We start from the raw sequence: 72,089 nt of genomic DNA on the forward strand, positions 1-72,089 counted from the left end.
GCAGTCAGAATGAAACCTCCTATCTCTAAAGTTGTAACTTTACAAGAAAACCTTCTTTATTTACTGTAGACACAAAACATCCACACATAGGCTATAAGAAATAAAGTCAAAGTTAGCTGTGGTGACTTAGGTGTGCAGGAAATGTATGTTTAGGGGGAGGCAGGGCAAGGAGAGAGTTGAGTACAGGCATTTGAAGGCATATTTTGATGACTGGTCTTATGTTGTCTGTTGTGTTTCTCAAACCAGTCCACATAGACCACCAGGTTTTGGCTCAAACTCAACTTGTAACAGAAAAAGAGCAAAAAAGTATTTTTTTTAAATTCCAATCTAGCTGGAGCCCACCTGATCTCAGACAGTAAACCTGTAGCCCTTGGAAGATCAGATTGAACACCCCTAAAGTAGGATGTGTTTTTATACTCTATAGAAAACACTTATTAGCTATTTCATTGGTACAGTTTAATGTATATTGTACATATAACCACATTGTTTCTAATAATAGAGATAATCAACTATATAATTTGTACATTTGAAACTGCTGTTCACCAGCCAGCAGGCAGATGGCACTACTAACCTGCTCATTACATCCCCTTAACTGAACTTCTTCAGAGGCTGTGTCTGAATAGTTTACTATTGGCTTTCCTTGATTGTGCCTGATGTGGGATCCACATGCTATCAGAACCCCAAATCTCCAAAACAGCAACTTTACAGGAGAAGTAAAAAGCTTTCTTTACCTTTCAATGGAAGTCAATGTAAAAAGATTTTATTCCAAGTAATCCTGGAGCATTTCTATTGGTCCCTTCTTCATTAAAATTCTAACACTATTGTATCATAATTTTGTAACTGTGCCATATAAACTGATGATGCCAGCAAGCATGAATTTTACTTGTCAACCAATCAGCACTGAGTAGTAGCATCCCACTGTCTAAAACTGACAATCATTGGTATTATTATTATTATTATTATTATTATTATTATTTTGTTATGTAATACATATTACAGCTTGAATAATTTATAACTTATAACTTTGCAGTAAAGCATTTGCAGTAATGTTCAGGGGGCACTGCCCACCCTACGCCACCCTAAATGTAACATCTGACTCAATTCTGTCAAAATCCTTTAGACACAAAACTGTAAACTATTACATAACACAGCTTGCTTACAATGTTTGACAACAGTAGCGACCTAGCTGATAAAGGGTTGGCTATTTTACTATAGTGTGTAGCCAGATGCTTCACAATTAGCTGCAGTAGCTGTAGTTAGCATGCAAACGTGAAGCCCTTTGGGTGTCTTTATTCACAGACTTTTATTAACAATTATTAACTATTGTCCTGATGAAATAAAATAAAAAAACTCCAGCAAAACAGCATATATTATGTTGTTATGCTGGATGTTGGATGTCGTTATGCTGGACAACCAGCACTGGCATCCTGGAGTTGATCGGCTAAAGCAGCACCACGCCAACACTAGACCAGCATAAAAGGCATGATGGTCTGTACTTTGGTTTCGCAGCAGGGTATGGAAAAGTAATTACAGTTTAAATCATTTTTATTGTGAAAATTAAAAAATACAACAATAATAATAATATTAGTAACACAAACCCTTCAATTATGGCAGGGACAGATTTATTAGTAACTTAGTATGAATAGCTACTAAAAACTACATTGAGTAAATGTCAGCTAAAAGGCGGTGAAATTTAGCTAAATGTTTAGAAATATTTGTGTAGACTGATGTACTGTCGCCCTTTTGCTTCTCTCACCTGTCTTTGTTTTCTTAGTATTTCTGGTAACCAGATTTTTCTGTTATATTTTATTAATAGTACAATTCACACATATTTTAAGGGTGGACCGAACCATTTCAGTTAAATAGAAGGGGAAGCAGATCAGGCTCTGGATTTTTACTTTTTGCCAAACGTTAATGTTAATTAATGCTTTAAATAGTTTAATAATACATTTATTTTATGTTAAGATACTTTTTGAGACCCTGTCAGCCACAGGCCCTTAGAACACCAATGGTTCTTATATAGTATTGCACAAAAACCTTATTTTTTAAGCTAGCTAAGTGTAAGCTATAAAGGTTACTGTATCTCCCTTCACTAGCTCTGAGGAGGGTTTTACTGTGTAGCTAGATGGACTTAAGTTGTTAAGTTGTTTATGTCTTGTTTCAGAACCAGCGTTGGCAGTTTGTTAATGGAGCACACATTCTTGAGCAGTGTTCTTCAGATCAGCGCCTCGTGTGGACAAGAGGATGGTGATGAGCAAGCGCCTAAGCTGAGGCCAAAATCAGCAAAAGGGCGACAGCGATCCTTAGCACAGTACCCGAGTCAGGAAAGCCTGGCTCCCAATCTCACCACTAACCACCAGGGGGCAGCAACTAAGAAAGAGTGCAACAGTGCCAACCTAGAACCGCCATCACCTCAGAGAAAACAACAATACCTGCAGGAGAACCGAGGTTCCTCTCCTCAAGAGGAATCAAGAACGATGACTTGCAGGCCCAAATCAGCAAGAGGACGAAGACAGTACTCTTTTCAAAGTCTGAGTCAAGTCGCTACGTCCGAAAGTCAGCTAGCACCTTCACGCAGAGGATCCTCCAAACATAGTCAGTCAGTCATCCCGTCAGTTCAGAATATGGTGGGTCTTTTTGAAAACCGAGAAAGCTCAAAAAGCAGAATAGCAGGCAATGGAGATAAGTCACCGGCAATGAAGCCAAACTCTGCAAAGGGGCACTCAAGACCAAAGCATGCGAACGGCACTGAGAGGCAGTACAGAAGAGACCCCAATTCAGACAGTTATTTACCAGAGCAAAGTCAGTCATGTCAAGTGGAACCTTCTCAAACAGCTTGGAGTCTCAACAGATACAGCGCACTGCCGTCGATAAAACCACACCACTCACACATGCTATATCCTCATATCGCTGGGCAAAGTGCACGTCCGACACACACAATACAAACCCAACAGAGGTCGCATACATGAATGTCATAAATGAGCAAGCCATGTAAACGAACCATCATTCATTACTGTTTGTGCCTGATTGTGTTCTGAACCATCTGGATGGGGGCTCTCCAGGTAGTTACTCTTCTTTCTGTGACAGCACAAATACATGTCTGCTGTATCCTTTCATGAACTGTCAAATAAAAGTTTTTTAGTGAGTCAGATTAAAATTGCTGTTTCAGCTCTGCTGTTTGTCACCATGGGCACCAAAGAGTAGGCCACAGACCTACAAACATGAAGCTGTTTTCTGGAGCTCGGGACCAGAGCTGGACTTTAAGAGGCAATTCAAGGAAACACAAACAAGCCCAAGATAAGAATGACAGCTACAGGAATAATGGGTCGATAAATCAATGAATACATTATAGTCCTGTTAAATTGCCTGTTAAATTCATATGGGGGTGGCAAAGACATCAAGAACAATTACGATCCCAATGAAGTAAGAGTATCTTTGGAACAATCACTTCAATCTCTGGACACCTCTGATCCAACCAAATATTTATCTTCATGTATGAAAGCCTTTTTTGTTCCAAAGTATCCAAACAGCCTTTCTAATGTGTGAATTCATCTACTCTAAGGTGCACCTGTGTCAGTTGCAGGCCCAGCTGTTCAGTTGCAACACACTGCAGCTAGAATGGGGCACTCTGGAGCAGCCACACATCAGCCGAAGGTCACCATGTCCAGTTTTAAACACTGAGTAGAAGAACAAAAGACAGAACGATGATGATTGTGGTCAGCAGAAAAGCATCTCAAAATGCACAGCATGTGAAACCTTGAGGCAGAAGACAGGGCTACAACTTCTGTCAGATAAGAACAGAAAGCTGAGGCTGCAGTGGGCACAGGCTCACCGACACCGGACAGTTAAAGACTAAAGATGCGTAGCGTGGTCTGAGAAATCTTGATTTCTGCTGAGGTGGTATAGGGTCACCAATAATACCTGGACCCAACCTGGTGGAAAGGTGTGAGGAATGTTTTCTTGGCACATTTTGGACCTGTCAATACCAGGTCAATCATCGTTTGGCAAAGCCTTTTTGAGTATTGTTCAACAGGCTTGCCTTCGCAGCCCATGAGCATGAAACAGCCTTGGACGTCCATGACCCTGTTGCCAGTAGTAACTGAGCACAGCTTACCAGGGATCTGCTGGTCTTTTGGAGATGCTTTGACTCAGCTGTCTAGCCATCAGAATTTGATCCTTGTCATGGTCGCTCAGATCTTTTTACACTTTCCCATTTTCTCTGCTTCCAAGACATCACCTTCAAGAACCAACTGTTCTCTTGCTGCCTAATATGTAGAACGTCCTTTAAAAGGTGCCATTTCCAATGTTATTCACTTCACTTCAGTGGTTTAATGTTTATTTAATGACATAACATTTATATTTTATAATTAAATGTAATACAATGTATATATTTTCAAGAAAAAAAAAACTATCTATGACTCTTATCACACTCTAGAGAGCCCTAATAGTTCTTGTCATACTTACTGGTGTGTGTGTGTGTGTGTGTGCGTGTTTATGCCTGGTGGGAACAGCAGACATCTTATGACCGGGTCGTTAGCTCTTATGGAGCTCGTGGTCAAAGTCAATTAAGCCGGACACACTGTACACAGAACAGACGCGTCTGCTGCTCCTGCACATTCGGGGAGATGCTGATGAAACCCGCTGCAGTCTGCTTGATTGATGGGTCATCCTTGCGGTCCTCTATGGTTTCCACATGGGGGCATGTAGTAAAAGCAATGTTCTATATCGATTAGGAGAACCACCGGTTGCTCTCTGGTAGCTTCTGAACTCATAAGCCAACAGTTCACCTTTGCTGACCAGAACGAAAAGCGGTCTTTGGTGGGCGTGCACTCGCGCGTGCGTAATCGCGACGAGTGACCGCAGCAGAGAGAGAGAGAGAGAGAGAGAGAGAGAGAGAGAGAGAGAGAGAGAGAGAGAGAGAGAGAGAGAGACCTGTAACGCCCCGGCAGCGCAGCTCCACAGAGACACTGAAGATTACAGGGTAAGTGAGAACTGTGCTGTTAAGACTGGCTGGACATAAGCAACAACAACAACAACAGCATATTTAACAAAATGTAAAGAACTAAGTGGAACTTTTAACATCTGGATCGGTTGTTTTCCAGCGGTCGGGCTGTGTGGTGGGTTCAAATGACAGAAGGATGATGGGTGATGAGTTGTGTGGCTTTATTCTGTAGTTGTACTTTTTAGCATGTCCATGTTTTTGCGAGACAGAATCCTTTCTAGACTGTTTGATGTATTGTAAATGATCTATTATTTATTCTTCTATTATTTATTTATTTGATTGGTTATTTATTTATATCTATTTATTGTATTATGATTTATTATTCACCCCTGCATCCCTCTTAGATCAAGCTCAGATACGTGTTTCTTAAGCCTGTAGAGGTTGTAGCCACGTTTGATTAATGATAAGATCACACCTTTCGTGGATTAATACAATAAAAATATCATTTTAAAAATCGTAGGTACACAGTTAAATTACGCGTACTATTGTTTTACTTCGGTTTTAAATAAGTAATAAATGTCAATAAAATGTATACAGGTGTTGGTAAGTAAGAGTTAATTAATTGGCTTGCTAATTGATTAGCTTTGCTTTTAGCACTAGAAGGTGGTGAATATCAGCGCGGCACATTTAATTAGCTAGGTTAGATAGAGGACTCACATCTGGAGTAGGCTAGCTTACTAGCTGCTGAGTCATCAGCTTTTAATATGGATGGCTGCCTTACATGAAGAATTTCCTTATTGTTTAACCTGTACCTGTATCATTATTATATAATTAGCTACTGTACATGAGACCACTGTGAGCCAGAAAACCACGCTCAGACCCCAAACTTCAATACTTGTGGTATCATCTCTCATTATCTCTGTAGTTGCAGACATCCTTATTTGGGTGTAAGGTATTTTCTTAGGATAGAACCAAGATGTCAGATGTGTATGTACTGTAGCCTAGTGTGTGAAACCATTTCCCTTTTTGTGGCAGACTAGGGTCCTGGCCAGGTAAGCACACAATGCTACACCAAGGAGTCCTAAAGCTACATTACCTGTGTGACATGATTCAGATGTGAGCTGCTCTGGATTAGTATCTGCCAAATGCCAAATTACTACTACTATTATTATTATTATTATTATTGTTATTAATACTATAAATACATATTGCTTGTGTTGCTCTTTGTGCCTTTGTGTGTGGGGGGGGCTACTTAAAGCAAAACAAAGATGTAAGACATAAGTGACAGAAAAACATACACAAGCTACAACCCCTTCAGGATGTGAATTTTTATATTAATAATTAATTTTATAATAATTAATAAATACTTTTAAAGAAAGCTTTTCTTCTTTATTGCTGTCAAGTAAAAGGTGGTCAGCAGTGGTCCGTTCCCTGGGAATTGTAGTGGATTTAGGAGAATGGCTTTGGCAATGGTAATTTAGTTGTCTCTCTCCTGCCCTCTGCCTCTTTCTCTCTCTCCACTTTCCTTATTCTTTATCTCTCACTGTTTGCAGTGAAATGATTGAAAATATTACTATTACTAGAACTATTACATCCATATCAGGGCATGTTGTTGCCATTGTTCAATTGTACCAACCCAGAGGGGACTATACCACACTAGCGCAGTTGCCTGTTCTAAATAAATGAGAAGAAACCCAGTTAGATTCATGTATTTGTTGCTATTTTCCTGTTGTACTAAATTTGTACCAAACCGTGAGGTCCCAACTACGGTATTGACCCATACCTGTACACCTACAAAATGGTTCCTAATAAAATGTACATTTAGGGAAAAAAACTACACAGGTACAATTTATTCACCAAGGCACAAACAATATAAATTTAAAACATAGTCCTTAAGGTCCAGTTGTGTTAAATTGTGTTAAATAGAAGGAAAAAAACAGGCAAGGCTTAAAGAAACTTGTTTGAAATGAAGTGCACAAGAACATGGTACAGATCGCTGGCTCAAATCCTGGCTCATACTGCCTGCCATCAGCAGTCGAAGCCAGAGAGAGCACAATTAGCCTTGCTCTCTATTGGGTGGGTAGATGGCTGTATCTCTCCCCACATCACTACAGTAATGCTGGCCAGTACGGGCTTCTGCTAGCTGATGTATTGAACTAGGTACCTGATGCTTTCCTACAAGTGCATAGGAGGCATGTTGAAAATTGGGGAGGAAAAAAAATGAATATGATGGTACTGAATTCATGGCCTTGAGGGTACAACCAGGTGAGAAGTAGGATACCACCTCAGTGACAGTTTGGTACCTTTTTTAACGTGTAGGCAAAAAATATAATAAACTGATAACAACTCAGCAACTGCAGATAGAGGAGATACACACGATAGGGAGGAACACCATATTGGCCACTGTGTGTTGTTGTAGCCATCCACAAAATTCCTTGGACTAACCCTCTGAATATGGAAATGACACCAACGAAATTATATGCACAGAGGACTAATCATCTGAAACCAAAATGGCTTCTGTAAACATTGAGTAAGGATAGGGATTGATCCTTTAGGAACCATTGCACCACAGGAACCAAACACTTGCATTGTGCAGATCACCTTCACACCAGTTAGAGCATTTTCCTGTGTCTGGTATACATGTTCTACAGAATAATATCCAAAGTACATCAGCTGTGGTTCTATCTGATGATTCAAGCATAGATTAAAGACAACCAGGAATCAGTGTTACAATTAGCCTCCCAGTTGAGACAGGAGGCCCTCCTAATTGGGAACTGCCATACGTGCCTTAGCACCTAAGCAACAGTGGGAACAATAATCTGGCAAGGGTCTTAAGCCGTGCTGTCTTACTTTATTAGCATGTATCAACATGTGGCACTGACAAAGTTCTGGTAGGGGGTGACTGTTGTAGTTGCAGACCCATGCATACTAAACGCAGCAGAGTTGTCAGGGAATGTCAAGCATGTCAAGCAGCCACCCAGCCTGATATAGTAAAAGAAGGCCAAAAATATCTTGGTGTATGATGTTATCTTGAAAGTAAGTGTACTGATAGACTGCGGGCTTGATCATGCAAGTTGGTGTATGACAGTGCTTCTCCTGATTCACCCTCTGCTCCAAATTTTCCATGCTTCACGTAGTCCCTCATTGGGGAGAGTTCATACACTTGCTGAATACCCTCAGGCTAAAGTTCAAAACTGATATGCCCTACCTTGGCAGCCAGACTAAGGAAACTGTCAACTGTCAGTAACGGGGAGCAATAACAGAAAACAGGCATCCATTAGATGTATTTTGGGGAGTAATAGCAGGTCTAACATTTTAATTAATTGAGCCTGCAAGGATGCAAAAACCCACTGAATTGGGAAGTACCTGATGGTGTGAGGCAATACTTAAATTTTTAGGGAATAAAAATGTGGCACATGAGATGAAATGTTGCTGGCAGGCTAAAATGCTACCATGTGCCATTCCAATATGTTCCAATACCTTCTAATACCGTACACATTCCCAGCAATCTGGCATAGTCTCCTGATAGAGTGGCCAGGTCTTTACTGTAGTCACATTCAGTTGCTGCGTATTTGTGGATGTTTCTGTCTTTAGTTTTGTCTTCAGTAAGTGAAAAGTTGCTCAGTTGGGTTGAGGTCAGGTGACTTTTGCAGTACGTTTTGGGTCATTATCCATATGTACTACGAAGCAGCATCCTGTCACTTTTGCAACATTTGACTGAATCTGAGCAGAAAGTCTAGCTGTACACACATCAGAATTCACCCAGCTACTTCTATCAGCAGTCACATCATCAATATACACCAGTGACCCTGTTGCATTTGCAGCCATACATGCTCATGCATTAACAGTGCCTCCACCATGTTTGGCAGATGATGTGGTATTGTTAGAATCTTGATTGCATCTGTCCACAGAATCCTGTTCCAAAACCTGGTAGGCTTTTAAAGAAGGTTTCTGTTAGTGTAATCCGGCCTTTTGTTTTTGTGGATCACCAGTGGTTTGCATCACGGAGAAAAGCATGAAGGTGTCGCTTGATTGTAGACATTTACAGTAATGCGCCTGCCTTCACAAGAGTGTTCTTAACTTTGTAGCAGGGTTTTCTTCACTAAGTAAAGAATTCTGATACTTCTTCTGTGGCCTTTGAGACTGTTTGGTGCTGATGGGCTCACTAGTGCATTCCTTCTTTTTAAGAATGTACAAAATTGTTGTTTGGCCTCCCCTAAGGTTATCTTTCTGATAAGCTGGTGTCGTTTTTCCAGCCTTAATGATTGCCTACTTCACTTGCAGCAACACCTCTTTGTATTTACCATATTAGGGAAGCAAATAGAACAAAATGTTTAAGTGGCTTGACCTTATCCAGATATAATCCTGAAATTATAATCCTGATACTCAAGAGGCATGGAGTAACCATGAGTAAATGGGGTCTTCTTGTTTAGTCCATTGACTTACAGGATATGGACAAAAGTATTGGGACACTCGCTCATTCACTGTGTCTTCTGAAATCAGTGGTATTAGAAAAAGAGTTTATCCTGCTTTTGCAGTTGGAGTAACTGTCTCTACTGTCCAGGGAAGGGTTTGTGCTGAATTTTGGAGCATTGCTGTGCGGTTTTGATTGCATTCACAAGAACAAGAGCATTATCCCAAATCCATCCTCATGCTCATCCCAAAAGTACAGGATAGAACACCATCATTCCAGAGGACAGTTCCACCCCTTCAGCCAGATCACGCCTGGCATAGTATTAGGCATGGTGCCAATAATTTCCTGTTTATCTGCTCTAGAGAGTCCTATTCTGTTGGCTAAAATTGGCTAGACAATAAAACAGCAAAAGAAAGACCACTGTTTTCTATGTGCTTAGGATTGGCTAACTAGCTAACATTGTTTAGCCATAAATGCTTGCAAGTAGATGGATAACTAAAGTAAAAAAAAAAAGCACCATGGCTAATGGCAGGCATGGGCTAGAGAGGTGTAAAGCCCCCCCTCCCCCTCCCCCCAAATAATTGACCTGTGGAACAGTGGGGCTATGGAATCAAAGGGGTCCATGGTTACTCTCACAAAAGCAGGATGAACATTTTATAAGAGTTGATTTCGGATGTGAGCAGGTGTCCCAATACATTTGTCCCTGGTCAGCTGGTAAAGTCTAGGCATTTTCTGATTTTCTGAAATGGAGCCTAAGTGCATTGCTCTTTTTATTTTTTTCTTTCGGTTGATTTCAAAAGATATGGTTGACACAAATGTAGCCAGGGTTGTACTGTAGCCAGGCTTAAAAGCATCCCTTTTATCCTTTCTTCCATTCTTGGCATATATGGAGGTGCTCAGGTCATAGACAGACTGTGCTAATAACACAGTGCAGCTCACAGCTCAAACCTTAAGCCATCTTACACTTACACAGCTCTTTCTTGCCTAGTTCTTACTTTTCTCTTTTCAGATTCATTAGGGCTAGTTTTGTTTTTAACACTACACATACACCTATTAGCCATAACATTAGTACTAATATTGAGTAATATTGAGCCGCCACAACTGATCTGACCATTTAAGCCAATACAAGAATTATTAAGTCCTGTAAACTGTGAGGTGGGGCTCCGTGCGTCACATCAATAAGCCTAAGTTGCCCATTACCCTATCACCAGTTCCTTTTTTGGACCACTTTTGGTAGGTACTGACACTGCAAGACCCACCACGATCTGCCTGATGTTTTGAGAAATCCAAAACCCAGTTTCTTATGCTTGCCCATTTTTTCTTCTTTTAACACATCTTCTTCAATAACTGACTGCTCAGGTGCTGCCTAACATATCCGCCCCACACTATAGATGAAGATGATCAGTGTTTTGCACTGGCTGATTGGTGTAGATCTAGCAAGGCTTGTTTTCATGTATTGAGTCACTCCATGCTCTCTCCTTCAAATGACATACTAATAAAAGCAGCAGTGTGTGTGTGTGTGTGTGTGTGTGTGTGTGTGTGTGTCAGAGCAAGAGAGCGAGAGGGAGTGTGCGACATTTACACTGTGTGCAGTAAATCTCAGTAAGTGGACTCGGTGTCCAGGTGGCAGGTGTTAGGCTACTCAGACGGGAGCACACGAAAGACCATTAGCAGAAAACAAACACTACTGACCACACAGACATCTGCCATGTCTAAAGATGGGTTCCATTTTGACCGTGTGATGTCTGATGCATGTGCCCATATTTATTTCTACAGTACTGCACAAAAGTCACCCTTCAGTTTCTTACGTTCCAGACAAAATGGCTCACCTTCATCTCCATCATTCAGGAGGTATTTCTACTACTGTGGAGAGTATCTATAATCCCCTTACACAACAAAGAGTTTTCTAACAACCGTGCAGAACAAGTTCAGTACATCGAAAGGGACATGACAGCTGTACACTGGACCAATTCCGATATTTACACCTCACAAATGTACATAAAATCCAGCCCATTACATTTATTAACATTTACATTTCTAGCATTTAGCAGATGCTCTTATCCAGGGTGACCTACACTAGTCATGTCTTTTGAGCCTTTTAGCGAAAACCTGGAAAAATAGTAAAACGCAGGAGCCACTTGACACTTAACACTGGTAAGCAGCATATCACTGCCAGGCTCAGTTATCAGAAACCTGTATGCTGTGTGAACCAGGCCTCGGGACCCCCTGCTTTTTGCTTTTCCAGAAGGGGGAGTCAAAAGATGCAAAGAAGTAAAAGCTGGAGAAGTGTGTGGGTATCTGAGCTAGGCTAAGAGCTAACACTAACCAACTGGCTTTACTATCTCTCCGTTTAGCTAAACACACAACACAGGACAGGCAATCATGCACATGCATACTAGAACAATAGTGAAAATACTGAATAACCTGGAAAAGTTTCAAAAACTCTCACTTCAGTTCTGAAAACCTAAAACCATAGTTATGTTTGTTCATCCTTCCACTGTGGGAAAGAGACTCAGCACTGTGGGTCTGAAAAAATGTGGGGTTGATCAAGAAGCTCTTACAGAGAAATTAAAACAGACCAGAAAGAAGAAAATTTAATAAGCTGGAGCTGCTGGTGTTCCCAAAAGAACAGACTGACCATCCCACAGTACAGACCTCAACATCACTAAATGTGTTTGGGGTTATTTGAATAATGAGAAGCCAGGGGTGCCGTATTGGGGGAAGATGATTTTAAGGGCCTCTGACAGGCAATCATCGATTGTCACTGTGCCTATAAATAACAGGAAAACAGGAAAGTGACTTTCCTGAAAAGAATGAAAGCTAAATAATAAGTAATAATAATAATAATAATAATAATAAAGGGTGTCGCATTAATAATGAAAACATCTGATATTGTATTTATATTTGTTGAGGTTTCTGTGTGATTTTCATATTACATATGCTTTCTCTTTTTTTCTGTTTTTACTGGATATTAAAGCAGAAATTATGTAGCATTTTTACCTTTAAATGGCAGCTTCAAATTTATACTGAAGCTCTATTGACATATAATAGGGACAACAGCGTCACTATTGTTGCTACTCTGGGCCGGTTTCTTTGTGTAATATCCTGTAATATTACTGTAGTACTTAAGGCCATATTCTTCTTTCACTTTAGGTGTCCGTTCTGTATCTCACAACTTTATGTATCTCACAAAGCATGTCCCTTAAGAGTGTTTTAAAGCGACTGTAGTGGGAGCCCAGGAGCAAGAAGTACAAATTCTCGCATAATGCTGCTTTAAAAATACACACTTAAATTCCTATACACTTTAAGCCTTTACAGTAAACTGACAGTAAATGTATTTACTGTTAGCTTCCATTTGAGTTGTATACTTACAATAACACATTAGCAGATTGTCAGTTGACAATCTGCTAGTAAACTGAATACAGATAAAACATATTTATGAATAAAGGGTTTTATTTGAGGTTTTATTTACCATGCATTCATAACATGACCAGTATTTATATATTGTGTCTTACTAACCTTGTTGTTCAGGTGGGAATTACTGTGTGTGTACTGTTGACCAGTCTGTTAATGATCAACATGTACATCGTCGCTGAGACTGTCTTGGCCTTGTGGTTGCTCGGCAGCATGATGTGATGTGAGGTTTGTGTGTGTGTGTGGGGGGGGGGTAGTCAGATAAAAAAACAAAACAAACAGTAATTGGAGAAAATGATGTGATGGTGACTCGCCTTGAAGAGATATTGGGGTGGCGGTGACCACTAACTAGCTAAATAGGTAGATGATGTTGTTTGAGTGCAGTACCCCCAAAATCTGTCACCTGAAATGAGAGCGATGCGTCATGTAAAGTGTGTTTGTATGTGTTGTGTGTGTGTATTTGCGCATAGGGAGGATGCCAGGCTTAAGGAACCGCGCCACATGGGCTCCACTGCTGCTGAAAAGCTCCCGCATCACTTCCTGTGCCAATGGTTGTTCACTAGGAATCACAGCCCACTTGACATATGCTAATACTGAATCTGAACCTGTAGAAGGTAAGCAAACCTGGACAAGGAAACTACACCTGTTTTCTACATTTATTCTTAGGCCACTGAGTCACACTTCCATGCCCCAACTGCAAAACCTGTGGGGCTAGTAAGATTCACTGGTAAAGGGTTTGTAACTTTATGTTAAAACTAATCCCTCTATACAGAGGCTGTACTTTAACCTGGCTAGTTCTCACTATGGGCTGTTTTTTAATCCCAATCTATGCTGCTTTGCCATTAGCTGCTGGAGTCTTAAGAGGGCACAATTGGCTTTAATTTTCACTCTTCGGGCAGCTCTTGAAGTGATGTTGGCTGTGTGGTGGAACTAGGGATCTGGACTTTCCGTTAAGCCTGTCTGCTGTCTGGGAACGCTGTGTTGGCGGTTGTTTGAAAAGAGGCGGGGCCTGGCTTCGCATGTATCAGAGCAGACATGTGTTAAGTCTTTACACTTATAACGGAGCATTGCTAGAAGAGTTGCTAACTAAGCGTCTTTGTCGCTATATTTAGCGACTTTTCAGACCCCTCTAGCAACTTTTTTTTTTTAAAGCGACTAGCGACAAATCTAGCAACTTTTTCTGGTGTTATTGGAGAATTTTGGAGACTCTGAGATGAACACACATATTCTTCAGTTACTGTCCTCAGCAGCGGGTGCTGCCTTGAGCCCCGTCCCACAACACTCCCAGTGCTCAGTCTCACAGTCAGAGCAGACCCACACCGCTCCACGTCCACACTGCAAATGAACTGTGCATGCCCAAATCCACTGCTGACCCCGCCCCCTATTTACAGAGCGGCATTTAAATATAAACATGAATTACTGCTTTTATCTTACACAGTCTCAGTCACTCACTCAGCTCAAAACAAACAAAAAAGAAAGAGAACAAAAAAAAACTACGCCTCTTATAAGGTCACTTTGCTGGTCTCAAGCCCGGATAAAGGAGGAGGGTTGAACGTAGAGTAGCAGTTTCACTCACATAACAGTATTTTGATTAAATGTGATATGCTATCATTTAACTCTGGACAAAATTGATTTATATAATTTACTTATAAAAATGATTTATTTAATGTGGGTCTAGACAAAGCAGTAAAGTCATGAAGTTATTTTGAGAAGTGAAAGCAAAAAAGAATCAACAGAAGTTGATTTATTCCAAGTTAATTTGTAGTTTTAACAGTTTTTACTCACTTTTTTCTCTCCCACAACGTTATTCCTTTATATCTTCAAATATATGTAAATGGACAATTATGCAAATTAGAAGATGGCGTCATTTAGCGATTTTTAGCGACTTTTAGGACAGCCAATAACTACTTTCCCTACTGTGGAGTTGGCAACACTGATTGCCAGAGTTTTGGGGAGTTGTTGGGTTGTTGGGAACTTGTGGGTTGTGGGTTGAGTGGCATTCCCCAAAATCAGAAAAAAGATGGGTTGAGCTTAAGGTAAAAATTATGTTCAGGGTAGGTTTAAAGCTCTGTGTTTAAGACTTTAAATGTGCCATAGAATTCATATTTTGAGTATTTTAAGTTTTTTGATGTATAAATAGTGCACATGTGACGTTGGTTGGGGTATGGCCTTTGTTTACTTTTATGGTGGGCTCATAAAAAAACAATGATGGGCTCTTTTATTGGCTGGTTTACAGCACCATGGCAGATCACAGCATAGCCTAGCTTAGCATAGGTTTTGACACTTTAACAAAAACATTTTGTAGTTATTCCCAAGTCAGTCTTACTGTGCTGTCCAGTCTATATGCTGCTGTCCTCTCTGGGCCCTCTCAGTGTCCACGTGGCACCGTGTGCTGTTAGCTAACTGAGAAGACTTCTCCGCAATGTGGAGTTTTTTCCCCGGCTTTCACATGCGACTGTTAGGCTTCTTTTGAACTAGCCAGTGTTTTAGGCTCACAATATGTCACTTATATGTACTAAACTCTCATTATTCATTCTAGGGCACCTCCATAGATAAGTTTTACCCTACTAACAGACGTGATTACTACTAACAGTTTACTGTAAACCTAACATTCCTTTCTCCACGTGGGGTATTAGGGGTATTCGTGTACCCGCTGGGAGAGCAAGAAGTTGTGGTGGGGTTCGAGGCGCTGGTCTCCAGCAGACTGCTAAGTGTGGAGCTGCAGAGCCGGGGAAAGCTGGAGGACTGCTGTCTGGACTGCTGCCCTGGGACAAACTTCAGCAACCATTGTGGCCACAGCAGGGAGTGGAACTGCTGCGGGGGAACCAACCTGGACATACAGTGCTCCAACGGTGAGACGCATGCAGGCTCACACACACAGTGCTCCTGTACTCCACACACATGTATTTACAGATTGCTGAAACAAGCACGAAAGAAGCACAGGTGTGTGTTCACACACATTTAAATAAATAGAGTCTCCCATAGACTCGTATATTGGCAGATCACAGCAGAGTGATCACAGCCTGAGAGAAACAGAACCAGTATCTAAAGAGATAAAATCATGTGGTCCAACATGGTAGAGAAACTATGCAGGATTTTACACAAATATGATTCAGGTTCTTCAGCGTTTTGCAGTTCTTGCTGGTGTAGTCCTGACAAAGTTGCAATTTCACCAAATTTGCATAGTGCAGTTTCTGTCATGCTGATTCCAGAGTGGCAACAATAGAGGTGCTACTCTCCCTATTGCAGTCAGTGGACAACAAAATGCCACCCAATGCTGCTTTAAGACCATTGTAAATGACCTCTTTTCTGTTTGGCCTCCCTGAAGTGTCTCGTTTAAAACTTCCTCCCTCCTCATCATGTCAACCTGAACACAATGCTATACTGCTAGTCCTAAATAAATAAGTCCTACATCGTGGCATCACAACCACGGTGAAATGTTTTTGCAGCCAAGTTCACATACATTAACAGTCTTGACTGAAGAGAAATGTAAGTATTGCATCTTATTTTTCCTTTGACGTCTTTGTGCCTGTGTGGCCTGTGATCAGGTCATCTCCTGCTGGATGAGGATCTGGAGAGGACCATGTTTATCGTAGGCACAGGGCTCATCGCTCCTCTGGAGATGGTGTCAGTGGTCATTAGCACCACCCTGGAACTCCCTACGTTAGAGAATGGTGCCATCCACCTGATCTACCCTACAGTGCTCACACCCATAGTCAGAGCCAGGATGCAACCAACCAAAAGTGACAGTGGGGGAAGATCAGAGGAGACTAAGTATAAATGCCTTTCTTTCTTTCTTTCCTTATATATTTATCTTTAGCCTTATGCTGCAGTTTATGTGATTTATAAAACAACATTCACATTCAGTTCTCACAACTCAAATTGGCCTTTGTCTTTCTGCCTGTCTCTGTCTCCCATTTCTCCAGTGCGACCAAGTGTTTTGGAGGTGTGTCGGCTAAGCAGGAGAAGCTGCTGGAGGTTAATGAGCAGTGTGCACATGCTCTGTTCTCCAACCCTGCAACCAATCTGGCCCCATACGAGCTCACCTTCCAGCTGCTGGTTCGAGGAGCATGCCTACTAGCAGGTAATATTAAGCTTTTGAGGCTTTCATACTGAACGTTGTGAGCTTTCACGCAAAAGCCTTGTGTCTCCACTTTTACAGTTTTCACTTTTTGACATAATGTGCATGTGTTCTGTACATCGTGTCCATAAGATAAATATGATGAATTAACCAATAGAAATGCTCCATTACATTGACTTCCATTGAGGATTTTTTCCTTCTCCTGTGAAGCTGCCATTTTCCAGATACTCATGGCAGTGCATCCCATTGCCACAGGTGTATAGAATCAAGCACTTAGCCATGCAGTCTGCCTGCGGGGTTGCCAATTGCTGAGGAGTGCATAAAAGTCTCCAACGCTCTGCAGACTCAATAATTGCAGTTCCAAACCTGCTGTTTGCTTATGCGGACCACGCCTTGAGTATTGAATGTTGAATTCTTGAGGGCCAGGAGTAGGGTTGGAAAATTTCTAAGTTTTAAATTTGGGAAATTTACCATGGGAATTAACAGGGATTAATCAAGATTATTGAGAATAAAACTGGAAAATTCTAAAATAAAGGTGGAAACTGCTCCTCAATCCCAGGCACATGACACATTACACACTGAAGGGCTATTGAGACCACAGCCCTGCACTGTCCATTCCTCCATCACATGTACAGCATATGTCCAGATTTGTGACACTCACAAAAGCTAATGGGGAAATACATTTTATTTGATCTGATGTTAATAAGTAATAATGAATAATTAATAAGTATTAATTCTTGGTTACAGAATCCCATTCAGGCAAAAATATAGGTAGCTAGCCTATGCTAGCCTTGGTAAGCTAACATTTTGTTAGCCTACTAGCCTTGGTAAACTAGTCTGAAATTAAATTTCATACATGTTATTCTTATTTACCAGATAGCGAGCAACTGTGAGATTCCACCCTGATTTAATAGTTGCTTAAATGTTTAAATGCTATTACTGTCAATAAAAATATGAACCTCATCAAAAACTTACCTCATCTGAAATCATCTGGAAATATGCTGTACATGTGATGGAGGAAAGAACAGTGAATGCATGGGCTGTGGTCTATTGGGTAATGTGCCATGTGCCTGGGACTGAGGAGCAGCTATTCTATTCAACTGTTTTGGTCATATCTAATTATTGTAGCCAAGATTATGCTTCAGTATATTTTCTCACCTTTAGCTTAGAATATTCCCATTTTATGCACATCCATTCCCATTAATTCCCGTAATTAGCTGTTTGTTTCCATACATTTATTTATTTGTATTGTTGTCTGCTGTTGACAAAAAACAACCCTAGCCAGGAGGATGAGTGCAGGGCATGACCCTTCTCCTAAAATTTCTTTATGTCATAACTCCACTTAGAGCTGCAGAGGGGGGACCAACTCCACATTAATGCATTTTAAAGCCTGCATAGAACAGTTTTATCTAGCTTAACATTTTAATTGTAGCAGTGGTCTGATATAAATATTTACATACAGACATACTGTACACACATATGTAAATACTCCAGCTGGACCACAGCAAAAACTCAAAATGTGATGTGATAAAACAAATAAAAATAATTAAACTGATCATAAATTATTGCATACTTTTAGTGCAATGACTTGTTCTGTTTGAGTAAAACAAAAACTCATTCGTAACACAAGAGACACTGATGATGTGTGAAATTAGGGCAGCTGTGGGGTGTTTTATGCCTTAAGTATTCTGTCGTATAAGCTTAAGCTTTCTTCTCTGTAGGTGCAAGGAGAGACCAGGGATTGTGGCTGCTGGAGTCATGTGACTGCTGCCTGTCACAAATGTAATTTAGTTAACATAATACTTGGCAGGGTTAGGATATACATCAGCATTCAGCTCATGCAATGTCCCTACAGTGTCGCTGAGTCACGTTCCCACAATGATAGAACAGAACAGTCCACCATTGTCGGAGGGGGACACTGGGGAATTGAGGAAATGCAGTTTTGGGTACCATATAGCTTTTAATTTGAAAAACTATGAAAGGTAAAGATAATAATGCAAGTGTATGTCTTTATGTGTGAGTGAGCATTTGGGTTGTTTGTACGTCCGTGTTTTTGTCAGAGTTCCAGCAGCTAAGAGTAAGGTGAATGAGAGTCTTAAATCTCACTGTGGTCACCACATGCTGAGAGAGAGAGGCCCTATGTAAAACACACTGTCAGTGGGGAATTACAAAAGATAATGGAAGCTTATACCTCACCATCCCATATAGCATTGTGCAAACCGCCTAGCTAAATCGCCACACACTTGCTTCAAACTGTAGAGATATTAAGATGTTTAAAACTTGCTTATGTGGCTTCTGTTAACTTTTTTAGGAGTTCCAGAAGTCCTGGTCTTTGTCTGGTCTTTGTTCATCCCACCTGTCTGTTCTCTCTCATCTGTCACTGACCCAACCTGCGTTCCTTAACTCCTCAGGTCTAGAGAGCCCGACCCATGCACTACGTGCAGATGCAGACCCCAGCGCTCAGTCAGCTTCTGCCACCTACATTACTTTGGCAGAGGATCACCCATATGACCGGCACCTGGAGATCATACTGCACCTGAGTGGTGAGAACACTAGCTGGGTTTGTCTGGCTGAGCTACAGATGCTTTAGAGCTGGTGGGGGGGGCATTTATTGTATTTTCATTAACTAATATATTACAGTACAATAACAACAATAATAATAATTTATTTTTGTTTATATTCATGAAAAAAAGTTCTAGACACCCACATATCCAACATTTCTCCTGACCTCAAGATTATTAAAAGGGACTTTACACTAGAGGATTTGACTGCATTCAACCACATGATTGTCAGTGAGGTCAGGTACAAAAAACCCTGTATTAATCACAACAGTGCTCTGAAGGAGCATCCAACAATAAAGGAGGCCAAGTGTATCTTTTGTATATTGACAAAACATGGCAGCATACAAACCTTGGAGTCTATATGTCGACCGATTTACCATAGCCAACATATACATCTGGCCCTCATCCTAGATTTTAACCGGTTTTTGTGAATACTGCCAAAGAGCCTTTACACCAGATGTTTAAACATTACAGTGTGAATTTGATTGCATTCAGTCACAAAAGCATTAGGGAGACCAGGCACTGATGTTGAATAAATGGTTCTGGATCTTCTGGATCTTTTGGAGATTCTGGATTACATACACAGTGTCAACTCATCTCAAAGGAGCTCCATCACTGTATACATGTCCACACTTGTCCACAACCCAGTGAATTTAGGACAATGTGTGACTACTCCATTGTGTCTCATTCTACTTGCAATGCTTCCCTATGGAAATTAGATATATCACGGTGTGTGGGCAACTAAAAGCCTGTATCAGCAATTAGTTAACCTTAAAAATAGCTGAATTCATTAGATGGGGTGTCTAGATACTTTTGGACATATTGTATATAATGTAAATATGTTGCTAATTTGTACCTTGTAAGTTTTCAATTGATACTACATGGTTTATTATTGTGGTTTTATTTATATTATTGTTGTATTAATGTGCATTTCTTGAAATTAAAAGCAAATAAAAATGGGCTTCTGAGTGGCAGAGCTGTCTAAGCATTGGCCCTATCACTGGAGAGTTCCCGATGTCCGGTGATGCCACAGCTATCTATAGCTGGAAGTCTCATAAAGAACAATTGGCCCACAAACGGCCACAATTGGCTGGCCCTTCCTCCACCTCACCACATTCAGCTGTCCAATGGCGTTGTGTTTCTGGCAGCTCAAAAAGATACAGTGACTGGCTTCATGTGATTCAGAGGAAGCAACATGCTAGCTTTCACCCTCCCTGCTCTGGTAGCATTGTGTGATAGGAGTCCTTGCTAGTGGGTGGGATTTTAAAATGAAATCAAATTTCAAATGCGTTGTTGACTGTTGTTCACAGAGCCTCACAGCCCGTTAGTTATCCTGGAGAGGGGCCGACTAAGCTTCAGTCAGTACGAGCAGCAGATCAGTGCCCGACGCGATTTTATTCGCTGTGGCCGCAAGGAGGCAGACCCCGAGAAGAAAGTAAGCTTACATAAATGAAAACTTGTGTTGTTACTGCTTTCACTTCTGAAGTTAAAGCCATTTCCTATTACTGTATATGAATTTTAGCTCTCGTTTTCAATCATTTTAAAATGCAACTTAGTTTCAGGGTTCAATTTGGTAATACTACATGGCTTATGGTTGAAAACAGTTCAGTTGTACAACACACTGATGTTTAGGAATAAGTATGTGGCCTATCCAGTTTACAGTGGTCCTTTAAAAGTGGTCTTCTCAAACGGTACTTACACAGTTTCATTCGTCTGTTCTTTGGTTTTAACAAAATGCCCAGTCCTTGCTAAAGAGAAGCATTCCCACAGCATGATGCTGCCACCACCATACATCACTGTTGATATGACATTTGTTGAGGTGTTAGTTTTGCAGATGGCATTTTGAATGTTGGCCAAAAAGCTCTATTTGTGTCTCACCACAAAGCCTTATATCACATTTTAGGTGGGTCAGACTCTGTCTGGCTTTTTGTTCTGAGTATTTTTTTCAGGGACAGCCTTGTCTACTCAGTGCCAGGGTGATACGATGCAGCAACACTAGACCTTCCACAAGAAATATGCAAACAGCATTTTTCTGTTTGTAATTTTTCATTAGTTTGTATTTGTCATTGAATATTTCTTTAAAATCAATTCAAATTACTCAGTTAGTGGGTCAGCCTTTTAAGTGTCATTTGTAATTCAGAATAACCTGATGATTTAAGGGGTTGCATATTTGCAAGACATTGTATATTCCTCTTTATACTTTATTTCCCTAAATAATTTTTATTAGTTAGTTAGTTTTAAAGGTATCTTAAGTCAAGGCTTGTCACAATAATATGAGATATGAGAATATAAAAGCATAATAATGCAGTTACACCCTTTGGTTAAATAAACATTAATAAGACAAAACCACTCTTTTTAAATAAAGTAGACACACAGGCTCGTTCACTTTAGTGGGCTCTCCTTGCTCTTTCGGCTTAAAGCCAAAATGTTCCCACACTGGAACTGTGGAGTGTGACTTTGAAACCTTTTAGAAGTCCATTTAGACTCACTCTTTCAAACTTTCTGGCTGGAATTACAGTCTTTGGTCACTTTTCCTACACGACAACAGCTTGACAGCGAACAGATGAGAGAACAGAATAGTGTTGAACTTAATTATCATGACAGGCCTATTTGAGTCTTGTCAATCCTATTAAGCATGTTCTAGAGTTAAAGGGGGATTCAACCAATATTTACTGAAAATTTAATTAATCGTTACACCCTGAATGTTTGGGTATTGTGACTGAATTATGTCCCTACCAGTGGAATTTCTCTTAAACACTAAAATACATACAAATGCATCATTATAACTGATCATAATAATATTATGCAATATTTTCATGCCAAAAGATTGATGCATTTTCAGTATTTGTTTTAAAATTTAAAAATCTAAAAATACTTGCTGTACTTATTTTATTGGCTTTACTGCAATGCTGTTTTCACGTGTATGTATTCAGTATATTTTGAAATGCAATTCTGAATGACACCAATAGAATAGATTCCTAGCAGTTGAGACTTGCGTCTGTCATTTTCAGCTGGAGTTTGTGAGGAAACGATATCATAAAGATGTGCAGTGCAACCCGGTGCTGATGCTGAACTTCTGTCCTGACCTCTCGTCTGAGCCTCTGGAACTGCAGCAGGCCAGCAGAGAACTCTTATTCCTCATCGACCGCAGCGCAAGTGTCACCCAGCGCAGCATCGACAAGATCAAGGTATACAATACACATAAGTGAGAAAAAATACATGTAAAAAAATATAAAATACCTACAAAGTCTATGGGTTCACTTTTATAATCACCTCTTGACCTCCATTCTCTTGTCCTTTTCTCTCATCTCTATCAATTCCCTTCCGTTTCGATCCTTTTTTAAACAGGAAGGGATGCTGTTGGCCATTAAGAGCCTCCCTCACGGTACCATGCTGAACATTGTTGGCTTTGGCTCCACTGTAAAACCTCTCTTTGCCTGCAGCAAACCCTGCACTGATGTGAGTGCTACCATCTTCTCTACACACTACAACTGAAAGGGTCTGTACTTAGACATACCCTACTGAGCGTATGTTGTTCATAGTCTAAATTCTATCTGGAATTTATTTTGTTGCTGAAAATTGAATGAATCGTTACACCCTGAATGCTTGGGCATGAATTAATTTGTGAAAAATATGTTTGAAAAAATTGTGAAAGTGGCCGCTGAACACAGCTTTTAGGGGCTAACAAGGCCTTTCAGAAAAGCGTTCCAGGTGCCATTCAGAGCACCATCTGGTGTCCTCGAAGCTCCACTGACAGACATTATTATATATACAAATACTACTATACTACATAAACTAAAACACTTTGTTTAACTGGCACGAGAACGCATTCAGAACCTAGAGGAAGCTAATGCTAATGCTAATACATACATACACGCTACAGAAACCCAAATCACAAAGTGATTTCACATCAGTAATCAACAAACAGCAAAAACAGATATCAATCCAGTGTGTGTGACTGCTGTGACTGACAGACAATTTTACTTACTAATCTTAAATATTAAGGTGGTATCCCAGGTGGTTGCTATGGTGTTGGAAGGTGGTTGCTATGGTGTCCCAGGTAGTTAATATGGTGTCTCAGGTTGTTGCTGTGGAGTTGCTAGGTGTTTACTATGGAGTTGCTTGGTGGTTCCTATGGTGTCACAGGTGGTTGTTATGGTGTTGCTAGGTGGTTGCTATGGTGTCCCACTTGATTGCTGTAAGGTGCTAGGTGGTTATTAGGGTGTTCCAATATAAATCAATAAATAACTAAGTGATTTTACTTCAGTATTTATTAGGAGCACATCTTTTTTTAAATGTGTGGCTGTATTATTAATACAAACCCAGACTCTGATATAATAACCTGATCACCCAGACATATAAAGTAAGCTGTTGGATCAAGTACCTTTTCAGTGGATCTACTGCTCTGTATGGAATCTGTTCAGCCCTGTGATTTAAGCCCAACCACAGAGATTAGTCTAAGGCTTCAGTCTAATGCACCTGATTCAGTTAATCAAGATCTCTTGAAGCACCTGATTATTAGATCCAGGTGTGTTTATTAGATTGTCATTGGAACTACATTTTGTGGGAGCAGATTGGCTTTATTGACTCAGAAGCCTTATTATGTACAATTACTCTGAAAGGATTACCAAGCTTTATGATGTGTGTGTGTGTGTGTGTGTGTGTGTGTGTGTGTGTGTGTGTAATGGGGTTTGTTTACCTTCAAGCTACCTCACATGCTGATAACAATCCGTGTCCTGGTCAGCACTGCAGGTTTCCATGGCAGTGCAGTATCAGGTTTTAGCTGCTCCAGGGTCTTCCATAACAAACACTGGATAAAAACACACATGCAGCCATATGGTGACCTGCCTCGCATTTTACATAATGCATCGGTCAAGCCAAACCTCCAAAGCCTTCTTACTCAACACACGTGAAACAAACACAATACAGTTTTGCAGCTAATAAGCTTGATCTAAGATTTTATATGAGGAACTTCTTGCTTATCTGTTGGCTTAGAGCTGATGCCGTAAAAAATACAGTCCCTGAAAGCCCAATAATGCCATTATGTTCATGTCCATGATGAGTGTATGTAAACGGTTGAACCCAACTGTATATCGCTGCTGTCCAATGAAAAACATCTTGTTTTTATTTTTTTTTACATTGTTTGAACCCTGTAGCTGTTCTGCACACTGTGTGAATACTTCTGGATGTATAGACCAATAGAAATGCCTTTAAATTCCTATTTCACATTAATGTTATCTTCTATTACCTCATCAGTGGTCACAGGATGCTGCCCACAGGACACTGGTTGGTGGACTATTGGAGAATTGGTTGACTATTCTCAGTCCAGCAGTGATGCTGAGGTGTTTAAAAACTGCAGCAGCACTGCTGTGTCTGATCCACACATTAACACACCACCACATCAATCTCACTGCAGTACTGAGAATGTCCCGCCACCCAAATAATACATGCTCTGCAGTGGTCCTGTGGGCATAAATCAAACACAGCATATTATCACAAACGCTTCATACCAACTGTCAAGCACTGTGGTGAAGGGGTAATGATTTGGGCTTGTTTTGCACCTTGCAGTCAAATGAGTCTCCAATGATTATACTGTATCTAAACTCTTTTTCTTTCTCATTCTGTCTCTCCAAAAGAGCACTTTGGCCCATGTATTAGATTATATTCACAAGCTGCGTGTGGATATAAGTGGCAGCAACCTGTTGGGGGCGCTGTCCTGGGTATATCGGCAGCCAGTCCATCGCAGCTGCCCTCGGCAGCTCTTTATCCTGACTGATGGCTCATCAGGTAGCGTCGGCCGAACGCTGGAGCTGGTTAGGAGGAACACCTGTAACAGCAGGTAAACATTAAAACACCTGGTACACACCTGGTCTGCCTGGTACATTACCTAAGGACATGCAAAATATTTACTGTCAGGTAAATATGTACAATTTTATTAACATCTAGTACTCACCTTCAGTAGTGAGTAAATATATGCTTCTGGAAAACAAATGCAATTTGAGCCATTCAGACATAATACTAGGTCAATAATTTGCTTTATATAAGCATTGTGGTCTGTGTAGGGCTGTGGCTATTAATTGTATTAGCTAAAAAAAAGCAAATAAAAAAGACACATAATGTATAATGGAGTATCTGGGCAAAAAATAACCTGCATGGTCTTTCAAAGTTTCCAAAATGCGTAATTGTTAAGTAGATGAAGAGGGCTCCTGAGTGGTGCAGCTGTCTAAGTGTTGGTCCAATCATCAGGAGATTTTGGTGCTGCCATAGCCATCTGTGGTCGGGAGTCACAGAGAGAGTAACTAGCCACGGGCACTGGGTAGGGAGGGTAACTCTCCCTCTTTACTTGCTGGACGCTAGTCAGGGCAGGTGGCTGTTAGCTGATGCAACAGAATTGGCAATTCTTCAACAAGCGTGTTCAGCTGTCTGATGATGCATTAGTGGCAAAAAATGAGGTTGCTGGCTTAACGTGTCTTGGAGATGCAAACTTGGAACATCCAAGAGCTGGTGCCACCATGTGGCAGAGGGAGTCTTAGGTATTAAGTGGGAATTGGCAATGAAATTGGATGGAGAAAAATATTTCTTCCTGTAAGAGACATCAAAAATGTATAATCCTAATGCCAACTGCTGAATAATCATTGCCGCTTTATCAAGTAGGTAAATTTAGAATTTTGCCATACTGCCAAGTGGCACTCACTGACTGGCTCACTGACTGACTGACTGACTATGTTGAAATGCGCATGGGCTGCCTCTAGTTTGCCTAGAAGAGACATTTTCTTGTACTGATGGTCTGAGAACTTTTTTTGCCATAAAGCTTACAATTATATGTGCTGTAAAGAGGAAATGTATTCTTGGGTGAGCTAAGGTTGTGTCCCTTGCTTTAAATATTATTGTAAAGGACACAATCTTAAGCCATGTTCATGGGGTCTTGGGCCCTACACATCTAAAAACTACTAAATATATGGTCTACATATTAAGACTCTCAGGTTCACATGAAATGTACATAAAACCTTTATGATGTGGCGATAAAGCCATATCGCCACAACATAAAGAGCACATATTCTGGCTCTAAACTCCCAAAGGTGGTCATGCAAAGCTAGGCTTGCCTGTTTTTTCTTTTTGAAATGAAGTAATCAAGCTTTATATTTGTGGCCAGGATGACTACATTATCACTTATCATATAAGCCTGTTTTTTAGCAGTATCTCCAAAACTCTATGTGAAGATACAGCAGAGTGCTGAAATATCTGTGTATTTCCAAAGCTCTATGCAACAAAAGCATCAATAATAATAATAATAATATCATATAATAAAAGCGGAAAGCCTACCCATCTATTTTTCCCAAAATCATCTCACTTAACATCGTAACTCTTTGAGTAAGCATTGTAGATGACATTTGGTGTGCTGCCTTACAATGCCAATGATCGTTTATGCTGTGACATTTTCGGGAAAGCACGCTTCGCTCTAGATGTGCTGCTCACTCTCATAACAAACCCCACCCTCGCCCGCCCCTCACACACACACACACACACACTCCCGTTATTGATATGCACTCTGGACATTTAAGAGCCTACGACCCAGACAGACCTGAGATGAATTCCAAACAGTGTGTGCGTTCTCCGGCTACCACTTTTCTCAGACATTCAATTAGTGAAATGGCTCTGATTGTTCCTAGAGGAATACTAAACACTCCCTCTCTCTCAGTCCAGTGGGATTTTATGTTGCCATGTGATCTAACATACATGATAGTATGGTCAAATTAAAGGAATCGTTCTGTGAAAAATCAAATAAACATAATTTGTCATCCCACATGTTTGGGATGTGAAGTAGGGTTCTTTAGTTTAGAACAGGAGATAAAACACTGACCGTAGAAAGTCAACAAGCTCATCTTGGTAAATTCCTGCTCAAAAACATCTCTCAACTCGCCCACAATTCATCCAGGTCTTCATTTAGATCTCCATGAGCTAGAACACACTATGACCTACTTTAGTGTATTAAAAACAAGTACAAGTGAGGAAAATCCATGCCGATTTATTTAACAATATTAAATAAAGATAGATTTTTTGAATAAAATCTGGGCATGTATTTGCTGAGGTAAGATTGGTGACAGTCTTGGTCCATGTTCTGTTACCTATGTTAGCTTAGTCGCTGCCTTTGTAAACTAAAGAAGCACATATTAGATATCACACACATCTAGGCTGATTGACTGCATAGAGAGTTTAAAGGAATAGTTCAGCGAAAAATCGAATTAACATGATTCGATGTGGAATCATGTTAAATCGATTTTTCGCTGAACTATTCCTTTAAAGGCAGCCTTTCCTTAAAGTGATAGTCAAGCAAACACAAACACCTGGCAGTTACAGGTGAGAGTGGGTTACTGGAAGAAATATTTAAAAGACATATGTATTGATGTGCTTTTTACGTGAGGAAGTAAATTCGGATCTAAGCTTGCATGTGTGTAAATGGAATCCAGTCAAATTCAGTCTTTATTATTATTTTTATTTTTGGCGGTAATATAACTAAAAACATACACTTCCACATTTTTCACTACTAAAATTAGAATCAGCTGCAGATTATTAGAACATGGTTAGAGATAATTTTGGAGGAGCCTGTCTTATTTAAACCTCCTTAAAGGCCTTCGGAAAGAAGGTTGGCGATTCAGATTAGTCTGGGAAGGAATTGAAAAAGACCTCAGGACACTTCAGCCACTCTATTGTCAGGAAAATAATTTACAAATGAAATAACTGCCAACATGAGCAGGTCTGACTATCCCAGCAAGTTCAGCCCAAGAGCGGACAACAATATGTGTAAAGAAATATCCAACAATCCTAAATGTCATCATAGGACTTACAGATTGCACAGTCAACGTAAAGGTGCATCATCTACCATCAGTAAGAGACCAAGCAAGTTCAATTTTAATGGGAGGTGTACAAGGCAAGACTAAAGTAAAACAAATATAGTAAATGAACTGCACAGGTTTTCTCCTGTATATACTGTACACTCTGTAAGTAACAATGTCATTTTACTCCAAGCCTAGCTATGATTCTGGCACTGAGCTAGTGTTTTCGTATGTCAGCATACTTGGTGAATAAACTGACTAATGAGATGTATGTTTTGTATGTGTGCATGTGTAGGTGTTTTGGCCTGGGTCTTGGGCCACGGGCCTGCAGAAGGCTTCTTCAGGGCATTGCCAAAGTGACGGGAGGAAGCGCAGAGTTTCTCTGTGAAGAAGAGAGGCTGCAGCCAAAGGTGAGAGAACACACTCACTTTTTAGTGGAAAGACTAAATGTGGTAATTTGCTAGTGCGGACCACGCTCTGAGATGGAACATATTTGTGGTCTGCGAGTGAAGCCGGACCCCCCAGTTGGTGTGATGTGTAACGGAAGAAAGGGAGGAGACGGGGTGGAGGTGTGTGCGACGTTTGTTCAACGTGGAGTTGGACTGAAAAGCAGGGTTATATAAGGGGCTTGAGGGCAAGGAGGAGGAGTTTGGGGCATGGTCCTTCTCCCAAAATTCAATTGTGTCATAACTTTTAGTCAGTTAAGGCTTTCTAACAAGTGAAGGCTGTAACCCTGTTGCTTAGTTTATCTCAATTTGGATGCTGGAATTTGATTTGAGTACATCTAAATTTTATCCTAAGATTTATTAGCTTACAATTATGGTAGTGTGGATATCCCAAGGATTGATCAGCAGCTTAGAGGCTGATCTTTCAGCCATGGCTGCTATATAGTGATAAAGCCATTTTTATTACCTTATTATTCTTGTTATTTTTATAAAATTGTATTTGTTTAAAATACTTTGTAATGCTTTTATTTTTTTTATGTCTTTCTATTTTCATGTTTATGTAAAGCACTTTGAATTGCCACTGTATATGACAGATGCTATACAAACTGCCCTGCCTTGCCTCTCTCATTTAAAGTAAAAGTTTGGCTTAAAATCAAATGTACACAGAAGTCTTATATCAACCCTTCAGTTTTATACTGGAGCAGCATGAGGCTAATATATCTATGAAGTAATGGAAGCCAGTTAACAATCTGCAAATATGGGCACAATCATGTGTGTCAACCTGTTAACAAACTCTGTGTTATTGTGCCCTAGTCTACATTCAACCCACCACAAGAGGCAAACTACTGGTAAAACTCAAGAACATAAATACCAGATTAGACTTTGCTAGAGAATGTCTGAGAAATCACTGCCGGTTCTGGAAAAGGATTCTTGGGACAGATGAAACCAAGATTCACTTTCACCAGAATGGCAGAAAGACAGGGCTCATGATCCTCATTCTCAATCCTCAATCTTGGTAAATGAGTTACTGTTTTTTAATGTTCATTAACGTATGGTATTTGCACAGATTTAGAGCTATTTAACTCCCCTACACCTTCACACACACACTGCCACAGTCCTACAAGTTAGACATATTTGTTGCCCCCAACCAGAACATTGGAAGCATGATGGGTGGCTGTGTGTTCACAGTGTCCTCTTTTTTTGATATCCACTGTCCCCTGTGAAACCAAGCCAGACATAGAGTGTGCAGTGCAGGTGCGCCACCTAGTGCTTAGGTTTTGCACAGCAACATTCTCTCGCTCTTTCTCTTATATATACAGTGGGGAAAAAAAGTATTTAGTCAGTCACCAATTGTGCAAGTTCTCCCACTTAAAAAGATGAGAGAGGCCTGTAATTGACATCATAGGTAGACCTCAACTATGAGAGACAAAGTGAGAAAAAAAATTCTGAAAATCACATTGTCTGATTTTTAAAGAATTTATTTGCAAATAATGGTGGAAAATAAGTATTTGGTCAATAACAAAAGTTATTCTCAATACTTTATTATATATCCTTTGTTGGCAATGACAGAGGTCAAACGTTTTCTGTAAGTCTTCACAAGGTTGGCACACACCGTTGCTGGTATGTTGGCCCATTCCTCCATTCAGATCTCCAATAGAGCAGTGATGTTTTGGGGCTGTCGGTGGGCAACACGAACTTTCAACTCCCTCCAAAGGTTTTCTATGGGGTTGAGATCTGGAGACTGGCTAGGCCACTCCAGGACCTTGAAATGCTTCTTACGAAGCCACTCCTTTGTTGCCCTGGCAGCGTGCTTGGGATCATTGTCATGCTGAAAGACCCAGCCACGTTTCATCTTCAATGCCCTTGCTGATGGAAGGAGGTTTGTACTCAAAATCTCACAATACATGGCCCCATTCATTCTTTCATGTACACGGACCAGTCGTCCTAGTCCCTTTGCAGAGAAACAGCCCCAAAGCATGATGTTGCCACCCCCATGCTTCACAGTTGGTATGGTGTTCTTTGGATGCAACTCAGCATTCACTCTCCTCTAAACACAACGAGTTGTGTTTGTACCAAACAGTTCTACTTTGGTTTCATCTGACCATAAGACATTCTCCCAATACTCTTCCGGAACATCCAAATGCTCTCTAGCAAACTTCAGACGTGCCCGGATATGTACTGGCTTAAGCAGGGGAACACGTCTGGCACTGCTAGATCTGAGTCCCTGGCGGCGTAGTGTGTTACTGACGGTAGCCTTTGTAACGTTGGTCCCAGCTTTCTGCAGGTCATTCACTAGGTCCCCCTGTGTGGTTCTGGGATTTTTGCTCACCGTTCTTGTCATTTTGACCCCACGGGCTGAGATCTTGCGTGGAGCCCCTGATCGAGGGAGATTAGCAGTGGTCTTGTAGGTCTCCCATTTTTTGATTATTGCTCCCACAGTAGATTTCTTCACACTAAGCTGCTTGCCTATTGCAGATTCTGTCTTCCCAGCCTGGTGCAGGTCTACAATTTTGTTTCTGGTGTCCTTCGACAGCTCTTTGGTCTTCACCATAGTGGAGGTTGGAGTGTGACTGTTTGAGGTTGTGGGCAGGTGTCTTTTATACTGTTAACGAGTCCAAACAGGTGCCATTAATACAGGTAATGAGTGGAGGACAGAGAAGCCTTTTAAAGAAGAAGTTACAGGTCTGTGACAACCAGAAATCTTGCTTGTTTGTAGGTGACCAAATACTTATTTTCCACCATTATTTGCAAATAAATTCTTTAAAAATCAGACAATGTGATTTTCAGAATTTTTTTTTTCATTTTGTCTCTCATAGTTGAGGTCTACCTATGATGTCAATTACAGGCCTCTCTCATTTTTTTTAAATGGGAGAACTTGCACAATTGGTGACTGACTAAATACTGTTTTTCCCCACTGTGTATATATATATATATATATATATATATATATATATATATATATATATATATCTCGAAAGGGTCGACAGGGTTGCCCTAAGCCATTTTAGATACCTTATTTAGGCAAAGGGTGGGACACCTCATAATTGTATGTGTATGTGTCATCCTTATCAGCCTGTCTTTCTGCTGCCTCTGATTTAGTTTCAGGGCCCGAGCTCTACTGTTGTTTTTCATTTCATTAAAACCGGTGTGATAAAAACAGATGAACAGGTTCAGCAGAGGTAGCAACAACATTGAGCCCAATCTATAGTCCGTAAATTAGTCTGAGCTGAATTAGTAGGAGTGTCTGAATGGAACATGAACCTCCTACTGACCAGCTGAATCCCTCCCCCAGTCCACATACACTCGTGACACACTAATTGTGATTTCGATTTGTGTTATTTCTGTTGATAAATCATTTAGAAACCTGAGATTTAAAAAAGGTCAGCCCTGCACAGTAAACACTAGAGCACCTAAAGCAGAAAAACTGACAGTGGTAGTTAAATGTAATGGAATAAAGACCACAAATGGATGTGTTTCAGTCATAATGATAAACATGGTCAGAGTGTCACAACCACAGGACACATCCCTGAACTTAACTTAAAGAGCTTTTCAGAGGACATAGAATTGCTTCCGGGGAGGGTTGTATTGTGTATGCTAATATTACCAACTACTCCAACTATTCTTTTTTTTTTTTATTTACATATTATTTCATAATGAGCCACTGGCATTTATACATTGCACATCAAGACATTTTACAAACTGACTGAACAGTGGCATCCCATTGCAGCTCTTTAGAGCCACCCATCCTTTCACTAATGTGTGTAAAAAAAGAATGCATGACTACGGGCTTGTTTTTACTCACCTATGGCAATGGGACTGAATGAGGTGCCTGAATGAGGTGATAAAAAGTGTGTCCCAAATCTTTTGTCAGTTTAGTGTAGTTTAACCAGATTGGGCACATCACAACCGCATACTAATTTTCATAGTAACTAATTTTTAAGTATGTATTATGTAATATGGTTAAACATATCAAAATTGAGTAAATGCAAATATCCAGTCAGTTTTTCATGTGGTTACGATGGACACATTTGTAGAAAACAGATCAGTTAGTATTTACATTTAATCAGCCTAGACATGTGTGATGTCTAAAATGTGCTTCTTTAGTTTACAAAGGCAGCGACAAAGCTAACATAGCTAACATAGCAAACAAAACATGGACTCAGACTGTCACCAATCTTACCTCAGCAAATACATGCCCAAGAGTTTTTGTTCATTTATAGTATTTTCATGTAGTGCGCAAATGGGATGCAGCCACTGATACAACTAAACCTGCCAAAGTAAACAATGGAAGCAGCACATTTCGATTTGATGTCATGTAAATAAAATTTGTTTCAGTTTATCTTGCTGACCTTATCTGTTGTACTTTGTGGACAGAAAATAATTTTGCCAGTATTGAAGGCAGCCTCTTTCACAAAATGTATATGTATTTATGTTTTCTGACTTGTTTGGTTCATAAAAATATACAATTTCATTCAATTCATTGTGTTTGTTCATCTACCCCCTCAGTCTGGTCTAATTAACCCTTTCCATGAGGCGAGTTGTAATTTTCCCAGTCAGGCCAACTTTAAAATAAATTGTATGAAACAGCAGGTACACAATACAAAGTTGTATTCTTCATTTTTTTTACATAGTTTGAATCTGGTAGTGGTTACAGTGCAAAAGGGTTGCAAAAAACATTCTCCAAATAGCTTCCAGCTTTCAATCTTTTCAAACTTTCTACATTGACCTCCTCTGGAAATTTTTGTGTGATGTGTTACAGTATACTGGATTAAGTACAGTAGCATAACATTAGAAATACTTGTTTTTGCTGTAGCTGATAAAGTGTCTGAAGAAAGCTCTGGAGCCGGCGCTGACAGACGTTCGCATTGACTGGTATGTGCCGGACAACATGGAGGCTCTGCTCTCGCCCAACGAGATTCCTCCGCTCTACCCAGGGAATCGGCTGATTGGCTACTGCACTCTCTACGACGTATCTGGGTTCAAAGAGAAGAAGAATGAAGTAAGTGTGTAGATGTGTGTGAGACAGATGGAGACAGTTGGGTGCACTTTAGGTGTACTTTAAAATATGAATGCTTTGCTGCTGATAAGAGCTGCCATCATTTTTACCATTATATTGTCTAATGTAAAATTCTCTAAATTCAGAATTAGTGTCACCATCAAACTTGGCCTTTAGTGTACTGTTTGTTTGTGTGTTTATGTAGATGAAGGGTAATGCGTTCAGGCCTGTCCCGAGGGGCTCTGCTGGGTCGGTATTCGAGCTGTCCCCCGGATCGTCTGAGCTGCTGCAGCCGCTGGTGCCGGCGAGCGAGCGAGAGACAGCAGAGGATGGAGAGATTGAGGATGCGCTAAGAGAAATCTCACAAGAAATTTCTTCCGAGTTCTCCTGTGCACCAGCCACAGACAACGTCAGCAATTCAGGTACTACACACTCTTCAGTAACTACAGTACAGTGCAGCTTGAGTTAAAAATCAATTGGTGGAATCTGTAACAAGACTTAAGGGGGGCAATAGTATTCCAAAACTATGGGCCAATAACTAGAAAACATAAAAATGATGCCATAACTGTCCACCATGTTGTCAAAATTGCAACCAGAGCCTGTGCAGTAGAGACCAGAGGATGACTCTACTACTCATTTGGTAGACCCGGCCACCTTTAACTAGACCAAGCGTGTCTCAGACTGCCTTCTTTGAGCTTATAATTTAAAAGCAACGCATAGTTTTCCTCTGGATGCCCAGTTTATCCCGAAAGTGGAATGTTTCAGTAAAAGTGCAGTTAATGTAAAATGGGAAATTGGCTGTTTTGTCATTGAAACATATAACGATGTGTGGAAATACACAGAAATACACATCATACTTCAACTCCAACCAGTGCTTATCATTTGGGGATTCATTGGGAGATAGTCCTGCTACTTCTATCAACAATATCAATAAACATCAGTGACCCAGTTTCATTGACGGACATACATGCCCGTGTTAAAAAGTGCCTCCACCATGTTTGACAGATATTGTGGTATGCTTCAGATCAATTCAGAATTAATCAGTTGGCTTTATCCTTTCAAAAAATCTGATTTTGATCAGTCTGTCAAATCAATCTGGCTTTTCTGTTCTTGAATGTTACCAGTGTTTGGCTTCTTGAAGTAAACCTTCTGTATTTACATGAGGACATCTTATTTGATTGTAGGCTCTGATACACCAACTAACTCTATAGTGTTCTTGACCTGACTAAATGCTATGAAGGAATTTTCTTCATCTAATAAGGAATGCAGCACTCGTCAACTTTAATTGTCTTTCAAGGTGTTCCGGTTGTTTTTGGTGTTGCTAAGCTTGCAAGTAAATTCCTTTTTGGTTTGGGAGTCTCCATGTTGGGACATTGGAGGTTGCTGTGTTGGAGAGTGGGAAGTTTGAATCCCTGAACTTTCTGTTGCTAATATATTCACTGCTGCTGATGGAACTGCAGGTCCTCACATAGACTGATACTATATATTCAGTATTACCAGTACTTTAGGTCAGTGATTACTGTAAAATATGTTTAGTCCGACTTTGGTGTGAATTCTGTGTGTGTGCTCCCTAGTCACTGATCCGGATTATGTGGTGAGTGATGTGCGCTGGCGGATGGAGCAGGCATCATATGTACAGGAGCAGTACATGCTGACCCGGTGCTCTCTGGGCAGTGAAAGGGGGTTGGCATCTCTCTCACCACCAACAGAGAGCCTCTCTCTGGGCATGGACACCGGCTCACTCCCGCAGGGCCTGGAAAGGATGCCGCCACAGGGCAGGGGGCTCTCTCGCTGGGAGTCTCCATGGCAACAGAACACTGCCTCCACCATGGATCCGGAATCTGGAAAGGTGAGAATGAAGTAAAATTTCAAGTGTGATTTTTTGAGGTGTAAGAAAATATCAGTATCGAAGTATTGTGATATTATTTCTGTATTGATTCTCAAAAACACAGTATTGATTTTTTAAGAATAGTTTAAATGCAGGGATTGATAGCAGAAGTCACCATTCCTTTTACTCAGATTTGATGCATATGATGCTGTTTTGTTTTGATAAACTTGATTGCAATATTGCAATATATTGATTCGTAACCCATGTCAAGTCAAGTCAAGTAGGTTTTATTGTAATTTCAACTACATACAGAATACACAGTGAAGCGAAACAACGTTCCTCCAGGACCATGGTGCAACATAGACAGTGCATACAGAACACAAGTGCAACACAATACAAGTGCGGACAGACAACACATCACAGTACAGACAGAGAATAATAAATAATTGGCGGTAGTGTGCAAATTATGCAGTGTGTAATAAATATTGAGTCCAGTGAGGTCGTAATGTTATTAGTGCAAATGCTTTGTGCAAAAATGCTTTCCATTTTATCTGGGGTAAATGGGTGGAGAGAGAGAGAGTGTGTGCATGTAACAGAAAAGACATCAGTTCAGAAGTTGAGTTGAGTTGAGAAGTCTGATGGGTCAGGGGAAGAAGCTATTGCAGAGTCTGGTCATGTTGGACCGGATGCTGCAGTACCTTCTTCCTGATGGCAGGAGGGAGAACAGTCTGTGTGAAGGGTGGGTGGAGTCATCCACAATGCTGGTTGCTTTGGGGATGCAGCGGGCAGTGTAAATGTCCATGACGGAGGGGAGAGACACTCCGATGATCCTCTCAGCTGTCCTCACAATGCGTTGGAGGGTCTTCCGAGGCTGTGCAGGTCCCAAACCAGGCAGTGATGCAGCTGCTTAGGATGCTCTCTATGGTCCCTCTATAGAAGAGGGTGAGGATGGGTGGAGGGAGACGGGCTTTTCTCAGCTTCCGGAGGAAGTAGAGACGCTGCTGGGCTTTCTTGGCTGTAGAGCTGGTGTTCAGGGACCAGGTAAGGTTCTCCACTAGATGGACACCAAGGAACTTGGTGCTCTTAGCGATCTCCACAGAGGAGCCGTTGATGTTGAGTGGAGAGTGGTTGTGTCTTGTTTTCCTGAAGTCAACAACCATTTCCTTGGTCTTCTCTACATTCCAGTGAAGGTTGTTGACTGTACACCACACCAGTCTGTCTGCTGCTGCACCTCCTCTCTGTATGCTGACTCGTCACCTTTGCTGATGAGACCCAGCACAGTTGTATCATTGGCGAACTTTATGATGCTGTTAGAACTGTGTTTCGCAACACAGTCATGAGTCAGCAGGGTGAACAGCAGAGGACTCAGTACACTGCCCTGGGGTGCCCCAGTGTTCATTGTGATGGTGCTGGAGATGCTGTCCCCGAAGTCCAGGATTCAGTTGCAGAGGGGGGTGTTGAGGCCCAGCAAGCTTAACTTCTTGGTGAGATTCTGTGGGATGGTGGTGTTGAATGCTGAACTGAAGTCTATGACCAGCATTCTGACGTAGGTGTCCTTCTTCTCCAGGTGGGTAAGGGAGAGATGAAGGGTGGTGGTGATGGCATCGTCCGTGGAGCAGTTGGGACGATATGCAAATTGCAGGGTGTCCAATGAAGAGGGCAGTTGGGTCTTGATGTTCCTCATGACTAGCCTCTCGAAGCACTTCATGATGATGGGCGTGAGAGTAACGGGACGGTAGTCATTGAGGCAGGACACCGTGGACTTCTTCGGCACGGGGACAATGGTGATGGTCTTGAGGCACGTTGGGACAGTGGAGCTGCACAGGGAGACGTTGAAGATGTCGGTGAGAACATCTGTCAACTGGTCTGCACACTCTCTGAGCACTCTGCCGGGGATGTTGTCTGGTCCTGCAGCTTTCCGTGGGTTGACTCTGCGCAGAGATTTCCTCACGTCCACTGCAGTCAGGCACAACACCTGCTCGTCCGGCTTTGGCGTGATCTTGCTCACCAACGTGTTGTTTTGTGCCTCAAACCGTGCATAGAAGTCGTTCAGGGCATCAGGGAGGAAGGCATCACTGTCACAGGACGGTGGCATTGTCCTGTAGTTTGTGATTTCCTGGATGCCCTGCCACATGCGCCACGTGTCACCTGTGTCCTTGAAGTGGCTGTGGATTCTCTGGGCGTATGTGCGCTTTGCCTCTAGGATGGCTCGTGACAATTTGGCTCTTGCTTTCCTCAGGGCCGCCTTGTCACCCACTCTGAAGGCCGAGTCGCGGGTCCTCAGTAGCGCACGCACCTCAGAAGTCATCCACGGCTTCTGGTTTGGGCGTGTGGTGATGGTCTTGGAGACAGTGACATCATCAATACACTTGCTGATGTAGCCAGTGACTGATACTGTATACTCCTCCAAGTTAACAGAGTCGCCTTCAGTTGCAGCCTCCCTGAACATGTCTCATGCAGTGCACTCAAAACAGTCCTGAAGGGCAGAGATGGCTCCTGCCGGCCAGGTTTTCACCTGCTTCTGAACTGGTCTGGAGCGTCTGATGAGAGGTACCATGCTACATACCGCATTGCCAGGTTATCAATTCATAGCCCTAGCGATTTATGCAATAAAACCAGAGTGATGTCGCTATAATCAGTTTTATGGAGAATTTCAGATGGCTGGTGGAGTTCAGATATGAAAAATACAGGATACTGTTGTTTTAGTTATATAGTGCTACACTAACCAATACAATAGTCAGTTTTTAACTGTGACTTGTAAGTTATCATTGCCATTTAACATTTAAGTACCGTTGAGGTACTTTATTGGCCCAATTTCCACCGATCTGTGGATATTTATATAAATGTATGACATTGTATGTGTATGGACAAGCTACCATATATACAAACACACAGACAGCATCACACATATTTTAACTGTTTATGTGAGGACAGCGAGCGACCCCATCGTTCAGACACCCTTTTCGGTGTCAGGATAATGGCAGGTCAAGCTGAGCCATGCTTGAAGCTCGAAGGGCTCTTGCTATAGATTGGGTTATGACCATTGTTTTAAGGTATGGAGGGGCTGGTCAATTCTTGGCTTTGTAGGCCAACGTCAAGGTTTTGAATCTGATGCTTGCAGCTACAGGAAGTGAACAGGAAGAGAACGCAGCAGAGGAACTTAGACACATTAATCATTTCATTTTATTCATTTATTATGAAAATTGTAGTTTTTACATAAAAGAACAACTACATTATAACTAATCAGTAAATACGTTTGGCTCAACTGGACAACAACAAACTAAAACCTTCACCTATCCCTTTTATTTTACTAGGGAAGTTGTGAACATCCAAAGCTGCCATGCTCTGGTTGTCTAACACAGAAAATCCAGCAAGCCTGGCTGATTATGTGTACTTATGCACTCCATGCCTAGAAGAGTTGTTGAATATACCAAAAAATACTACCTTAAATACACTATATGTAAAAAATGTTTGTGGACATCGGTTCTAAATAATGCATTCAGCAACTTTATTGTTGCATCAATTGCTGACACAGATGTGCAAATGCACACACACAGCTTGTCTAGTTCCAATAGAGGTAGTGCCAATAGATTAGGACTCTTGGAGGCAGATAAACATGAATCTATTGGCCCCGTACCTAATGCCAGGTAGGTATCCACTCCTTTCCGTCGCGCTGTGAAATCAAAATCATAGCCTTGGGGTGGGGTACAAAAACTCATTCACTGGGTACAGGAATGCAGTATGTCCCATTTGCAAATCAGTAACTGTAAGCAAAGGCATTTGATGTCTTCCAGTCAACACGGCATACCTCTAAAGTGAATGAACAGTCTTTGGAGTGGTGTCCTAAATGGAAGATGCATTCTGTTCAGTTTTAGTATTAAAATTCTCTAGATGTCCTTGTGGAACCTAGACTAGTATGTGTGTAGAATTATATGACTTTGTGAATTATATGTTTATATAATTATACTTTGTGAATTATATATTATATTATATGACTTTATGAATTATATGTTTGTGCGTGTGTGTCTACAGACAGCCCGGCTGTCAGACCGTGAGGAGTGTGTGCGCAGGCAGAAGGCCCTAGCACGCTGTGCTCTGGCTGGTCGCAGTTTCTCCTCTCCGCAGGGTGACCTGGACATGCACCGCCTGCGGAGGGCACTGGAGAGAGTCTCCTTCGAGCAGGCTGTTGGAGGCAGGATAGAGGAGAATGACACAGAGACTCAAAACACACCCCAAGCTCTGTCTCTTACAGACTCAAGTGAGAGAACACACACACACACACTGTATGTGCAGTCTTTCTTATCAAGCACATACACTCCGAGACAGAAGTATAACAGCAAAGAGTTTTCAAAAATATTGTGCTGGTCGTGACTTGGAGGCAGAGTTATGTAGATAACAAATGTAAGATGCTCTGGATTAGAGTGTGAGTAAAATGCCATCAATGTAAATGCAAAACATCAATCAAGGATAACATAATTTATATATAATATATAAATATATTATATTATTTATTATATTTATATTATATATAAATTATAAAATATAAAATATATATAAATATATTCATAATATTTAATACTCATAATTTATTCCAATTACATGTCTTTATTGATATCTTGTTTAAAGCAGCATTATGCAAGAATGGGCATTTCTTACTCCTGGGCTCCGCCAGAGCCAGGAAGTGTAATTCACGCTTTGAGCCACCTCTAAAGGACACTTTACACGTAGCTTTCTGGACAAGCTGAGAGATACTGAATCATCACTGAAAGTGAAATAAGCATGTGAACTGACTTAAATCACACACGTTTAGAGGATAAAGCCTCATACCTGACAGAACAAGGTAGAATGAATTGTCTCAAGAACTGGATCAGTTTGGTTTTCCATAGTATGGGCTTCTTGCAGTTCTGTTTATGCAGGTGATTTCTTCATTTTTGGAAACAATAGAGGCCATATGCCCACCAACTCATCCTGTATGTGTACTACAACCTGTTAGAATATTCACATGTTGTCACATTACACAGACTGGTTTAATCTTCCATCATTGTCTTCAACGACTAATCCCTTTTTCCCTTCTTCTCACCTTCTCACTTTCTTAATACATTTCCATCTTTCTCTCTCTCTCTCTCTCTCTCTCTCTCTCTCTCTCACACACACACACACTCTCTTTCTCTCTCTGTCTCTTATTCCCTTTCCTCCAGATGGTCTACTGTTTCCAGCCTCTCCACTGGACTGGGACAGTTTCACTGATCCTGAAGGTCTTTTTGCAGCTGCCCCTGCCAGTGACTCTCAGGGTGGTCAGGCCCAGTGCCGGTCAGTCATCCATGGCCTACTTGGGTCCCGGCCTGTGTCTTGGGAAGTTAGTGTGGACCTGTCTGTCCTGTGGGCTCCGGAAGGCACCACACGAGGGCCCTGGGATGAAATCATCCACCAACTCACCGCCCGCTCCGTCATCAGAGACTTTGAGAACATGGCAGAGAAAGAGACAGACATAGAACACGGTAGGTAAGAGGCTGGAGGTGGGAGAAAATAAACAAGAATGAACATTAGAGATTAGAGAAGTTTTAAAAAAAAAAGTATAGATGGGGTGAAAATAGAAGAAATGCCTATTTCACAACCACCTTTGGGGTGTATAGGGGTGTATTGGCATGTTGGAAAACCCAGTTGTATTATAAGTATTCTGAGGTAGTTCATTCACTGGGTGAAATGTATCCGTTCCACTGGCAGCAACACGGCTTAACATGCTTAACAGCTTAAATGCCTCACCTTTACTCCTCTAAACAAACTTCCTAATTGTAGTAAAGCAACTTAATCTCAATTTAATCTCATCTGACCATAAAACTTTACTCCAGAGAACTCTTTCTTAGTCCATGCGGTGAGCTGTAAACTTTAGTTGAGCTCGAAGGTGTAAATTTTGTAGCTATTTTTTAACTGTAGCCTCTCAGTCCAGTGACACTGGTGTTCTAGCAGCTACCAGTTCATAGCTGTGCCTTGGTGTTTTTCTTGGTTTTCCTGACCATCCAAACCAATTTCCTCTCAGCTGAGGGTGACAGTTTGGGTCTTGTTCCAGTCTCTTAAAACCATTTCTAAATAACTGCAAATTCCAAGATCATTAGAATAAGAGCGTTTTTTTAAATAAACAACATTATTTGTTTGCTCTGTTCTGAATGAGTTAACGAGTTTCTAAACTTGGAGCAGTTCCCCCTGTGGGTGCATATATATGTGTATATATATATTCTGCCCCAAAAAAGAAAGGCCACATGAATTATTGAGTGCCCAATATCGCCATGGAATTCATGCTCATGATGAGTGTATGCAAATGTCTGACCAGAACTGTATAAACACATAGGTGCACCCATTTGTCCTAAAAAAGGGGACAAACTCCTTATTAATAACCTTGATTTTAGAAGAAACTTTGTACGAGCAGGTGCCTATAAACATTGGACAGATAGTGTATATTGTATTGTTCTGCTGAAGTATTTATTTCTTGATGTATAATCTCACATTTACTGAAATACATTAAACATTGCCTGTACTGCAGGGTCTTCTAAGCGATATCGTATGAAAGCCATCCAGACCAGTAAAAGCTGTGGAATCATCTGCATGTACACAGCGTTTACTACTACTGATGCCAGTCCCAGCAAAACACTGTCCGAACCTACAGACATACGATACACAGGTATTATTTCTTTAGGCATCACATCCAGTAAAATGACTAGCTGGTTACTGATGCATTCTAAATCTGTTGTGTATGTGTGTGTGCAAGGGGTGCGTTTTGGGAGCAGGCGCAGTACTGGCAGCAGGAGACAGAGGGCATGTTCAGTCGGTCTAGGACGCAGGCCATCCAGTAGAGACAGTGAGGAAATAGACGACATACAGACCTCCACAGGTGACACCCACATGTACACACCACCTCTATACAGGTAGTAAACTGGATCTGAAGTTTAATACCTGATATGAAAGTTGATCCTTATTTTTTTTATCTGTTCTGTGACACTATAGCGCTATTTCTCACTGTGAACACTTTTTCTTTGCAGATCGAGACGACACTCCAGCTTCTCCACGCAGCCTAGCTTCGTATGACAGCAGTGAGTACAGAGACATGCGCACACGCCAGAGAGAGAGTTTAGTTGTGTTCCATTCCACAGGGTCGCTAAGCAGAACCCTTATATTCCCTACACACTAAGATGGTGTAAAAAGGTGCAAGACTGTACAGCAGTTCCTGACTGTAAGAGAAACCAATAGATAAAGCCCTTTATTTGAAAGGGGTTTCTGAATTCCTGTGTCTGCTTGTGTGTTAGGTGTGGGTGGAAGTGTGCATCCTGCCAGCCCTACTGCCATCTCATCTCGTTCTCAACGCTCCATCGAGAGCAGATCAGTTGAGAGCTTCTTCAGCACCAGGTCAGAAAAGTGGCTTGAGTTTATTTATTATTGTGATTATTACAGTACTACTGTTGTACAGAAATGGCCATAATATATTTATGTAATAAAGAGAATGTAATTTCATCATTTTCCTTTCACCAAAGCTGCTTTTCATCATTTAATAGATTTACACTGATCATGATGATTGAAAATGGGAGCCTCTATATATATTTAGATATATATAGAGATTGGGGTTAAAATTCATCTGTTTCGTAAAAGCAATTTAGGTGGCCCTAGCATCACTGTGTATATCTTATTATTAATAATAATGATAAAAATGATAAGATTTACCTATAGAGCACTTTTCATACAGATATCAACCCAAAATCATTTCCATTAACAGCAAAAATATATAAAAATGAAGATTATATACTGTATATTGGGACCTTTTTCAGTTTTAGCTCACTGACAGGCTTTTAGAATGAGAGATGACGTTATACCTATTTCCACAAGTTAACACAGTACCTTGGGGTCTTAATGGAAGGCAGTCTGTTACATGCTTTGGTCAAAATACCACGAGGATCTAGCACCACAGCACCATTCTCACACTGTCTAAAACAACCCTGTTCAGAATGGCTGGTTCAATGCTCACAGTGCTCACACCTCACGCCATGCTTTTTCATTACTCTCCCACCCAACCACCCGGCTACACAAACTCGTATACTTTCTTATATTTTCATTTGTCCTTTGTCCTAGCTAGCATACCATTTACTTCCCCGTGAATTCACATCTCTCCTTTTCTTTTGCAAAAGTATTGAGTGAGGCTCCTCAGATGGGGAACGCTATAGTTCTAAAATGGCCTGTGACATAGAAAGCACAGCCAAATCTAAATGGTGTGTGCTGGCTGTGCAGCATTCGTACAGCCAGCAAAAAAAATACAGGGTTGTCTTGTTTCACAGTTTTTGGTTTGCTACTGCCAGTAGCCAAATGTATGTGTATAAGCACTGAAAAAGTGAAACTACTACTTTCTCTACTTAATTCTGATCTTCTGGTTTGTGTGTGGTGTTTTATATGGTCTAACAGTAGCGGAAGTGTGACATCAGTGATATACTGATGCAGGCACAATCATTACAATCCCGAAAACTGATAGTGTGTCATTAAACAATTGATATTTCAATTGATAATGAAACTGGTTCTGAGTGAAACATGTATTTGCTGTGGTTGATCAGTCCCAGTCCCCTGTTCTTGTGTGTTTGTGAGTCTGTGTGTGTATGTCTTGCAGGTTTAACCTCAGCAGACTCAAGTCCAGCCACAGCTCAGGAAGGCAAACTCCTCTCAAACCACAGTGCCTATCTGCAGAATGTGACACACACGCAGACTCCCACTCACCTGATTACCTGCCTCTGGTGAGTGCCGTAACTTTCCTTTCTTCTTTCTGTCCATTCACAGCTACTCTATATAATATCGATTTCCAGTGATGCTCGTGAAGTTCTTCTGTCCTTCAGAGGTTTAGTTGAACAGTTATTACACACACAATTCCTCTATGGACCTGTTGAGCACCTGAATCTTAAAGCTGGCCAGGTGTGTGTTTAAGGTTGCATTCAGAAGCTCTGTAGAAATCCCTCCAGTGGTACCTATCAGGAAGAATGCACAAATCCCTATGAAGTAGGACTGCCCAGTGTGTCAAAGTCCTGTAAAAACATATGATTTACTCCACTCTGCATCCAGTGAGATATGGAACCAGCTTACCTTACGAAAGATTAGTCACGTTTATGATTTCTTTTCTAAAACGTGTTAAACTTCATAATAGCTACAAAAGTCAGGTAAGGATTACATTAGTGTCTTCAGAGAAATACAAGACATCCCATCCAGTGCAGTGAACACACACAGTGACAGTAGCAGCTTCCCAAGCCCAGGTATCGAATCCACAACCCTGTCAACAATAGCCTGGTGCTCTTACCGCTGAGCCACCACTGCCCCAACATGTACTTGTTTCAGAATTTACCTTGCAGATTAAGAATTCATCATGAATTGTAAGATTAGACTGTGTTTAGCTTTGACATGAAGCTCAAAGTTAGTAAACTAACTAGCTAAAATGGACAGTCTGGTGCAATCCTTACCTTGCTTTTTATGGAGACTGAAAAATCACCTTACACAGTTTACTTACACTGATAATAAGGCCATAAACTGCCTAATATTGTGTTGGTCCCTTATGTGACGCCAAAAAGCTCTGACCCATCGAGGCATTAACTCCACAAAACATAGCCAGCATTACCTTTTTCAGCAGTTTGTTCTACAGAAGCTCTTTTTTAGGATCTAACCAAATGGACTAGCCAGCGCTCACCATGCTCATCAGTGAACATTAGGCGCTCATGACCCCGTCACTATCTGTTCATCATTGGACCACTTTTTGATAAGAGCTGAGCACTGCATACTGGTAACAAGACCTGGACTTTTGGAGATGCTCTGACCCAGTCTCAGATCTTTCCGGATTTAGTGCCACCCTAGTGGCTATTCTAGCATAGGATTGGAAATCAACTGTTGAATTTATTTATTTATTTTGACTGGTTTGAAAAAAATTAAATGGCAAATTAGCAATGGTTGTGTGTGCTGCACAGCCCCGGAGACCTGGGGTTGAGGGTTCAGTCCCCACTCCGGTGCATGTCTGTGAGCAGTTTTCCCAGTGTCCATGTGGATTTCCATGGTATGTGAATTGGCCCTTCTAAATTGCCCCTATGTGTATTTGTGTGTGTGTGTGTGTGGATGGATAATAGCAGATCTGCTGCCTCTTGGCGGACCAAGGAAGGGATTAAACAGCATCAGTTCAGATTCTAATTGTTTTCAAGGACTACACACCAGTTGCTCCAACATGGGATGCAAGATGACAATATGAGTAGACCAAGACAAACTATAAAGACTCTTTCTAAATGTCTCTCTCTCTCACTGTTTGTCACCTGCTTCTGTGCTCAGGTGCGTCTGCAGTTGGCCTCAGGTGTGTTCCTGTTGTGCGAGTCGTTCTCTGAGTGCATTCATATTCCTCTGGACCGTCTGAAGAGAGCATCTCCCTACCAGAGCCACCGCAGCAGCCTGAGCCCACCATACCGCTGCATCTCACCCCCTGCCATCCGGCCCGTCGCCCCCTACATGCTTGCAGATCACACTAGTGTCCATCCTCATCGGCCCAGCCTGCGCCGTTACGACACCAACGAGCCCCTAACTGTGCTCTCTGATCGTCTTAGTTCAGAGGAGGGGTCTCCAGAACCAGTGGGCGGTGTCCCACAGGCAGATAGTGGGCGTGGCTCTGAAACAGACATGTGTGAGGGCTCTCTGCTGGAGGGGACGGAGCCTGAGAGGGAGGAGCTGGCTCAGCTAGATGTGGAAAGCTCCAGCTGGGCTACAGCAGTGGCTCTGGCCTGGCTGGAGCACCACTGTGCCGGTTTCTTCGTGGAATGGGAGCTGGTGGCAGCTAAGGCTGACTTCTGGCTCAAGTGTCAGTCACTGCCAGAGGGCGTTGACCTGCCCGGTCTGAAGGCGGCCGCCAGACAACTGTTCCTGCTGCTACGTCATTGGGATGAGAATCTGCAACTCAACATGCTCTGCTACAACCCAAATAACATGTGAGAGAAACCTCCAGCCTGGTATGGTCTGCTAGAGAGAAATATCTGATGGAAAAGCCAACGTTCTCACTCAACAATGTTCTCAGTCAACATTCTTCTAGAATCCAGGTCAGAACCTCCAAATCAGTATGGCCTGCTAGAAGCCAGAAACACAGGCCGGATAGTAGCAAACAGCACATGATGGACCCAATTTCACATGCTCTGCTAGAAACCAAGCAACATACGATGGACCCTCCAACACCATGTGCTCTGCTAGAACCCAAATTACATATGGCAAGACCTCCAAACACTCCAGGCTGTTTTAAAAGTCAAGGAACATATGATGGAACCTCCAACACTACACTTTCTACTACAGTGCAAACAAAACATGATATGATCTCAAACATTATATGCCCTGCTAGAATCCAAGCAACATACAATATATGTCCAAATGTTTGTGGACACCCCTTCTAATGAATGGATTCAGCTACTTTAAGTTGCACCCATTGCTGACACAGAGGTGCATATGCACACATGCCCATCTTGTCAAGTCCCTGTAGAAGAAATAGAATAGCACTCTGGAGCAGATAAACATAAACCTATTGGCACCATGCCTAATGCCAAGTGAGGGCTAGAAGGGTATAAAGCCCCTTCCCAGTATTGAGCTGTGGGGCAGTGGAACTCCATCCAGTTCTCCTGACAGTTCTCCATCCAATACATTTGGGTTGAGATCATCCTGATCCTGATCTCAATAATGCTCTTGTCGCTGAGTGCAATCAGATCCTACACCAATGCTCCAAAATCTAGTAGAAAAGCTTCCCTGGACAGTAGAAGTAGAAGGAACAACAAATGAGCAGGTATCCCAAAATGTCTTGTCCCTATAGTGTTTAATGGGACCTCCAATACCAGAGGATCTACTACAACCTCAATATGTCAGAACCACCAAGGCCCCGTGCTCTGCCAAAACCCAACATACATATGCCCTGTCAGGCTACATCTTTTTTCTACAGTCCTAGCAGGGTTGTTGTTCCAGAGGGTTTAAGAATTTCTCTGCTCAAACACTCCTGGTTCAACTCATTGGTTACGTAGCAAGGCCGCATCTAAATAACTGAATAAAATTTGCTTTCTTACTTGCTTTCCCTTGATTTTGACTGATCTGTAGCCCCCACAGCCTCTCTTAATATAGAGGCAAAACAGACTAGCATGTGGATCCACATGGTGGGTTTGGGCAGGGAATTCCCCAAACTGTACTGGACACTAGCCAGTAGCCCAGCTATAAAGAGATAGTTGTGTTGATGCAATTACTAATCTTGATCTAATGCTAACAGAAACAACATATTTGTTTTCCTGAAAGGATTTGAATCAAGCAATAATAAGGGCTTCAATTCCAGAAACCCCAAGAAGTTTATACCTTATAAGCCATTTAAAATATGTGTAAACTCGGGGTGTGCACTCGGGTGTGTATTCGAATACTTGATTAACTTGAAAGTGCCATTATTTGAACACTGAAATCACTGTTTGGGTGCTATACAGCAAATTCCCACCACACCATCCAAACGGTCAACAGAATATCTGTTTATCATATGTCGGAACGCACATCCCTAATGTAAACCTCTGCTCCAGCGTTCTCATCCAGCTCACCCAGTTATGAGATGGCTGAAACCTTTATAAGCTGGGATGTTGGTTAAGTAAAGACTTGAAACCTTGCAAGGCAAACCTTGGAATGTTGAAACGCCAAACTCTGTAAGTTGGAGCTACTTTTCTATGAAGTCTTTTTAGTGATTAGCTCTAATGGATGCTGCACAATGCTGCAAGCACTAAAGTCAACATGAATCAGAAATCACATTTTCTTTCTATAACCATGAAAGTATAAAAATTCCAAAGGTAAAATACATGGCCTGTTTACACCTGGCATTAACTCGTGTTTTCTGTCTGGATATTATCTGGATCTACTTTCACCGGATTCTTTTTACACTTGTCATTAAAACGCATCCCCAGTGTGACCGGATGAGATCCGATTTTACTTTGTAAAATGTAAAATGCACGTAATTTACATTTCACCTCCTGTAAACAATGGTTTCTCATCATAATTGTCCTGCTCTAAGAGACAGTTTAGAGAAACAGTGGGGGTTCTGCAACCTGATGGAACAGTTGATGGCTCTTGCAGTACTGTAACGGATCTATCAGAATCATCACAAACTGGCCGGGATGTGACGTAAACACAATTTCTAACATGTCCGTTAACAGTAAAATCAACAACAAATGTACAATAGTAATGTACAATTTGTATGTTAATGCTAATGTTTTAAACAAATAAAATCCACACCTTATTTTGCATCAAATATCAACAATGCATTTAAAAAATCCAAACAAATTCATATTGTCTTTTAACCTCCCACTCCTAAACCCAAATAAGAGAAACTTTACTAGTTCGGACCGTGCCATCAGCACACGATGAACTGGGAAGAGACTGAAGGGAGGGGGGAGAACAAGGAGAACTTTCAGCTGGAGTTTAAGCGGCTTCTGCTATGTGGTAGGAAGCCAGACCCCCCTTTTTTAATATGTGGAGTCAGAAGACTGGTGGGTGGTGCAGGGTTGCAAAGACTTGCCATGGACATGTGAACAGGGTAGAGATGGTATTTACAGGATGTTTGATTGAGAGGGGCTTTAGACACAGTCCTCCTCCCAAAATGTTTTTATTTCCTAACACCCCTCACCATAAAACCCTGTCTTCATTTTTGACATAATGTGAATCTGGTCATTGGAATAAATTCTTGACCTCCATTAAAAAATTTTCCCACCTATAAAGTTTCCATTTTGGAGATACAATGCATGACAGCATCAGGTGTCTTTAGAGCCTGTCTAAAACCATCATTGTGGGCATTTTTCTTTTTTCTGTTACTTTCTTTCTGTCACTGGATGCTATGTTGTGCTGCTGTAATTAATTTTTGCGTCATTCAGTTGTTTTAGTTGGATGTCTTAAGTTTATCTGCCACACTGTTGCTGATTTTCTTTTCCTTTTCTTCCGTTTGAGAAGTTCTGAAAGGCAGGTTACTGTTTAAGCCACGTCGTATTGCCTCTTGATGTTGATGGCTGTATTGAGATACAACATGCTTAATTGCCTTTAAAACGATTGATGCCTTCAGGTAAATGAAGGCCCTGTTCACACCTGGTATTGACATCGGTCTTGAGTGATTTGAGCACAAGGGGACAGTGGGGCACCGTTTAAACCTTGTATAGTCTCCATAAGTCTTGAATGCATGTCTAGTGACAATTTGGGATTGGCGTTTCGTGCTGGAAGGAAGAGTAACACAGCCATTTATCAGATTCCCGCAGTATTTTTCAGCTGGAAACGTCCTGGCTTCTTTTAATGTACCAATAAGAACTAGTACTACTATAAGGTGCTGCCACTATGACCCAAGGATCACTGGTTCGAATCCCAGGTCGTGCTGTCTGCCATCAGCAGTGATAGAGAGAGCACAAATGGCCATGTATTCTCTGGGACGGTAGTGTGGTGCCGGGTGGGGAGGCTGTCTGCTAGCCAATACATCAGATGTTTTCCTCTGGTTGCCCACTGACGTTGCATCAGCATCAGTTCCACTAAAAGGGGGTGGGGCAGGTTGCGCAAATGTTGGAGGAGGCATATGTCAGTCCTCACCGCCCCCCACCCCATGTCGAGAGCATTACATGTCATGGGGGAACCTCCCACTACTCCCTCTCTCTTTCCCACTGAATTAGCAAAAAGATGTGCAAGGGTGAATCAGGCTTACACCGGACCCAGTTTAGACCTGTACTCAGCACTGTTCACTTTTGACCGGACCACCCAAGACGTACGTTATTACCAGGTGTGAGTGAGGCTTTAGATCCTGCAATAAATCTTTTTTAAACCTGACTGCAGCTTTTGTCCATGGCTTTCAATACACAACACTGTAACTTAAGGTGGCCCTGACACATTAACTAGAGAAAACACAGTCTATTTGCAGTTGTCATCAGCGTTTAAGTAAGTGTTCATGCAGAAAAAGAATTAAACAAATTGAAAATCACAAAATAAGCCTCTAATCATAAACTGCGGTCACAAAAAAGAGGTCACATGATTTTCATTCAGCACTTTGGAAAAGAACAGAAATCAAAGAAACAAACTGAAGAAAACAGAACAGAAAGACTGAAAGAATGGAGGTCACATGCCATGTTTGTGCCCTATGCAGTATTCCTGAATGAGTTCTGTTTGGCCAAAGCTGAAGCGAACATTCATGAAAAGTAAACATCAAAAATATCCCTGACAAAAGATACGGCACAGAAAAAAAAAAAAAAACTACAATCTGAGTTTTTTAAAGCTTATCTTGATTGTACACTGTATACACAAATGTATAACATATAGCTTCCTAAAAATAGTTCTACAAATAAAGTTTCTACAAAAAAAATCACTATATGATTCCCCAAAGAACAATGTTTGGGGAGATACGAAGAGATAAGAAGACTTGAAATGTATTTAATATTTTTTTTTTACCAATTTAAAGGTTCTTCACACTTACAAGTGTGAAAATAATATTGATGTATTAAAGTATCGCAATATTATGTTTTGCATTACTGTTTCCACTGTATCGTAATCCCTATATCGTAACGCATATCGTATGGGCTGGTTCTTGCCAATACGCAGCCCTATTCACACACTCAGATTTCTGTTGCAAGCACCATTCCTTGGGGAACCAAAAGTGATTATTCGACGGTATGACTCAAAGGAACATTTTGCAGCACCTTTATTACCAGAGTGTACTTGTTGCTCCTTGAAGATAAGACCATTCAGACACCTAATTTGACAAGTACCACACCCCACTGATAGGTAAACAGGTAGAGGTTTACATTTGATATATTTCTTTATGTTCTCCATATGTTCTGTAAGTGGTCAACCCAGGACTAAAATCCTGAACTACACCTTATAACTGTTTATGGATGTGTAATGCAGTTTAATACAGCTTATGCAGCTGTAATTAGTGAATGTAACAGATGCTGCACAATAAGTCCTATGAGGGAACTGTGGCTAATACCACCACATCCACTCACTATAAGCAGCCATTAGCACAAAGGCCAATCAATAGCCGCTACTTCATATGTCGGAAAGTATTCAGACACCCCTTCTAATTCACAAATTAGCACTCAATTTCATTGTAGGGCACCTGTTGCTGGCACAGGTGATCAATTGCTCACCGACGGCTCCATTGAAATCCATATTATTAATAGAATAGGGCACTCAATAGTAGTTAGATATGACACTGGAGCTCCCTCTACGGTCTTTGGGATGAGTTGGAGTGGCAGACCAAATCATCCAACATCAGTACCTACTACTCTTACTACCACTCTTTTAGCTTGCTAGAAGTGTTAAGGCTGTTAGTGCAGCAAACAGGGGGACAAAATTCTTATCAATACCCTGGATTCCAGAAAAAACATTGGATGAGAAGGTGTCCAAAATCCTTTAGACAGATAGGGTCTCCTCCTGGACAGGAATTAAACCTGGCCCTGAAAAACATATTCCATTCAAAATGCTGTGTTTTCCAGGACCAGGCCGGAACACTGTCCGGAACACTGTCCATAGTGTCTTCACCTTCACAAGTTCTTCACCATAAAACAGAACCTAATTATATTAAAAAGGGGTGGTGTTATACATGCCCATATTTTTTTGACCAATGATTACCAACCTTCCTGAGATTTACTTGCAATTTCAACTAAAAAAATGAGTAAGTGAGATTTGGATAAGAAGAAGAAGGTTGGAAAACAATGCTGGAGACCATGTACTTCCAACATTTCCATGACCCAGAATCATAAAGCAATACCAGTAATCTCCTCAGGTCATATAGAGAGTTACTAGACACAGGGCTTGCTTCTTAGATTATGAATAAGCGTAGAGGAATAGGCTTACATCTCTGTTACCATAAACAATGTCTTCCACGTATTTAGAAAAGACAAGACAACCCACGACTCAAATAGAAGTCAATGGTGTGTTCAAGAGCCTGATCATTTCCCTCTATTGTAAAGCACAGGGTTTGAGTTTTTTATTTAACCAAAAAACTTAAATATTCTAATTTGGAGACGTGGCAGATTATTCAGGTGAGATTAGTCTGAATAACATCAGAGTATTGCTTTGAGCTAAGACTAAAAAGTAGGGATGTATGACAGATTGTATTAGCCGATATTTTGAAATTGAAACTCTGTAATGTAAATATCTGCATTTTATTCATTTTACTGCATTTTTAACCCAATCGAAATGAATGCTAATCCAGGTAGATCTAGTTCCTATATTTACCAAATACTGTCGGTACCAGCATTGGCAGCTCGGTGCATCCCTACTAAAAAGGCTTCTAATAGGCGGATCACAACTGACATTTCAATTTAGTCCATGACCAGACTTAGTCCAAGTCCAGGAAATCCAGCTTTTCCAATATTATACTTGATGCTTTTCACCGCTGATCCACACAACATTCACATTTTCCCCATTTCTAAGTTCTAATACTTAGTCCTTTAGTACTTTTTTCTTTTTAAAATCCTGAGAAGCTTTTGTTTTCCATCACAATTTTGCACATACTGCTCAACTAAACCAGCATCAAAGCTCACTTTGATCCACTGGACATCAAGGGCTGAATCCCCTGCAGATGCTCTTTTGGCCGATAAGACTGATACTCCACTGCCCGTCTGCCCAGAGCAGTGGCATCAATGCGGGTAGAAGCAGAAGTATGATGTAGGAGGGCCCGGGACGTCCTGTACATGGAGGGCTCTGGTTGTGCCGGGGTCAGTGGCGTTTGGCCTTATTTTGGGACTCCGTTTGGGATGTTGGGGTGGGGCTGAACCACAGACAAAGTAGAATGATGAGGTGGCAGACGTGCAGAGACACCGAGCTGTAGGTGGTGGAGGGGTATGTGTTCCATGACAGCTCTATAAGACCCAGTATCAGAACCCTGAGAGAGGAGATGGATTTAGAGAAACTGTAAAAGTACAGTAAACAGAACAATAACAGAAACAAAAGCAAGTCAAAAACAAACTTCAACCAAAACACTATAAATTCAGGAGTGTGACCATGTGGGTATACCTGAGAAGGTGTGCGAGCTTCTTCACCCCACCACTCCACAGCAGGTAAGGCAGGGTGTGGAAATACCAGACGTAGAACTGGTAGTGCAGAGAGCGACAGAAACACATGCCAATGAAGTTGGAGGTGAACAGGACTGTTATGATCTGTGAGAGCCAGTTAAGGATTTAAAAAGAACTGCTTCTTCAGGTCAGTTATATTAAAAATGAAATATGGAATACAGGTTGAGCTCCCTTGGCTGTAGAACCAATCCCTGTATTATTCTTGTTTTGTACAATTTTATAGTACAAAAGAACCAAAGCACCAATGCACAGGATTTGGCACCCAAACATGTTTGAGCTATTAGATAACTTTTACCAAGATTTCAGACCATAATTAGCTTGTTGGGGCTAAGGCTTGTTAGGAAGGGCCAGGTGATGCAAATTTCAAAGCTTTCTAAATACGCTGACTAGGGTTAGGTGGTAGCCACTTTTTTTCCATACCATCTCAAACTATTACTGCGCCAACATTCCTGTGTTAACATGGCTTATATCTCATCCTATGATGAGAAAACCGAAACCGATTAAGGTCCAGTTTGCTTACAAGGTCACAATTTGAAATCCTCAATCATCAATGAATGCTAATGTGTCAACCTAATCTGACAACTCCAAATGTTAAACTGCTCTGAATTGGTTGGAGAAGCTGGTTATTAGTTTAGTTGGCATGACAGCTCAGACAGACAGACGATAAAAACTCATGTCTGAGAAAGTCCTGCTGTTGGAATGACAGAAAGACTAAAAGAGACCTGATCTGCAGTGTTTGGACTTGTAGTGACTATGTCAGCTTGAATAAGTTAGCTAGCAGGCTAAACACCACAGCATAGAAAGTGTTCTAACTAACTGAGGCTCAAATCACATAAAGCCTCATAGTTGAGAGCACAAAGACAAGTAAATAGTCTTTGTAAAAGTAGGCTTGTCCTTCCTTTTAATCGAACCTGCACCTCGCTAAACTCTCAGTGCCCCATCCTCTGGCTCTCTTAAATGCCCATGAATCAAGGAGCTATTTCAGTGTTTCTCAACCCTGGTCCTGGAGGCACCCTGCCTTGCACATTTTAGTGCTTTCCTCACTCCCAATACACCTGAATCAACCAATCAGCTCATTAACAAGCCCTTTCAGAATAAACCATTATCACACTACCACATTCATTAACGTACAATCGAAAATAGGTTTAACCTTCTTCTAGTCATGAAGTATTTCAAACAAACACACTTACCACCAAGTTTAAAAAGCTCATCGTGTGTCATTTTTAACAAGGCAACCAACATAAGTTGAACTGAATGGGAGTGAACACAGGGCTGAACGGCGGGACAGATGTACTCATATTTGTGCTTAAGGAACAGGCCCGTCAGCGCAGTATCTTAGTGAGTATGCTTCTATTTAGAGCTGGACGTGAAAATGCAGTGACCGTAAGAAAGGTCTATTGCAGGGGGCGTGTTAAAGCAGGGAACCCACTAAAATGTGCAGAGCAGGGTGCCCCCAGGACCAGGGTCGTGAAACACTGAGCTATTTTGTCCATGTACTACAGCAGTGTACCTCAACCCTGGTCCTGGAGGCACCCAACCCTGCTCATTTCAGTGGACTTCCTGCAACTCTGAAAGGGCCTGTTAATGAGCTGATTAGCTGAATCAGGTGTGCTGGGAACAGGGACAACACTAAAATATGCAGGTCAGGGTGCCTCTAGGAGCAGGGGCGAGAAACACTGTACTAGACACACACAGAACAGAACGTGACACATCAGACAGGTCGTAATTTTGAAATACTGTTCAAATGTGAAGATATATTCACACATTTATATACAGCAATATAGTGTTTTACCTAAATACAGCCCGACCCCAAAATCTGACTCCTCAAACCTTGTTCCAACAATCAGCAGCCATGAAACTTTCAAATTTAAAATAACTGACCTCCACAAAGCAGCATAAAGAGGTTTTACAGAAGCAAACAGGAGGTCATGTTGAATTCTGGTAGAGAGAAGTACTTGTAGGACACCTGCACAAACATAACATTTTTGCACACCATTGTATATATAAATGAAATATGTCTCTCGGTGTTACTAGAACAAAATTATACACTCAGGACAAGCTTCTTCAGAAAAATGCATAATATTTAGCTTTTTAACATAAAGTAACGCCACTATTGGAACCTATTCATTTAACATTATTTATCTGAATGATGCATTAAAAAAATACAAGGACACTAGTTGTGGTATATATTATTATTATTATTATTATATATTATGTTAATTAAACAACCAGAGATATCTGTGCAACAGGCAATCACCATTTTGAAACCTTGGCCAATTTAGATCTCTTCCACTAGCATCTGAGATTATTACTGCGAGAAGCAAAGAAAGGATATGATCAGCGCTGAGCTTCTGTGCCGTCTCTTTCCTCTCAGATGGATCTTTCAGAAGAGCCCAAACGCTGCTCCCAGGCCTGTGGAAAATGCAGTTCTATGTTTATTAAGATCTTTACAAAGAGAATGTTGTTGTACCTGTGCATCAGAGAAGAGATTCCCACCTCTTCCATCTCTTCAGAGCAAAGAAGATTAGTGTGGTAAGATGAGCGAACAGCAGGGCCAGGTGGAAATGCCTGTTTAAATCACACATTAAACATGAATTATTATGTCCTTGAATGTATTTTCTTTGTTTTCTGTTCTCTCTCAACACAAAGTGGAGATGTGCTTATTCCTCACACACACAAACTCAGCACACAGGGAAGAGCATTTATCTGCCCACAGCTGTCCACAATACAGTCCATACAAAGCTGGAGGTACCTGCTGAGGAAAATCTCCTCTGGTAGGAAGCGCCAGTTTACGGTCCACTTGAACAGGAACTGGCGGCCCAGGTCAAAGGCACGACTCATATAACCTACCGGGTTCACCAAGAGGAAGGGCAAACCTAGCAAAAGCTGACAGAGGGTAGAGAGAGAAATTGAGAAGAAAGTCATTTAATCAAAACACTGGTGTTTGGTCCACACTGTGCAATCCCAGATCTTGCTGAACCTATGATAGGAACCTGGATGACTGCGCAGAGCATGAGTCGGGGCAGAGTCCTTATCAATCCAAACTCTGAGAGAAGGAGGAAGAGGAGTCCTGGAGCGAAGAGCATGACGTTCATCTTCACCGATACGGCTAAACTGTCACACAACACACATCAAAAACACACATTAAGTCCGAGAGACATTAGCTCGTTATTACTACTAAGCCTTCCCACCTCCCATCATTCTCCAAGATCTGTTAATCCATTTGTTTATGTATTCCGTCCCCATCTCACCTGTAGAGGGCGCAGCCCAGAGTCCAGTGAGCATCCAAGAAGAGGTTGACTGCTCCAAACAGCAGCATCATGGCCACGGGGTCATTAAAAAGACGAAGCACAAAGATGGAGTGGATCCGATAGGACGCACAACACACAAAGAAGAAAACGTATGGCGGGACCTGGAAATCCAACAAAGATTTCATTAAAGTAAAGCCAAAACCACAAACCCTTTTAACCCTCTCTAGATAAGAATGCCTGACAAACTTTTAAAGATTACTTAACTACACATCAATCTGTGAAGAACACAAACAAAACACATATAAATGCAATAAGGGTATTAAAACAGTAAAAGCTTTAATAGATGCAAAATTGATGCTTTATTAGGAATAACCCTCTTAAAAAGGGTGGGTCTTCGGTTGACAACTGAAAATAGCATGTGATTCTACTTTTTGGACACTCAAGGGGAGCTCGTTCCACCAATTTGGAGACAGGACAGAGTAAAGTCCCGGTGCCTGTCTTCCATGCGTCCTGGTGGGTCAAGTCGAGCTATACTTAAAACACAAAGGGCCATTTGTATGGATTTGGTTTTGACCACTGCCATCAGGTTGAGAGCTGGATCATTTTTGTTTTTTGTAGGTCCAGTGACAGGGTTTCAGCAAGGGAGTGACATGACTAAACTGCGGAAGGTTGAAGACAAATCAAGATTCTGTATTCTGTATTAGTTGCAAGAGCATGATGTTATGCATAGGAAGACCAGCCAAGTCTTAAAATCATGGTCAAATCTCTCTCGCAAGGTGAAGCCACCTGACTCCCATATCTACACAGCAAAAAAGATGGGTTCTTTATTCTTGTTGCTTTTTGTTGTGTATATTGTTTTGTTGTCCTTGAAGAAGAGGGCTGTGCTTTTGAGACTTGGTTTCTCTCATTGTCACTTTAAAGCATTATATATAAATATAGTTTATATAAATACACTTGTTTTAACCATAGATTTTTAAAATGCAAATAAAGTACATTTGCATAACTTGCAGATATAATGAACATTAAAGTGCTCATTTTCCTGCACCAATGCTCAGTCTGTGTGTTTGCTCAGAAGAAAGTTTATTGTTATTGTGACGTAATGCAGATTTATCCTACAGGCTGCGACTCTACTCGAATTTTGTAAGGGTATTTTCATAAAGCTTTAGGCGACCCAAGCTTCTAATGCTCCACTGCAAAATTAAGAGACAAAGAATTGTCTCTTAAAATAGAAAAAATACAACTGGTATTTTTTACTCCTGGGCTCCACCTACAGTCTGGAAGTGTAATTTGCACTTCGAGACACCACAAAGGGACACACTTTATGCCAGGTCCACACTATAGGACTGTCTGAGTTGATGTACTCTTCACACTACACAAGTTCTTGTCATGGGGAATCTTTTAGTGGTTGTTGTTTACACACTACACGACTGATCAGCGACACAGGGTTGCGAATTACATGATCTTTCACCAGGAGGAACCAGCAACAAGTCTACCTGCTTTCCAAATTCTGGAGTCCCAACAGGTTCAGATATTTAACCTGCTTGATATTTGTTGGGAGGCTTGCAGGATCTCTACGATCACTCTGCCTTTTGGATCACAGTTCACACAAAGCAACCAAGCCAGCGCCAAGCGAACACCGATTTGCCTCAGAGGCTAAAACCTGAACTATAACCTGGCAGAGCTGAGAGAAACAGAATCACTACTAAAAGTGGTAAGGTTATTAATTATACAGGATTACACAAATACGTTATGCAGCGTTAAGTAGTTTTGCAAGCGTTGCCTGCCTGTTTCACCAGAGCTACATAGTGCAACCCGAATCTGCAAGGATTGAGATGCTATTCTCTCTATTACAGGTCAGTGTAGCATCAGGATGATTTTGAAGCTGCTATTTTAAGGTAAAGATGCTACATAATGTTGCTTTAAGTGTAAATTATATAACATACAGTGATGGTGAAAAATAAGAAACTTACTGTGGCATTGTTTGATTAAAGAATTTCTTCAATAGCTAATTTAATAATTATTAATATTCTGAGGGAGCCAGATCATAATCTGACTAGTTATTCTACTGCTGTTTCTAAAAAGCAACGGAAACTTAACTGAATTGAATAAACAAGCTTCAAACCCTTCATTGCTTGATAACTGGCTGAATGTAAACACAAGGCTAGGTTAAGACTACTAGGTTAAAAGTATAAGCATGGCTCATCTCAGCAGGTCTTTTACATTTGCATTGGCATTTATGGCATTGGTCTGATGCTCTCATCCAGAGTGACTTAAATGTTGGCAGCTGAATTGAACTTGCCTTCTTGGTACGGTGGTAGATGCGGAAGACCAGCAGCAGGGTGATGAGGTAGAATCCTGCAAACACATACTGACCCAGCCTGATATTCAGTCCATGGTTGGTAATGTAATAAAGCGCTGTGAATATATACACAAAGCCCGCTGGGTACCTGAGGAACACACACACACACACCTGCTGGAATTGTCTGAGCACACTGGACACATATCAAAAAACTACACTGTGAAGTCCTTTAAAGCAATGGTTCAGACAAAAATGTCATTTACAATAATGTTCCCTTACTCTGAATGTAAACATAAAAAAATTTCTTAGGTGTGTTCAAATACTTTCTAGCATACTGTTGTTTAGAAAAGTGGCCAAAATACAGGTAGCAGAGCCATACAGTGACAGAAAACACATCTGCACATCTGGTTGCGATCACTCAGAATGTAGTTAACCGGAATGTTAACCGGATTCGGACACTTGGAATTTGGAAATTTGGCTGTTTTCAGTGCGGACCCTGATCTGATCTTCCTTTTGCAATTTTTTTGAGGGGTGTCGAGTGTTGAGAGGAGCAGTAAAAGGCCTCAATCAAACGCTACAGTTCCTCAGAGTTAAATACAGTGAGGCTGGACAGGGTGAACGCAAAAATCAGCAGTGCTACAGCCCTCCAAAGACCTGGGGCCAACATCTCTGTCCTGAAGGACTCAACAAACTCACACCAAAGGTCCCGTGTCTCCCTTCAGCTGGGTGTAGTCATAGGTGCCGTTAATCACTCCCTCAACCTCATCCATATAGGCTTTCCAATCGATCTCCGTATCTGTGGAGGCAGAATACAGAAAGTGTGTGTGTGTGTGTATATATATATATATATAATACAGATTATAGAGTGTATAATCAACCATACTACAGTAACTACATAACTGTATAGTATTTATTTTTGTTTATTAATTTCTTGATTGGGGTTTTTTTTTTTTTTTTTACTTCTTAAATGCTTTTTTGAAACACTGAGTTATTAAAATGTATTTAAATACTGTGACCCATACCAGGTATCTGCAAATACCCGGTAAAGACACTGATGGCACTGATCACTTGCTAACCCTGCAGATGAACTGAACCCAAGCGGAAACGCTGCTTTATGGGCTACAGTTTGAAGCGAATTGGTAGCTAAAGGTCCTAAAACGGCTTAAAGTAGAATCGTGAAACGTCCTGAATGTCAATATTCGCGTTCAGTAGTCAAGGTCTGTGGAATCAGCTCAGCTCTGTTTCTGACAGGTCTCTTTAGTGGACAGTTCTTCGTCCTGTCTGCAGGCGTGCAAAAGTTAGCTAGCCGACAAGCTAGCTAACTAACACGCTAGCTGCCATTCAGCACCTGTCCGTTTAACTAAAGCAGGATCATGCATGTGTGCACCGGAGAGCTGCGTGATCCTCCCCTCTGCACAGAAGCAGGACCCTGCTTCTTTCCAGGTGTGTGAAGGTGTGGAAGTAATGGGTTGACGGCGCTGGTTAGCCGTTAGCCACTTAGCTCGCTATTAAGGAACTAAACTTACATGCAACTTTCTGAATGACCCACACATTGATGCCTATTTCCAAAACCCAGAGCATCGCCGCCACCAGGAAAGTGTACTCCGCCTTGAACAATATCAGGTGTTTCTCTCGCCATATGGAGCTAAGTGTTGCGGACAGTTTGGACGGGGCAGCAGGTCCTCTCTTTCTGCCTCCTGCCATTTTCGCTAACCGGCGGCTGGAGGCCAAGAGCAGCGTGGCGACTGCAGCTTCGCTCCTCGTACCGACCGACATACGAGACTATGGCAGGCCACAAGCGCCAAAACTCTTGCAAGCTTGCTAGACTTCAACGCCTGGTACAATTAACATTAAATTGTAGTGGGGTGCCAAAACCTTTAATCAGGGGTGCCACAGTGTTGTTTATATGCTTAATTTAATATTAAACAGCATTAACTGTGACATGCAAAGATAATGGCAAAATTAGTGCTCATTTGTTAAATTCAGTAAGTAAATAGTAGTAGATCTGTTGTGAAATGTGCAGTTTTTATTATTTTTTTACTTATTATTTTTTTACTTATTAAATTTGACTTATTTAAAATAAAAATCAACAAATTTGGGTGCCAAAACCTTTTCATAAGACTGTAAATTTTATTGTTATCATGCAAAAGTCTTGTAGAAAATCAATTTGTGTTATTTCTTATTTTACTGTTCTACATTATTTGTATCTCTTCACTTTTGTTGGACAATTTAGTTATAAACAAACCAACCAAAATGCTCCAACAAATGCTCTAAACTCTTGACTTCCATTACAGGTTAAGATTGTTTTTTGTTTTGTTTTGTTTTGTTTTTTGCTTCTGCTGTAAAGTTTTGTTTTGGAGATATGAGGTTTTGTTTTGACAGCAACAATATTTTTTCCCTTCTGTGTTTATCACCTCCTGCTATCATGACTGTATTATTAAACAAAACACATTTAATTTTTTTTAAGTTTTTACACTTTTAAAACTCAACTCCCTTGTTACTGTGTCGTGTTTGTTATTTTTGTGACACTCCCACAATTTTACAAGGGTAAAATGGTAGATTTACTATTTACTATTTATTATTTACATTATCTTAGCATGATTGCCAGCAAAGAGATCTCTAGTGTTTATTATTATATTCAAATCATAGTACTGTTACATAATAATAAAAAAAGTTCATTTAGTTAAACAACATTCCTATGTTAATGCAAATTAAGTTCTTAATTTAAGTCCTTTTTAACATCTTAAAAAAAAAAAACAACACCACATGATGCAAGTGGGGAAACTGTATCACACACCTACATCACATGCTACAACTCTGTAAGATGAATGTGTGTATCCTCCACCTCCACCAGGCCACCTATTTTCTCTCTTTTTAACTTCTAGACGATTTAAATAACTGGTATGTCCTTAAAGCCGGTGGTCTTTACTCCATTGCTGGGTCACAAGCTGAAGGACAGATGACAGGGAACAAGAAGGAGTCAAGCTTGAAACTCATCACGGACGTTTTGACACGTGTGGCCTCTCATACTCTCAGACCACGTGACCACAACAAGCGTTCAACTTCTGGAGATGACGTGAGCTCCACGCCGCTAAAGGGTAGCTAAATCCATTGCTGTTGCTAAAAACTTTAAAACGACTAACGCGGTGTATTGCCCAGTGACCATTATCTGAATGTATCTAGCTGGCTAGTAGTTTTACTCTGAAATCCTTCTCGAGGTCAAATAAGTAAGATAGCTAATGATAGCTAGCTAGCTAGCTACTACCCCCAGAGCCACCAGGGCTAGCCAAATGCTAGCCTCCACTGCTGGTTGGGTAACGTTAGCTAGCTATAGCTAGTCTGACTGAATGTTTTTTTTTCTCCTGTTGTAGCTGAACGTTGTCATTTTTTGTTAACGCAGCTTTTAAATATATTTAATGTAAAAAATTCGCTTCTATGAAAAAGGGGTCATTGTTTAGTGTCGCTCTTTAAACACGTAGCCAGCTAACGTTAACATTAACTCTGAATCAGCTGCTGTTTTAGCTACTACTGTTCCTGTGTCCTAGGTGATGATAGAAACCTGTGTTTTCTCGATGTTTAGAGATATTTTGCCTGCCATTTCTATAACTGGATGTTAATTGTGGGTAGCTGCTACGTTTTTGAGTTGGTTATCGTTCTCTGACTCGGTCATGCAGACTTCTCCCTTCAGCATCCGGGGAATTCGACCCTTCCTCTCTAGAGAGAGCACCCAGGTGCTTGTTCAGTGTCTTGTCATTTCAAGGCTTGGTTACTGCAACGACCTTCTGGTGGGTCGCAGTCAGGCCCCTGCAGTTAATCCAGAATACAGCAGCACGGGTCGTCTTCAACATTTCTAAGTTCAGTCAAGTTCAACTCCTCTGCTGATGTTCTCTTCACTGGCTTCCTGTAGCCGCTACCTGCATCAGATTTAAGACCCTGGTGCTGGCCTACAAAGCCAAGAATGGACCAGCCCCTCCGTACTTAATGGCGATGGTCAAAATCTGATCTGTACCAAGAGCCTTTCGATGGCTTGACCCACCATCCTTCAAGATTCAACACGGAAGACAAGTGTCCAGACTTTTTTCTGACCTGGCACCGAAGTGGTGAAACAAACTTCCCCTGGGTGCCAAACAGCAGAGTCGCTCGCTGTCTTCAAACTCTGACTGAGTCTCTTCCAAGAGTACTGGGGTGAAGTGTAGCGCCGTATTGTGGTCTCTATACTGACTTTTATATTTAGTAGTATCTAAGCTTAGAGGTGTAATTTAGATCCTAGCCAAAACAAACTAATTAAGGAGTAAACAGTGAAGCACTTTTGTAAGTGGCTCTGGAGGAGAGCATCTGCTAAATGTCTTGTATATAAATGTATTGAGCCAGTATTATCTACCCCATTTGTCTTTCAGCAGTGTCATTTAACACATCTTTTGCTATCCAAATGATGATGTGATTTAAGCAATCAGAGCGTCTCAAGTTTAAGGTTAGAGGTCATATACATGCCTGTGTAAGTCATTCTCTGCTGGTCATGTTACAGGATAGAGCCCTGTGCCTGCTGGTTATCTCTGAGAAACAGCTCACCCAGTGTGAAGACAAACCAAGAGGAAGAAGAAGATGGAGGATTTCCCCATTGGGACGTTCCAGGCAGTGTGTCTAGGTTCCAGCATCGCTCTCTCTGGCCTGTTCTTTTATATCTACAGGAAGAAAAGCAAAACTGTGGACAGACTTAACGTAAGGAACATTTTCTTGCTTGCTCCTTTTGCTACCCAATAACGAGAACAGTCACAAAAATTCAGATTATGCATCTCCTCATTAAGCAGTGTGGTTATGGTCACTGTTACATGCACTCATTTGTTTTTTAAGAGACTGGTCCAGACCAAGACACTTACAAGAACTATATAGTCTTGTTTGCATGCACTTCCACAAGATCACTGTTACACTTGCTCCTTCCATTTTAAATAACTAATTGTAAATATTTCTGCCAAAATGTTGGGGATGCCTGATCTGTGCGACACTGATGTAAGAGTTTACATCTTCAGATCAACTTCTAAGAGTCCAGTTAATATTGGGCCTATGTTTTTATGGGGCTTAGCTGAGCTCAAGTCAGACTATGACAAACTGTGCAGTTTGCATGAGTACAGCTTAGCACTCTTAGACTAATATCGCTTAATTGACACTTTTGGAAGTTTTTCCAGTTACAAGACAAACCAGGAGATGAGTGATACCCGTATGTACTATTTATAGGATTACAAAGGACCCATTCAAAACATTGGGAAAAATTGCTGCACAAGAGTATGGAATACTTGAAAAGTAACTGGAAATGCAAGATGCAACAGTAAATGTGGCTACTAATTCAGAGTTTGTTGTTATTAGATTTGACCACATTCTAAGTGGTCCTGAAAGCAAACAAAGGGTCATAAGGGAATAAGCATGCATGCATCTTTGTCATTTCAGGACGCTCCTCACATAGCTTTAAATGAAAAACTGGTGGATCTTCTGAATGCCACACCTGGGAAGTGTCTACAATATGTGGTTGTTGAAGGTCAGCTGCTTTATTGCCTCATTGGGAATTGCTAACTAGACCAGTGTTGCTCAGAAATCCTCTTGGAGTATCACTGCTGTGGCTTATCTTTCTGCTTTGTCTTTTTTCTGTTGTTGTTGTTCATCTCACCCTGTTTTGCTCTCTTTCTCTCTTTAGGTACAGTGCAGCCTGTGGGGGAGCCGCTGAGGAGTCAGTTTCAGGAAGGAAGTGTTGGTGTAATACAAAAATTAGTCCTCCGGGAGCACAAACTGGTGTGGAACAATCTGGCACGCACCTGGTAAGACCTTTTTGTCCCCCTATTTTGGGGAACCTTAGTCACATGCCAATGTTAGCATAGCAGAGTTGTCTCACCTTTAACCCCTTATGCTCAAAGAATTAGAAATCTATAACTACATGCAAAGCAACTCAAACTGTCTGAGTTGTTCCTAAGTTAAAGCAGTGGGGGTAAAACGCAAGCATTAACATTAATCTTTTTTTTTAAGCCACTGTCGCACACAGGCTTAGAATCCATGTAGTTTTTGTGTTTGATTGCTAAGACAAGAGAGGTGGAGTAATGTACTTTTACCATAGAACATCTGTAAAATGTATGACCGATTCGCATGGGACAAATAAATCTCAGCATAAATGATTGAGGAGGGAGTGGCTAGTCAATTTACACGCTGCCGTCACCTCCAAAAACCTGGGATGATGACCTATCTTTTTCACATAGTAATAATGAAAGGTACAAAACAACATTTTTAGAGCTTGTTGTACAGAAGGTAAAGAGCATTAAAACCTTACGGATACTGATGCAGGAGTGCACAGTCTGTAAAAATGGTGCATTAGGACTGGGCTAAAATCACAGAGGAACCCAGTACCCCACTTCCCCATGTAAAACTAATACTGTCCAAATAAGGCTTTAGTCTCCTAAACTTGACAACCACCAGCCTTACTCCTCACAATTCAGCTGTGTCCATTACTGAATTTCTGTGCTTGTTTAAAAGGTGAAAACCAATCAAATTGATTGAGCATCTCATGGTCTGAGCCAAACCAGAAAAAGACACTTTGCTGTATCTTAGTTTTGGGTTGTTTGGTGTTCCCAATGACCTATTGGACTACGAGCCAGAAGATGCACCACAGTTTAATTTGGTGCACACCAGGTTTCCTCTCTCCCTAAACCTACTGATGCTTCTCTGCAGGACGGACAGAGAGCAAGTACTGCACCAGCGCATCAACACCGTGCCCTTTAACCTGGTGGCCGGTGACAAGGCAAGTGTGCGTGTGCTCTGCCCCTTGGAGGCCACAGGCCCAGAGATGGAGACAGTTCACGAGAAGTTCCACCAGGCCAGCTATGGCTTCACTGACCTCCTGGGCCAGTACCTAAGCGGAGAGAAACCCAAGGGCCAGCTGGAGACGGAGGAGATGCTGAAGGTGGGTGCATCACTGACTGCAGTGGGCGAGATCATCTTGGACACAGACCGCCTACTTAAACTCCGCCCACCCACCGACGGCTCAGAGTTCTTCTTGAGCACTGGGGACTTTGAGAGCCTGCGGCTGGAGCAGGAAGGACAGGCCGACAGCTGGTGCGTTCTGGCCTGCTTGTTTGCATTGGTGGGTGTGTCTGTCCTGCTGTGGGTGGGGCGGAACTACTACAGGCAGTACCAGGACAAGCGGGAGAGGGAGAGGGAGAGGAGGGAGTTTGAGCAGATGTGGGAGGGCGATGGGGAGGAGGCTGTGGATAATGTGTGCGTGATCTGTCTGAGCAATCCACGAGGGTGCGTGCTTCTGAATTGCGGACACGTCTGCTGCTGTTACAGCTGCTACCAGGCCCTGCCTCAGCCCATCTGCCCTGTTTGCAGACAGGAGATCAGCAGAGTCGTGCCCCTCTACCAGGCCTGAGAGAGGGGGAGACGGATACATAGAGCGTGGGAGAGCAAGAGATTAAAGAAGAGGTTGAAATTAGTTTTCTTTTACCAGGTCTGGAGAGGGGAGAAAGAAGGAGGAATCCCAAATGGTTTCCTTGTTGGGCATAGAGCCGCACAGTGTTGTGTGTTAATTATTAGTGTAATATCGAATTTATTTGAATACCGAAGGGCTGCGACATGCAAATGAAAAGACCCACTTTTAGGTTTTCAAGGAAATCAGCTGGGAGATTTTTCCATACCTCCAAAGTTAAGTCTTCCACAGAAGTTAGGACCTTGTTTGTCTTTTCTGTGCATGTTCTTTTTCTCAGCATCCAAATAATCCCAAACTCGTTCAGTGATATTGAGGTCTAGACTAATCACCATGAGGTCAGTTCATTGTTCTGAGAACACTAACAACGTCATCAGTTCATTAGCCAGTTATTCTTTATTTCCTTTTCTCAGTTAGGGCTTCTTGATCAGTTTTACATCCTTTCAGACCCAGATCTGTATGTTGTTATCTCACAGTGGAGGGATGGACAGAGAAACACCTATGTGAGTCCCCCTTTCCCCAAATCTGAAGCAAGAGTGGAGCTTGACTTTATTTTGTGTCTCAAACATGGAAACTTTAAGTACAGTTTATCTGATGGGGGCAGTTTTGGTGGTCCACAGGTCTTGCATGGTTGTTCCGTGTCCCAAGTTGTGAATACTTTAATTGTGTTTACTGTCTTCCTTCCTTACAAGTAAATGTTCTGATCTCTATAAGAGTATCGTCTATTCTTAATGGCTGTCTTGACTGGGATTAATAGTAAGAGTGCTCTCAAGAGTGCTCTTTTGCCCAGCCCTCTACATATCGCAAAGCTCTAAGAATACATTTTCAGTTAAGAAAAACACTGGACTGCAGAATTGATTCCACTGTTTTTTTTATTGGACAAATCCCCAAAAAAGAAAACATGGTAAATGTCAGACTCTTCATTAAACCTACATAAAGAGTGGGTATTAGGAAGAATTTTTTTCTTAAGCATGGTGAATAAACTCATTCTATCCATTGCTAGAATGAATAGAATGCTTTTGTTTTATTTCCATAAATTGCCATATTTGTTTCAGAAATGTGAAATGCCTTTAATGCCTTTAACACCTGTAATTGGAAGTTTAGTGCAGCATTTGGGCACGCCATGCCATTAGTCACATGTTTACACATTAGTGACATGTTTACATGTTCAGTTGCCTGTAGTGCCCTGTCGGTTATAGGTGTCTCTGTTTCATGTCTTTAGCCTTTAATGGAAAAAAGGAGCCATTTGGGATTCAGGCAGAATAAGACCAAGCAACCACTCTTCTAAACTGGTAGAAGCCGAGAAAGGGAGAATAAAGAAGTTGGAAAGAAAGGGAGAGAATACAGTGACACTGGAAAGCTAGCTCTACACTATTGGATCACTAGATGTAGTACTTGGATTTCATAAATGAAGATGATCGCAGCTGTTTGGGAGGACTCATAGAAAACATTTTTACATTAGACACCAATTTAATGGTACCAACACAATACTGCTGAGAAAAACATGGGCCGAATGCAAAATGAGAACAGCAATATGTATGTGTACAGTTGTGTTCAAAATAATAGCAGTGTGTTTAAAAACATTAGTAAAGCAGAAAATCTTTATAGTAATTTTTATTTCCATGCATTGGGAACATTGCATACTGTTTTCCAAATCAAAACATGAAGAAATGTATATATTTTTTAACTACTTTACAGAAAATAGCAGTGTCTGCATTTGTCTTTACAAACTCAAAATATGTACTGCATATGTTTTTTTTTTTTGTTGTTGTTTTTTTGTTTTTTTCTAAGGATTTAGCATTCCTGTAATTCACTAATCTAATATTTAGTTAAATAACCGCAGTTTTTTAGAACTGCTTCACATCTGTGTTGCATAGAGTCAACTTCTGCCACCTGTCAACTAGTATTCCAGCCCAGGATGCTTTGACTACATCCCACAATTCGTTTGCATTTCTTGGTTTTGCTTCAGAAACGGCATCTTTGATGTCAAGTTTTCTATCGGATTAAGGTCAGGGGATTTGGCTGGCCACTCCATAACCTCAATTTTGTTGGACTGGAACCAAGATTGTGCTCGTTTACTGGTGTATTTAGGGTCGTTGTCTTGTTGAAACACCCATTTCAAGGGCATTTCCTCTTCAGCCTCTTCAACTTGAACAACATGACCTGTTCAAGTATTCTGATATATGCAAACTGGTCCATGATCCCTGGTATGCGGTAAATAGGCCCAGCACCATAGTAAGAGAAACATGCCCATATGATGATGCTTGCACCACCATGCTTCACTGTCTTCAGAGTGTACTGTGGCTTGAATTCAGAGTTTGGGGGTCGTCTGACAAACTGTCTGCGGCCCTTGGACCCAAAAAGAACAATTTTACTTTCATCAGTCCACAATATGTTTCTCCATTTCTCTTTAGGCCAGTGGAGGTGTTCTTTGGCAAATTGCATCTGCTTCAGTACTTGCCTTTGTTTAAACAGTGGGACTTTGCAGGGACTTCTTGCTCATAGATTAGCTTTACACAGGCTTCTAACTGTCACAGTACTCACAGGTAACTTGAGACTGTCTTTGATCATCCTGGAGCTGATCATTGGTTGAGCCTTTGCCATTCTGGCTATTCTTCGATCGATTCGAATGGTAGTCTTGCGTTTTCTTCCACGTCTCTCTGGTTTTGCTCTCCATTTTAAAGCATTGGAGATCATTTTTGTCTGAACAGCCTATTATTGACCGCACTCCTTTATAAGTTTTACCCTCTCCAATCAACTTTTTAATCAAAGTTCGCTGTTCTTCTGAACAATGTCTCGAACGACCCATATTTCTCAGGCTTTTAAGGAGAAATGCATGTACAGCATGTGCTAGCTTCACCCTTAAATAATTCACACCTGTTTCCTCACCGAATGATGGACCTCACTAATTGAACTCCACGCTGCTATTATTTTGGACACACCCCTTTCAATTAATTATTCAAATACACAGACTCAAGAGCATGCATATCATGAATGCTGAGTCTGTTGTTTTTCTAAGAATCTACTGCACCAACTGGTACATTGTTTGTCATGTGGTAATATAATTTATACCAAAAAAGGTGATTATCTTGTTAGTCATATTGGACTGCTATTATTTTGAACACAACTGTATATGCGCACACAGCCTTCAGGGCTAAGGATAATTGTATGCTAGTATACATACATACAGATAGAAAATAATGACTCATCATAAAAAATGTGATGGTTGAAAAGTACTGTAATTACAGTAAAAAGTATTTGGGCTTTTTATTTAATGTAGTATATTGGTAGCATACACAGGGGGAAGAAGCTTTCATTAACTGCATCAATTACAATGGGTAATTCTTGTGAAATGTTAAAGGGGAATTCCACTGATTTTTCCAGCATTTCTGCATATTTCAGATGAGGTGTTAAAAAAAATAGTTTGATGAGAAATTGTGTGGCAGCTAGGGGTCGAAAAAACATTTCACTCAAACATTTTTTAATATATGTAAATCCTACATGTTCTGTGTTGTGCTTAGCAAAACAGCACTTTAGCAACAGGGGGGGGAGATGTTCAAAAAAAGATTTTAGTCAAGTCAAGTGGGTTTTATTGTCATTTCAACTACATACAGAGTACATAGTGAAATGAAACAACGTTCCTCCAGGACCATGGTGCAACATAGACACAGTGCATAGTGCAACTGACATTCCACTGGCATTTCTGTTTGTTCCTTCATGATTACATTTGGACAGAATGTAAAGAACAACTGGCAGATTAAGATTGTTAAAAGTAAAAAAAGAAAGAAATTCTTTCTCAAAGTGTGCAGAAAATGAGACAAATCTGTGGAATTCTCCAATTAAGAAACACTGGAGTGTTAATGTTTTTTTTCTCATATTGTTTAATATGGTTTAACACTAATTTTGTCAAGAAGAGCTTTATGCTGTGAACTTTCTATAAACTGCACTTACTTGAGTTTATGCAGATGTGCTAGAGTAGGAAACTTATTCAACCCCTCCCTGTAGCCTGATTCATAAGCTTTGGTGAAGGGTCATGCAACTTGGAAGGCTCAGGAAGGCTGGTTGTAGTATTTAGTATGGTTGTAGTATGGGGGTATACTGGTTTATTTGATATTTCAAATAGGGTACGAGTTTCGTAATACCGGTATTTAACAAAGAAGTGCAGTTTTAAAGTAAGTCCCATGTAAATTTAGTATCCTTACAAAAAGGGGGTTCTTCAAGGGTTCAACATATAACTGACAACCCAGAGATCAGTTTGAATGCTTATATATTTCTGGTTCAAAGACAAGAAAAGGCCTTTTTGCATTGGGACAGTTTTTTGCTTTTCCTGCTCACCTGATTCAACTCCCCTGTTCATGTTTAGGTTTGTTTAGAGAAGGGGATTCAGCTAATTGTGCCAGATTCTGGCCTTCTGTTCCCCACTCCTGGCTTATAGTGTAAGTAACTGTGTGCTCTAGATACAGCTGACTGGGGTTAAGTTAAAAAATACTGTAATATTTCTGTTATATCATATCCTTTAGACGGTTCTTTAGAGAACCAGAACGGAACTTTGTCTGTCTGTCTGCTTTTTCAAGAATCAAGCAAATTAATCTGCCAGAAGAGGGGCAGTTTCTTAAAATGGAGATAAAATATCTTAGAACTAGTAAAAATGTTGGTAAATCAGCATCAGCAAAATAAATGCGTAATATTCAAATAACAATCTTTCAGCTATTACAAATATTGACTAGATTTAGGAGCATTTTGGATTCTAGCACTGTGCCTTAAAATGTGAATAAATGCTGAGCGGGGGAGAGAGGTGTGAGTAACCCTGGACTATTCTCACTGTTTGAAGTCTGTTATGTCAGGAGCTGCTAAGAAGCGTCTTGATTAAGTTCATTATTGCTGCTGTTTTTAGGAAATAAACCTTTTCTGATTTTAAACTGCTTGTGTTTTTGCTTTAGCTCTGCTTCACTTTCTGATGGATGCATAAGAATGTGGACTGAACAATTACATAAATTACTGTTTTCCCCTGCTTTTAAATCTTTGTTTTAGCTCTGTGTTCGCAGTATCGCATACCACAACTATTCAGTACCAAACACATCACCGCTTCAGATACACTATATTTCTGAATGTTTGTGGACACTCCTTCTAATGAATGCATTCATTTACTTGAAACAGTTGATCCAGATGTGCAAATGCTCACCCACAGCTTGTCTAGCCCCTGTAGAGGAGTATTACCTATAGAATATGACACTCTGGAGCAGATGGACATGAACCTAGAGGAATATAAAGCCCATAGCATTGAGCTGTGGAACTATGGTCTCTGGAATGATGATTGGTGCTCCATTAAGTACTTTTGAACATCCTGACCTCACTGCCGCTCTTGTTGAATGCAGTTAAATCCTCAGAACAATGCACCACTATCTAGTAGAAAGCCTTCCAACAGAAGCAGGATTAACTTTTTTTAAATACTCCTGATTTCAGAAGAAA

At 41.1% G+C, this 72,089-nt stretch overlaps 3 protein-coding genes across 3 annotated transcripts; 2 read left to right on the forward strand and 1 right to left on the reverse strand.

Moving 5' to 3' along the window:
* Window positions 1-13,245: 13,245 nt before the first annotated feature.
* Window positions 13,246-48,590, forward strand: vwa5b2 (von Willebrand factor A domain containing 5B2). Its single transcript, XM_072668366.1, has 21 exons — window positions 13,246-13,384; window positions 15,407-15,622; window positions 16,319-16,544; window positions 16,697-16,854; window positions 19,263-19,394; window positions 20,723-20,847; window positions 22,424-22,600; window positions 22,761-22,871; window positions 25,049-25,251; window positions 28,542-28,656; window positions 33,506-33,691; window positions 33,894-34,110; window positions 35,263-35,537; window positions 39,549-39,774; window positions 40,715-41,014; window positions 42,055-42,192; window positions 42,280-42,402; window positions 42,551-42,601; window positions 42,815-42,914; window positions 44,158-44,281; window positions 45,846-48,590. The coding sequence occupies exons 1-21, from the start codon at window positions 13,246-13,248 to the stop codon at window positions 46,494-46,496; spliced, it is 3,993 nt and encodes a 1,330-aa protein (XP_072524467.1). The 3' UTR covers window positions 46,497-48,590.
* A 4,083-nt stretch (window positions 48,591-52,673) lies between these two features.
* On the reverse strand, window positions 52,674-60,949 carry alg3 (ALG3 alpha-1,3- mannosyltransferase). Its single transcript, XM_072668367.1, has 10 exons — window positions 60,685-60,949; window positions 59,855-59,954; window positions 59,159-59,306; window positions 56,860-57,020; window positions 56,602-56,722; window positions 56,361-56,494; window positions 56,105-56,176; window positions 55,943-56,020; window positions 53,550-53,693; window positions 52,674-53,418 (listed from the first exon to the last, which is right to left on the reverse strand). The coding sequence occupies exons 1-10, from the start codon at window positions 60,932-60,934 to the stop codon at window positions 53,253-53,255; spliced, it is 1,374 nt and encodes a 457-aa protein (XP_072524468.1). The 5' UTR covers window positions 60,935-60,949; the 3' UTR covers window positions 52,674-53,252.
* A 1,251-nt stretch (window positions 60,950-62,200) lies between these two features.
* On the forward strand, window positions 62,201-71,539 carry mul2 (mitochondrial E3 ubiquitin protein ligase 2). The gene is made up of 5 exons (XM_072668368.1): window positions 62,201-62,256; window positions 63,684-63,877; window positions 64,601-64,688; window positions 64,845-64,965; window positions 65,867-71,539. Exons 2-5 carry the CDS (start codon window positions 63,761-63,763, stop codon window positions 66,564-66,566), a joined length of 1,026 nt encoding a protein of 341 aa, XP_072524469.1. The 5' UTR covers window positions 62,201-62,256; window positions 63,684-63,760; the 3' UTR covers window positions 66,567-71,539.
* The last annotated feature ends 550 nt before the right edge of the window (window positions 71,540-72,089 follow it).

This window comes from Salminus brasiliensis, chromosome 23 (assembly GCF_030463535.1).
Source record: "Salminus brasiliensis chromosome 23, fSalBra1.hap2, whole genome shotgun sequence".
Lineage (NCBI taxonomy): Eukaryota > Metazoa > Chordata > Actinopteri > Characiformes > Bryconidae > Salminus > Salminus brasiliensis.

Excerpts from the sequence above, each read along its gene's own strand:
- alg3 (XM_072668367.1), bottom strand. The coding sequence starts at position 60,934 with ATGTCGGTCGGTACGAGGAGCGAAGCTGCAGTCGCCACGCTGCTCTTG. Across the intron at positions 59,955-60,684 it reads GGTCATTCAGAAAGTTGCAT|ATACGGAGATCGATTGGAAA; the intron begins GTAAGTTTAGTT and ends CTGCCTCCACAG. Across the intron at positions 56,495-56,601 it reads TGCTCTGCGCAGTCATCCAG|CTTTTGCTAGGTTTGCCCTT; the intron begins GTTCCTATCATA and ends ACCCTCTGTCAG.
- vwa5b2 (XM_072668366.1), top strand. The coding sequence starts at position 13,246 with ATGCCAGGCTTAAGGAACCGCGCCACATGGGCTCCACTGCTGCTGAAA. Across the intron at positions 16,855-19,262 it reads AGGAGCATGCCTACTAGCAG|GTCTAGAGAGCCCGACCCAT; the intron begins GTAATATTAAGC and ends TTAACTCCTCAG. Across the intron at positions 42,915-44,157 it reads GAGAGCTTCTTCAGCACCAG|GTTTAACCTCAGCAGACTCA; the intron begins GTCAGAAAAGTG and ends TATGTCTTGCAG.
- mul2 (XM_072668368.1), top strand. The coding sequence starts at position 63,761 with ATGGAGGATTTCCCCATTGGGACGTTCCAGGCAGTGTGTCTAGGTTCC. Across the intron at positions 63,878-64,600 it reads AAACTGTGGACAGACTTAAC|GACGCTCCTCACATAGCTTT; the intron begins GTAAGGAACATT and ends TTGTCATTTCAG. Across the intron at positions 64,966-65,866 it reads AACAATCTGGCACGCACCTG|GACGGACAGAGAGCAAGTAC; the intron begins GTAAGACCTTTT and ends GCTTCTCTGCAG.